At 39.7% G+C, this 53,578-nt stretch overlaps 1 protein-coding gene across 9 annotated transcripts; it reads right to left on the reverse strand.

The window, feature by feature from the left end:
* Positions 1 to 1,392: 1,392 nt before the first annotated feature.
* Positions 1,393 to 50,795, reverse strand: INO80D (INO80 complex subunit D). 9 transcript variants are annotated; one of them, XR_009277726.1, is made up of 13 exons: positions 46,244 to 46,688; positions 38,433 to 38,528; positions 38,079 to 38,325; positions 31,180 to 31,928; positions 27,948 to 28,056; positions 21,769 to 21,993; positions 19,744 to 19,853; positions 17,747 to 17,880; positions 16,037 to 16,254; positions 15,494 to 15,651; positions 13,331 to 14,523; positions 7,537 to 12,900; positions 1,393 to 3,673 (listed from the first exon to the last, which is right to left on the reverse strand). XR_009277726.1 is itself a non-coding variant. In XM_058839629.1 (13 exons), exons 4-12 carry the CDS (start codon positions 38,294 to 38,296, stop codon positions 13,355 to 13,357), a joined length of 3,090 nt encoding a protein of 1,029 aa, XP_058695612.1. In that variant the 5' UTR covers positions 38,297 to 38,325; positions 38,433 to 38,528; positions 46,244 to 46,313; positions 47,623 to 50,795; the 3' UTR covers positions 1,393 to 12,900; positions 13,331 to 13,354. The 9 variants fall into 9 exon arrangements, 7 of the variants coding, with proteins under 7 accessions (XP_058695612.1, XP_058695613.1, XP_058695614.1 ...); XR_009277725.1 differs by having other exon boundaries at positions 1,393 to 2,730; positions 3,474 to 12,900; XM_058839629.1 differs by adding an exon at positions 47,623 to 50,795 and having other exon boundaries at positions 1,393 to 12,900; positions 46,244 to 46,313.
* Positions 50,796 to 53,578: the final 2,783 nt, after the last annotated feature.

Here is a 53,578-nt window from a genome sequence, read left to right on the forward strand (position 1 = left end):
ATTGCCTCAGGCCAGTAGCCTTGATAATTCCCTAAAAAGGACAAGCTTGGGGTGGATTTTCTTGATTCATATTGCACTGAACTTACACTGCTGCACTCTCTTTTGTTGACTCTAGGCATCTGTTCTTTTCTGTCATCACTGTCTTGATAAAGGTCTGGATGCGACACTTCCAGTGTACTGCCATCTCCTGGGATCACGAGGTATTAAAGCACAGTTTCATCTTTGCCACAAAACCTTTGCAACACATGTTGGCATGGAAGCCTACACCAGTCACCGACACTACTTACCCCTCGGCCTGAATTACAACCAAATACTGTGAAATGCTGCCCTAATTATGCTGTCTAGAATATCTGGGCCACTGTTCATTAAAAGAGAAGTCAAGTTACTGAATCTCTTTTTCTCATCAAACTCTGCTGGCTGTTATTCCGATGACCAGGTCATCATTAAGACTGCTAATGAAAAACAGAACCTGGGAGATGGCCTCACCAACAACACAGCTGCTCCCCCACGAGTCACAACCTCAAACACACTGGGGACAGACACAAGCAAAGCAAACACCACTGGAAGCACAAGAAACACTGGAACCACAGTAAGCAGAGGTGAAACACTTCACAAAACAAATGGTGAGAGGGAGATGCAGCAGCCATCTGCTTATTGCAAAGTGTCCAAGGAGTAGTTCTGTCTAAAGAGAGGATATCCTTCAAGCTACTGTGGAAAAGCCACTCTAGGAGTTCAACCGTGGCACTGGAAAGGCAGTGCCAGCCACGGCAGTCCTGTTGGCACCAGCTGCAGCTGTGTCTCAACAAGGTGGTGGCGATTCCCAGTGTCTGACCAATGTAGGTCATACCCATGCCTTGACCTGGCAAGCCTGCCTGAGAGCTGACCAGAGCCCCACAGCACCATCATTTCTCATCCACATGCTAATCATCAAATAATGCCAAACTTCAACTTAACCAGTTTTGCTGATGAAGCAGGTATATATTTTTTAAATCTCAGAAAACATAACAACATACATGAGAAAATTCTATTCTATATCCCTTAAATTAGACTTCCTCAAACCAGAAAACAGGATGAAGACGACCTGGTCTCCAGACCAGTGATCCAGAGCTAGAAAGCACTATAATTAGAATCAGGACTGAGACTGAAGACCCTGGGTTGTTTGCAAAACTAATTAGCTAATGTCATTAGAAAGCAACAGAGAATAAGCAAGAGCTGACTCAGACTCTACAGCAATCTAAGCAAAGGACAGTTTAATAATTGTACTTACGATATGTTCTAAGCGAAAAAAGAAAATCACTGTATGGAGTAGCTTTCATCCTGGGCAATATCCATACATCCTGGACTTGGCAAAATGGCTTGGAGAAGAGGGTTTCATCATAGTAAACACAGCTACTTCACAGCAAGATTTATTAATACATCCAAAAGAAAGAAAGAAAATCATTTTGTCACACTATATACAGATAATACATACAGTGTTTTATACACATATTACATCAGTTTTTACACAAGAAAAATATACATAAAAATGTAAACTTTTGTATACAAAAACCCTTAAACAAATTAAACAAGGACCAGATAACAAAAGGAGACCAATCTATTATCATTTAATTGATTTTTTTTTTTTTAAATGGTAATACAGTACATTCATTGAGAAGTATGAGGAACATGTGAGCCAACCTTTCCTATTTAAAGGGAAAGTACAAACACAAGCTTTCCTCCCCGCCCCTGGAATGCTGTCCGTGAGCCTCCAGCACTAGAAATAGTGGTGCGAGTTGCCATTGCTGCCAGGGACCCTGAAGGAAGGGACCCTTCTTCTTGGGCACCTCCATGCACCACACACACTCTCCCAAAGCGACACATCCACAGAAGCAAGCTGGGCTGGGCTGTTTGTGCGTATTAGCCAGTCTTCCAGCTAATACCATGAGATGGGACGTGGCAGTGCCCGTTTGTATGTTCCCTTTAAGCAGTCATTAAGTGGATTAGCGTTGCGGGAGGAAGTTGCTTATTTTTCCCAATGTATGGTATGCTGAACACAAGTGTCAGGGATGAGAGGGAAGAAAGAAGGGGTGTAAGAGACTGCTAATCCTTGCTACCATGCAGTTACTTCAAAATCAGGTACGTTTGCAAGCTACAATTCACTGGTTCAAAATACACTGCCTCACCTTTGCTTTCCCACTGCAACTTGTTTACATTTTAAACTCTAGTGACCGAACAACTGTATGAGGCTCTTTGTTACAAGGCTGTTTCTGATATCAAAGCATAATCAAGCTACCTTTAAAATGACACCAAACACAAACTTCTCGGAGACAGCCTTAAAAAGAGAGAGCATTCCCTCTAAGCACTTCAGATTGTCCATTTGCCACCTTCTTTTATTATGTCTAGGATAAATATATTTACCCTTAACTGCAAAAAGGATATTGATTGAGCTTCTGACATCTGTTTTGCTCCACTTGTAGATAAACATTTCTGGGAATTGGAGGGAAAAAAACCCCAAAAAACAAACCCAAATTTTAAAACCTCAGGCATAAAAGAAGGAGGGAATTATTTAACGTGTTGGTGAAAAAACAGTTGCAGAAACTTGAACTTGTTGGAAACAAACAGACGATATATTCCAATGAAGGCTTCTCACATTAAATAAGTTAGACGGGTTACAGACATCTTCAATTAAAACATCCATCCTCCACAAAGTATGTTAAAATGAAACACAATAGTGATGCACTGGCATTTCTCCTAAAAAGGACAGAAGGACATGAAATCTCCTTAGTGATATAAGTACTATTGAATGTAGGAGGTGAACAATAATTTATGAAAGTATTGAGGGAAAAAGAAAATCATGAATCATTAATTATAATTGGACAAAAGGGGGATGGGGCAGAATGCAATTACTGTATGCCTCAGAAACACCTGAAGGAAATAAACACTTAGAAACTTGTGTTTCCATTTCTTTCACCTAAACAATGGTGGGAATAAGGGCTTGTCTGCTTGCTTTTGGTTTTTTGTTTCCTTTTTTTTTCTTTTCCTTTTTAAAATAACAACCCTTCTAGTAAAAAATTCAAAAGACAATTACAGATGGCTTTAGATAATTAAAAGTCTCCTTTTTAAAATAAAACTTTGATAACACATTTCTCCATTTCTTCTATATTCAGTGAAAATAAGTAATAAGGGACAGCAATTTGCAAAAAAAGTGTCAAAAAAATTGCCAACCAAGTATCATAACATATACATATGTATATGCAGGACATCTACACTCTATATACATATTTAATATAGGTATGCATGAGTAAATATCAGGAGACAACCAACAGGTACGTTCTCCACATACATAAACCAAAATAGCATAATAGGCGTGTGCGTATCAATCTGTATTATCCACACGCAGTACACAGACATACCCATACACACGTCCCAACATATGTATCAGAGAAGTTGTGTATGACTGCATGAAAGCTCAGATGGAACAGTACACCAGTTACCTTTTTCTAACAGAAATGCAAAGAAGACAAAATTCCATGGCTGAATTGTGGCCAAGAAAAATTGTGCCATAGCCATATTGAAAACATGGAATCCAGTATGGCTCGATGACAGAACTGGAGCAGCATTCTCCTCTGAAACTGAAGCCTAAGTTACACAGCACTTCAATGTGACTGAGCAGGTTGCTGACAGCTGCTTTCTGCTAAAAGGATATAGAAGCTCCATTTAGCCAGAAAACAGAAAACAAAACACTTAAGCCCATAATTTACTTGCATAAGCAAGATCACCCAATACACAATTAGATGCAAAGTGCTAGCATGTTAATGGTCAACTCTGCACTCCATTTGAAAATATGTTTTATGGTGAAGTGCAATAAACTGTGTTTCTTTTGATATGTTTGATGACAACCCCTTTGCTCAGAACAGAGCACAGGGCTGCCTTCTGCTTAGTGCCTGTGCTATGGGAAACACAAATCAAACTTCTTTTTCCTCCTTAAAGAGAAAAAATGCTGAAAATTAGAAGGTAGTATTTGGGAGGTGTAGTTTTCTCATTTTGACCACTTCAATATAATGCTGGGTTAACCTTTCAATATGCTAGGAAGCTTTGCATCAGGTTCCATGAAAAGTTTGTATTCATCTGCAAGTCAATCACAGTCCTACTGAATCACAATTGAAGCTGGGGAAGTTTGCATAAGTTCAAGCAGGCTCTCAGGGCCCAATTCAGCTACCACTTCAGTCACCAAGAGAATTCCTTCATGCATAAGCAGAGCTGGATTGGGCCATTAAAGCTGACTGCTGGTAGCAAGAGAAACTGCAGAGATGCAGGGACAAGGAGGAGCTGGAATAGAGGCAATGGAGCAGAGAAGCAGAAAAAGCTGGCATTTTGCAAAAGGCCTCAACGAAACGAGACTATATATAAAACAAAAGCAGAGACGTAGCAAAGAAACTCCACTGCAAGGGCTGAAGTTACACAAAACAATGGTGGCCAAGCTCCGATCAGTCTCTGAGTCATCCAGACCCCTCAGAAGAATCTAAAACAACTTGTTTGGCACAAGTGCTTACCTGTTACACATATGTTACATGGACAGTCCCTCTCTTTAGCTCACACCCTCACTCATGTTATAGCTAATGTATAGGAGTGTGATACAAGGTATATTCCATCTATCAGTCTGTATGCATGTATACATAGATTTAGATTGATTGCATTCATACATATTTATTGTACACCATGAGGGCAACTCCACATTCAGCAAAATTCTACCATTATCTCACATACAGATGTATCTCTCTGTACAGGTGTGCACAAAAATGGGTCTATTCTCCTCCAAAAAGGCATAAAGATCTATGCTCCTAATTCCCATTACCACCAAATAAGCAGAAGAAAAGGTGGAAAACTTCCACCTCCCTACCCTTTTGTCTGTATGCATATGTGCCAGCAAAAAATTTTGGGGAGAAGAAGAGGGGGAGGGATACCTGGGGGAGTATCAACATCATGATATGGAGGAGACTATTAAAAACAATTGCAAAAAAATTCAAATTTCTGTTCAATACTAGAAGCTCTGTTTTTCTAAAAAGGTTTTTAAAGTCACCAGGATCATCATACTTAAAATGATACTGTATGAGTAAATAACAATTAGATTATTTTCTCCAAACTAAATAGAACAGTATGAAGAGTAAGCCAATCTGCAAGAATATTTCTGACTTCTCAAAATTTCAAGTGATAGCTCCCATAAAGAAATCTTCCTTCTCCAATTATGAAAAAAAGGTAAGTGGTCACAATCAAATTCAGAATTTCACAGCCTAAATGAAACTCCCTTGACTGAATGCATATTTTGTTCTGCAATCCCACAACAGCAATTTTGGGGCAAAATTGATGTACACAAATATCCTTAGAAGAGAAAAAAAATTTACTTTGAAGACAAGATCCTTTTATGGAAAAAAGACCACTGCAGAAACAGTAACCCTTACAATCTGATTGGAAAACACAAGTACACTGATTGACAACATTTTCCAAATCAGACCGTAGGAGATTTGGGTATTAATTTGCAAAGACACAGCAATTCTCACGCCTCTCCATCCCACTGAGTTTGCTTGAGTCCCACAAACCCATTCAGTTTGTCCTGAAAAACTAATTTCTTCCATCACTCCTCCTCCCCCATTTGTTTTATTTAAAGGCTGTCTTTGGGAGCTTGGTATTTTCATGGCATTTTAAACAGGGCTCAAAGGAACTCATTTGAAAAACAGTAAAATTGACATGATATCAGAGTTAGCCTTATAACAGAAGATTATATAGTAGAGAGTTTCAGTTATTTATACAACAGTGAGGACATAACAACCCCCTACTAAATAATCACATTTCTACAATACATTCCATCACCTCTTGACTACTTTTCTCTTTACAGAACTATGACCTACATACAATATACACATTCGTATCGCACATACATCCCCCCCAATGCATATTTTTTGTGTGTATATATAATACATACATGCACACAAGCAGTCTAATTCTATTTATAAGTCACAGTGGGAATTCCTTTGTGAGGAAAGGAGGGGAAAATTCCTGAATAAGACACTGTAGATTCCTAATGTTCCAACTTTTCAAATTCCAACTCACAGAGCTAACTGGAAATAAATACATTAAAAAAAAGAAAAGGTCTTACAAACTTGATTCACAACTCCCAGCTACAGTAGTTGGATTTTTAAATTTGATCTATTTACCCTGTAACTAAATTTCTAATCATAGGTACAAACCACGGATAAATTATTGCAGAATGTAACACTCAAAATTTAAAAAGAGTTATAGGAACAGTAATATAAGGGTTAAAAAGAGTTCTATACTTGTTGATACAGGATACCATTTTATTTTATTTATATATGTATCTATATATAGATATAGATATCTGCAAGGTAGCAAAGAATAGCTGTACACCTTGACACGGCAAAGATCCAGTGTAAAAAGGTGCTTCACTAGTTTGTTTTTCCAAAAAAGCTTGTATATAATTTTATAGCTATTAAAAACACATATGCAACATAATTCATTACACTCAATACAGCTTTAGTATAAAACTTATAATTTATGAGGTGATGTTAATAGCATAAATTAATATACCATTTCTCTTAAAATCTACAATAAGTATTCTGAAAGCTCATTGGGGAAGGGTATCTTTAAATAAAAAGTTTAAAGCTGAGCGTGATGAAAAAGATTCTGTATGTTGAACTTGAGATGAGAGCCCCGAGAAGAGAAAGAGTCCGTAAGTCAGACACTGTTGACTATAAAACTGAACAAAGATTTCTCCTTCTTGCGCTCTCACTTAGGTGACGCTCTACCTTAAATTATTATTTACTTTTAAAACTATTTACTTTTTTCTTTTTTTTGTTTTTTTTCTTTTTTCCTTTCTTTTTTTTTGTTTGTTTTTTTTTTGTTTGTTTTTGTGTTTGTTTTTTTGTTTTTTGTTTTTTTGTTAACTGCCCTTATTTCCACAAGGAATCCCTGAGACATACCCAAAACTGTACAGTGAAGGTCATCACTGTTCAGAGAAACTGGTTCAACCCCTTCTGGTAGGATGTAGCTATTTTGCATGAGAATAAAAATGTCCATCACTTCACAATGAACCTATTTGCACCAGAACCAACTACATTGTTTAAGATGCAGGTTAGAGAGTCATTTCAGGGTAAATCAGTCCACTCCAAGGTAGAAGCCAATGCCATCGCAGTTAGCTACATCAGAGCAATCTGCACCAAAGTTAAAGTTTTCCAGAGGATATCTGGGAACGTTACCTATCCAGAGTTCATCTCCGTGGGCACCAGCTGACAACAACAGAAAGCAGGTTAAACATTAGCATTACTGGACCAAGTTCAACATGCCCATGTGGTTGACACGCAGGTAACTCTGGACATCTCACTGTGTGTGTGTTTGGGGGACTAGCAAGAGGAAGGGTGGGAAGAATGCATTTTTCTACAGCAAGTAAGTACAGTTTTATGGTCAAAAGCCTAAGTTTCACCCTATTCACTTCCACACCAAATTCTATGACCTAGAGTAGACTGAAAACGTGCCAACACTTACTTCAAGGAGACAGATAAAGAAAGCCTTCTCCAACAACTGCTGTCAACTTACAGCCATGCTCACTTTGTCCTTTCATGCTTCCACTACCTCATTCCACAGTAGCTAGAGAAGGAGCAGAGTAAAACAGGGGAAAGCAAAGAAGTCAACAACAATAGGAAGTACCAGATAGCAAAGAGAAAACAGTCACTACTGTTTGGGGCTTTTTTAAAAAAAGAGGCTGAAGACACAAGTAAGAAAATTGTTTAAAGATGCATCTTTTCTAACTCTTTCTCCTCCCCCAAACTTTTCTTTCCCAACAATAGTGTTTTAAAGACAAGACTGAAACTTTTACTGATAAGAACTAAGGTCTCTTATGTCCAGACCTCTCCTGAAGTCCAAGTTTAAGTTTAGTGAACACAAATACAGATTTTTGTTACCAGCCCTCCTTACTTTTATTTGGGCTTGAGAGTGTTCAGAAAGGGTGATTTAAATTTTAATTTATGACTTTCTACTGATACACATCTCAAAAGAAGAGGAACTTCTGAGAAGGTAAATTCTTGCCAAAAATGCCTGTATATTCACTGCTAGCATGTGCACTTCCATGATCAATGTTGTACCCTCAACATCTAGTTCATGACATATTAGCATGCTGTGAAACATCTCCCTACTCACGGATCTGAAAAACACTTTGATCTATTGCACTGTCATTCTAGCATCCAAATATATGTTATGAATTGCAGAAATCTCTCCTCCTTTTCATTTTACAGTCAGATTCGCTCAGAACCACAGAAGACTCACCATCTGGCATAACTTACATTGGAGGAGGGTCTGAGAATGAAAAAAATAGAAGTAAGAATTATGAAGAATGTAGAGCGGAAGGAAATAAAGGAGGTACAAGAAGTAGCCCACAAATCCCCATCATTAAATGTTACCCGAAAGACCTTGTGATCAGAAGGTGAGAAAGACCTAAAGATCCGGCCAGCACACTAGCCCCAAACTATTCCTTCAGTCACTATTTCTGCCACCACAGGACCCTGCAAGAGGTCTGCACAGGAGACTCCTTCACATGTGAAAATACAAAAGAAAAAATACCCCAGTTCCATCAGGGAAGCTGCCTGGACAGCCACACAAATGTCTCACTGCCAAAGATCACTGCAGGTAACTTTTCTATTGTTTGTTGGCTGAAAGCAGTTCCTGCCACCATCCTGTGCCCTGCAAATCTTGAAAGGTTAACTGCATGTAGCTGGTTCTTCTCAAAATTTTTCCCTCCTCTCTGCCCAAAGGCTCATACTGTTGGGAGAATTCATGAGTGGATTAAGCCCACTGCAGCACAATGACAGGGAGAAATACCCTCGGAGGCCTGACAATGCCTACAGGGATGCACAGCAGCAAGGAGGCTGCAGGAGCTCAGGGGGCAGCTGGAGCTCAGAAGCAGCATAGGTAGCCACCAGGGCCAGCTTCTCAGGGAAGAAAACTCCCCACTGTTTATTGTACACCTTTGCAGGACTCTCTTGGCAAGCAGATTCAATCCCACACTGTATTTAGATGTGGTTACAGCAAGACAAAGCATCAAACTGAATTTGGCTACTGGTTTTCAGATTCAGTCCTAGGTCTTTTGCCCTAGCCATGTCCCTAAAGCCAGTGGCATCTCACAACAGAATGTCCTATTTTTTCAATACTTATCTTCCTTTTATAAAAAAATAAAATAAAACAAAAACCCTTGGCTTCTCTTTGCTATTAGGTACAATTCCTCTTTGACAATTTCTTTTCTCTGATTTTTGCCTAGCAGGCAATAAGCTTCTCAGGGCTTTCAGTGCTTTCCAAACGAGAACTGCAAATCCCCATTTTCAGCTGGAAATCTAGATATTGCCATTTTCTCCACAGTGCCTGAGGCAGACCTGCAACTGTGCTACCTCTCAGCACTATCAATTTAAAGCCTTTATGCTCAGCCATAGAGAGAAGCATGCTACTAACGAGAAGGGATCTAAGCAAGAACCTGGAGGAACTAGAAGGCAGGAGGAGACAAAGTTCATGCATCATAATGATGAAGCCAAAGAACAAATCAACTTTGAGGTATCTAAGTACATATGGGTCCCCTCAAAGTTGGTGTAAGGTCTTCCTAGGTGAAAGGAAACATCAAAGCATGTCTTAAAGAATGCCTTATGTACCAGGAGAGCACGAAGCTATTCCTGATAAGCCTCTGTACATTGTCAAAATTCATCTTGTGTTAAGTATTTTTGTACAGAGACTAATTGAGGTGCTATTATTGCCAAAATTACGTAAATTATATCCTATTCTATGTCTAACTTTTTTCATTCTTCAGAAATTCCAATCTTATGTGAAGAAATTAGCTTTTAGGTTCAACTAGCCTTATTCCATTTGTCAACATATAAAGGGCACAACAGGTATTGAGCATCTGAAATTGCTACACTGGCTCTTTGGTGAAGGGGTGACAAGAATGCTAATTGCTATAAGAGCTGATACTCAAAAACATCTGTGAGGGAGCATGGATTCTACTGGGGAACCACATAAATAACAGCTCTGAGGACCACCTTAACCAGGCCAGCAGGATTTCCCAGAGGAAGAGGTGTGAAATATCTCTGACTACACCTACCTCTCAATTAGATCTCTGGCATCCAGCAGTAAGACACTGATGCACTGAAGTCAACAGGTAAACCCACCTGGAATGATCCACCTTGTAAAGCTAAGATCAAGACCCGTAACTGCTTGGTAGCCATGTAACCATGAAATTGGTGGTAGTGAAAAAATGAGAGGTGAACCAGGAAAAGGCAAGAGTGGTGGCCCATTTCAGAACACTGTGGCAGACAGGACAGAGGGATTCCTATTTCAATTGTATACAAACTGAAGTTTATTTTTGAAAGTGCAGCTTTATTGCAAACTTAGTTTGCTCATGGAAAAATGTTACGCAGTCAGTTTTCAGGGAAGAGTTGCCAAGTGATATACAAAAATTGAAATCTAAGTGGGGGAAGAGACTTGATGTCCTAAGCTACTTTAAAGAAACACATGTCCATAAAGGCCATTGATTTCAAACGGTAATCATGGACCTGCATGGCTCTGACAGCTTTTGAAATTCCCTGTCTAAATCAATGCGCAGATTAGGAGCTGTGTTCTGTTCTGAGTTAGACAAACTCACCATGACCTTAGACCAGAAGGCTACTCTGTAATTTATACCAACACAACCAAGCAGAACTTGGCTCTCAGTTCCCATCCTCTCTTCCCCCCCAGCATGTGCTAAGAAAGAGAAATATGATGTGGGGCAAATATACTCTGCACTAGCTGCAGCTTCATTAGAAGTCTGATGGGCACAAGAACCATTTCAAGACCAAGGTCCTGAAACCAATACACAGAAATTAACACCCTTTAAAATTACATGAATACACAAGCAAATTAAAGAATTAACCATTTGGTATACTAGTTCTCCACTCTTTTTCAGTCAGACATCCCAGCACATTGAAGAAGGTATACGAGCACAACAAAAATAATCTGCAAATCAAACAGTTGTCTCCTCAACAAAGTATGGGTAACATAATACAAAAATAAATAAAAGCCTTGTCAGATTTGCCTCATTCACAATATCACTGGGCATTCCTCAATCAGCAGGACAATCACAAGCAGGCTTTCATAGGCTTCAATTAAACTTTTTATGTGATTTAAAAACATTTAAGTGTTACAAACATATTTAGATCACCACTTGAAATATTCGGCTTATATTACTAAGATCTATTTTACCAAGTATGTAATAATGACTTCATAACAACAGAAGCATGAAAATAATTTTTGTTTCTTCCACCCACATACACTTGCAATTTCAGAAAAGGACATATGCATCATCCATACTCTTTTGTATTTAAAGAGGACAGATTATTCAAGAAAAGAGGGATAGTATGATTGCTACAACAGTAAGAAGACACAGGACCTATTCCATTTAAACTCTGTTCCTTAGGAAGATGGAAGGAGAGGTTTGGGTCAGATATTTTGGTGTGTGCCTGACTGCTGCTAATGAAATTAATTTCTATAGCAACTAAACTTCATTCAATGATCCTTTGTTCAGAAAGTTTATTAGGCCTCCCTATTACATGCACTTGGTTCTCTTAATTTCCTGAAATAGACTAGAAGACATACAGGTAGGACTTTTTACTGTAAGGTAAAAGAAAATCCATCATTTAGATTACAAGATTGAAATGTATAATTTTCTATTTTCTCTCATCTGCATCTCTGAAACAACAAAGAGTAGAGACTTGTATTAAACAGGAACTACTTTTACTGTCAGAGTACAGTAGCAAGTTTGAGCCCTATAGAGTAATAAGCAAATTCCTTCTTGATAAGGAGATGCAAGTAAACACCTCAGAATTTCTGCTGCTATTACCTCTTGGTTTAAAAAACAAAATTAAAAAATAGTAATTATTTTTAAAAATCTAAAACCTAGCTGACTCCTTTCTTTAGGAACTGCAATTACTACCAGAGAGTGAATACTGTCGTTAGCAGGTGATCAGTACAAACAAAACCATCCTGCTGACAGAAGGAATTGTTACCTATTTTGCTTTAGTGATTTCTTTTTTGGTTAGCCATGACTACTGACAGGTACCTGCTAGTTCCTTACATCCATTCAGCTTCCCAAACAGAGCATCAAGCCCTACAAGTGTTGGAAAAACTATATGGCTCTCAGGGGATTAAAAACTGTCCAAGAAAGTCTCACTAGTTAGACATATTGTGAGAATTGCATCCATTTGAAACTTACAATGGGTCTGACCTAGACCTGTGTGGATGGGCAGAAAACCAACCTAATTCTTCCTGTTTCAGCTGGGAAATTCCTGTCAGCCTGTCAGGCAAAGAGTTCTGGACAGACACACTTGAAAAGGCAAATCATCAATGCTACAAGGCCACAGTAATTCAGCAAGAAAGGGAATTTCTCACAGGAATCTTCTCTAATCCATGATCTATATTTCAATCCTTCTGTTTATCTTTCTTCTTTTTTTTTTTTTTTCCTGGGCTAACTTCAATATCAGCCTTCAAATTTATGGGCAACCAGTCAACTGATCCCTTTGCTACTCAATGAATTACAAATAATGATACTAAACAAACCCAAAAATCAGCATGCAGTAAGAACAGTGACCAGTTCTGGAAGGGGTCAACTCCTACTTCTTCACTAAAAGAGGAAAAGGAATCGCTGCTCCCTGCACCCCAAACACACACACACACACACACACACACACACACACACACACACACACACACACAGAGGAGGTCAAGAGACTATTTCAAGAAACTGCCAAACTCATCCTTGAATCATGATCTTGATTTAGGACTTCAGTGCACCACTCTCAAATCAATGTGTGAAGCCAAGTTTTCCATGCCAGATGCTACCTTTGGAAAAAGAGTAAATCAAAAATAAAAATAAATAAATCAAGGGACTTCTGCCCACTGGAAAACTTTCTACCAGATGCTAATGGGATGGCAAGCACTGATCTGAACCCTAGGGAACAGTAACACGCATCAGTGATCTGAGGTATCTTCCCATTTCTAGGTCTTACTGCTAAGATCAATTACATCCAGTAACTGTGCTGTATCCTTAAAGAATTTTTGGGGAACAGTGAACCTGCCTGCAATAAATGAGCACCAGTGCCTAACAAGCACATGTGAATGCTACAGCAAGGTTCACATAGGGCTAACCCTGGTCAGTACTGAAGCAGGGGTTTTCTTCTCAACCCCCTCTTAAAAAAAATGGGAAGAGAAAACAGACAAAATAAAGAGAAAGGAAAAAAGGAAAGATAGAAAACACAGGTCCCCCATCTACCTGCAGGGAGCCAGGCAGACAAGCTCAGTTGGAGGTGGTGAAGGGCGCGGATGCGTTATTGGTACTGGTAGCGGTGGCACCGGTCACTGCGAAGCCCGTGGGAGGAGCTATGGAGCTGTGGCTGGGCTGCAGGTCCTTGGGAATGCCACTGTGGGAGCTCAGCTGGTGCCCAAAGGCTGCGCTGAACTGAGGGAGCTGTTGTTTAGGGGAGGTGGAGCCCATGAGTTCAGCGGAGGCAGGACCCATGCCACTGAAACTGGTCTGCGGTAACCCCGGAAGCACACTGGAGCTGTTGGGGGTCACAGTGGCGAAGGCAGGCTGTGTGGTCTCTGAGTGCGAGGTGGTAGGTGGTGTGGACAGGGAGGTGGACAGGAGGTGTCCATCTGCACCAAGAAGGTTGCTAAACTGAGAGGGGTCCCCAAGATTGACAGGAAGATTTCCCCAGTGAGTTCTGGGGTTGACCACCCCGCTAAGTGGCACATCCAGCTGAGTTGGTAGCAAGTGCTGTGCCATCATGGGCATCTCTGCTGAGAAGGTAGCTGCCAAGTTATCACCAGAAAAGGGTGTGGTGTGAGGGGATGTGATATGGTCACTGTAGGGAGACGGCACATGCTCACTATCATAATGGCTTCCATGGGGTGAGGAGTGTGAATGGTCACTGCTGTATTGCTGTCGTGAGGTGATCAGGTCATCTGCCTTGCTCAGCAGCTGGGCAGGGTGGGGCCTCTGGGAGGCATGGCTGCCATCATGAAGTCCATGAAACTGTCCCGGGAAGGCTCTCTCCCCAAGGCCACTCTGGCTTATCAGAGTGGCAGAAGTAAGGCCAACGTTGGCTGGGGCTGAGAACTGCCCCTGGATCTGCCCTGCCAGGGGCGTAGGTGGGTTGGACAAGGTAGCAGAACGGAGCAAGTTCTCATCCAGCTCCAGACCGGAGAAATTATCGTGTACTATACGCCCATTCAACAGCTCCCCCAGATCCGTGTTAACCTCTCGACTCAAGGACTGCATTCCTGGAGCTCCAGCACCTGTAGAGAACACCCCTATCGCTCTATCTGACAGCTCCTGAACTGGCACACCATCTGTCTGTGTAAGTACTCCAATGGTACTCAGGCACTCAAGAGAAGTTACAGCCTGTAGGGCCCGTTCCAGTTCTTCAGCCTCTTCTGTGGTTGGAAGAAGATCTCCATTTTTACCTGCAGAAACAGGAACACCACCAGTTAGTGCACTGCTCTCAGGTGAGCCTGGCCCCGGCACCTAAAGGATGCAGATGTACAGACAGTTCAGTACAGTTCAGCACCATATGATAACCTTCCAGCATGGCTTGCAGTACACAGAAAGTATCATTCATCAGTGTTCACTAGCTAAGTAAAGTAAGAAAACCATGAAATTACACCTTCTTCTTCAATAGAAATCCCCATCTCCCCTTTCTCTTCCACATACTACAATAGGAGATGCCTCTTAGATTTCCTAGACTTAAAAATGCTTAAGTAAGATCTTCTTCAATGCTGCAGTAACACATGGTCCACAATCCCTCTTTCTACTTACCACATGGCAGTCTGGACCTAAAATTTACACAGACAGTATAATTTAGGTTAATTTCAATTCAAACATAGTCTGATGTCATGTTACATCAGAAAATGACCAGGGAAATCACATACCCAACTCCAGGCTGTTCAAATTTCTTTGTTATATATTACAGGTACTGAGTTTTAGAATGTAGAAATTCAAGCACATTTCTGATCAAAAGCTAGTTTCAAAAATGTATTTAAAGATTTTATTCTCACTCTCTTCTCTTTTTATCAAAGGCCAACATTGACTGTGATTCCAGCCCCACTCGATGGCAGAAAGATGCCATTACTGAGAACACTCTTGATTAAACTGTAACCCTGACAGGCAGGAAAAATGTAAAATGAATTATTAAAATACTAAACCAATTATGATTTTCAGAGCAGTAATTATATGAGCAAGCAAACAACTATGCACACAGCCTTCTTAAAGTCTGCTTTACTTCAGAGCTCACAAACAACTGAGCAAATGCACACTTCCTTCTCTAGAATTTATTAGCTCTGTAGGAAAGCAAGCAACTCCTCAAAATGCAGTTTAGAAACATTCACTTCTTCAGTTCACTGACTGTGTTCATGCTAGCATAAAATAAAATGGTACCTTCAAAGAAATCAAAATCTTGCAAGTCATCGGGCAGCCGTGGCAGGACATCAGAGAAGTCCTCCTGATTCAATTCCAAGTCATGTGGAATGTCTGTGATTTCATTGGCGATATCATCAGGCAGCTCATCGGCACTGAGCTCTGGTGTGGATGGGCTCCTGAACAGAAAGGAACATTAGTCCCTGGTGTTCAACTCTGCTTGCTCCAAAGGACAACTATCAGAGCGTATCCCTCTACAACGGATTCTTCCCCACACATTTTTTACTCCATTATGTAGGAAAAAAATGCTTTTAGGTAGTTTCTTTAGGAAGTTTACACTTAGACTACTCATTAATTACGTAAGAGGCAACATGAGCAAGATATTTTACCCACCAAACCCAGTCATTGCTCAATTCCAAAATGACCCACTCTAAGGGCTTTTTTCAACAGTCACATGGAGGTGCAATTTTTAGCCCTGCTCCAGATGCTGTTTGGCAGCTTTGTACAGTGCTCACTGGCAATGCTCAGGCCAGCAGTGTGAAGCTGGGCAGGAAGAGTACTGACCGTATGTGGGGTATCTCTACTGGCAGTGAGACACTGGCAGGCATGGTGAGGTTCCCTTGGGGCACTGCAGGAGGAATGGGTTTCTGGGGCCGGCGTGGGCCTCGCCTTCTCTTCTTCTTGTGTTTTTTGGTAAGTGCAGGTGGCTTTGTTTTTTTCCTGGGTTTCCTCTGCTGCTGGTGCTGAACTTTACGGGAGCTGTCCCCTCTCAAGAAATTATCCTTCAGGAGCAAAACAATACCAATGGGAACATATTAAGAACAAATATTACTTTCCTTGCTTTTTTCACCCTGGTCATTACACAGATATGTGACAGTCCATGTCATGAGGGACTGTAAGCTTACACCCAGACACAGTTTCAAAAATTGAGCTGTTCCCTTCCTCATTGACCCCAACGGCAAAAATAACATTGACCAAATGATGAGGTATTGTAAATACGAGATTGTGCAGTGTCACTTTAAAAACTATCATAGCAAGCCCTAGTTAAATAGTGCAGAACTGTAACCTTTAGCAGCACTCCAGTAAGTATTAAAGACGAAACACTGTTGTGAGATGGTGCTAATGTGGATAATGTGCAGCAGCTGAAGCCAGAATCCTCAAGCGCCCACTGACGTAACAGAGGGACAGCACTGAGGAGACAAAATTAATGCTGCTGGACTAGGATAAGGACATGGGTAAACAATTATGGCCTCATTGCTTCTGAACAGCAATCACTGACACATTAAAAAATAAATCAAACCATTTTCAGTCTTCAGTTGCCATCATATAGGGAATGGCAGAGGATTATATTTGCTACAGCAGTAAACCTTGCAGGACATATTGAAGCTTGCCTAGAAGAGGGGGAAACCCCATGAAGATCTGTGTATCACAAACTCTCACATTTTAATCCAAAAAACTCCATAATTCACAATTATTGGAGAGGCTGAACAAAAACAGCAACAAAAAACTTTCAATAACCCAACAAAACAAAAGAAAAAAGGCAGTTTTACACCTAATTGAAGGTAGGACAAGAAGCCCCGAAGGAGGGGCAAGACAGAAGTGGGTTTGTGAATTAACCTAAAGGTTTTGTTCTGGAAGATTGATGTCATAAAAGGAGAGCAGAGGACACCAACTTCATTTCTCTATTCTCTAAACTTGAGGTAGGCCATTGTTTTTTTTCTAGGACTGATGGATCCCTGAAGGAGGTTAAACATAAACTCTTAGTTACTGAAAGGTAAACAAAGTAGTAAACCCATTACTGGCATCCTTGCAATTGCTATCTACATTTCCTTTAGAAAGTACTTTGGGCCCCATGTACTGAGACTGCTCAAGATGCAGTGTTCTTAATACCACGCTCAAATTATATTCAGATCCAAGGAACAGGAGTGAACCCAAATAAAATGACCACAGGATCTCTCACAATGATCTTCTATTTCTCAATTCAGGAAAAAAATCAAATTTTCTCCAGTGAAGAATATTCCCATGTATACTTCATTATATCCTCAAAACTACATACTTCACTACTACTACTTTACTACTACATACTCCTTACAACATACTTTATACTATTTGGGAATGTTTGGCAAGTTTTACCCTTTTAAGAAAAATAATACCAAACAAGCTCATAAGTTAATAAACTTCCTAACTGTTAAGAAAGACTTCATAGGAAGCCTGGGGTTAAAACTCCTGATCATCCCAATACACAGATAAATATAGTGATGGCTTTGTACTTACCATTTTTTTGGCATGTTCTTCGCACAGAGGTGTCTGATGTGTAATGTCAAAAACTGGCACAGAGCACTGTTGACCATCTGCAAACTTGGCTGTGCAACTCGAGAAGAGCTGCTGAGAACGGTTCAATAAGATATCTGTGCATTTCTGCATCAGGAATAACACAAGACAGTGGTGGAGGAACGCCCTTTGATTTATCAATCTGATAAAGATCAGAGCCTTCAATTCTATCTGTCCATAGATACTATTTTTAATGTGTGCCTTAAGTTTGCTATTCGAGTTCAAAGTTAGGTAAAGCTCAAACCCAACTTTTAAAGTGAAAAAACTGCATTCATGCAGAATCACTAATGATTTTATTATATAGTGAGATAGTTTTATAAAAGCAGCCATTTCACTAATGAGTTCTTAGCAAAAAGAAGCCTTTTCCTGGAGCCTTAATCAATAGATCAATAGTAGCAGTTGGAACAGTATAGTCAACAGGACTATTTCCTTACAGACTAATGACAATCTATACTGAAACATTAAAGAAAGAGTATTTCTTAATTCAATCTTTTAAGGTTCTTGGCATTTATCTTTAGAGTACAGACAAAGAAGCTTCAAGATTCTTCCTGCTCCTCTGAAAAAAAGATGTGCAAGCAGACAGAAAGGTCAAGTAAATCCACATGTAAGCTTGCCGAGATTTCCTTCAGAAAAATCCTTAGCAGGAGTAAAAATGTCTCCAGACTTACAACAAATCAAACAGATATTTCATTGTGTGTTTTTTCAAACAACATTAGGAGCACTCCTTCCATCCTGAACAGTTCTCAGACCTCAACATCACTATATATGTTTATAAAATGTTAAAACAACAAAAAAAAAAAAGACAAAGAAAATGAAAAACCTGCAGAACAATCCAGATAGCAGACTTGGATGGATGGGTCAGAACCAAAAACCTGTTCATTTAAGAGAAGAAAATGCAGAGAGAAAAAATGGGCATACATGCAAGATCACTACTCTTCTCTACACACAGCAAAAAGCGAGACCCCTTAAAATTAGAAAAAATACCCAAACAAAAAAATCCCATCAGAATCATGAGGCAAATCCCAAACACAGCTGCACACCATGGTGCTTTCTCATAGAGGTTTTGAACTGCTCTGCAGACTGCTTTTAAGTGGCCTGCAAAAAATGAAGCAATAGAAACAAGGCATCTGCAAAACAAAAAGACTGGAAAGGTGCTGCAGACTGATAGTAGCTGAACACATCAGCACCCTTTAATACCAAAACCAAAAGTTCCAACAAACGGAGTCACCCCAACAAAAGCACCAACAATTCTTCAGCTAAAAACAAAAAAGGCAAAGTCTGCAGATTTTTTAAGTATTACAGGTCATAACTCTTCCTTTTTATAGTCTTCAGAACCAAAACTCACATCTAATGTGCTCTCTTTCTGCGATCTTCAGCCATTGACTTTTAACATCCTTTCCAGGCTTTGCTTGAAATTCCAAGCACAGGGAACCCTTCCTCATTTGGAATATGAGGTTCTGTGACTCCTTCTATTCTGCTGCTTTAAACAATGCAAAGTATGATTTCCATCTTTCTAGTGTTTCAGTGTAAGCCATCTTCTTATACTTTGTATAAAAACCTTTTTCCATAAAACTGTCACAGGAAGATGGCCTATTGGAACCTACCAAGACCTGTATGAAAGCCAAGAGGCTGCAAGTCACATGGTTTGTACCAAGTCATAGTGAAGGATGATCATTTTGTAAAGGTTTCCTGCACACCGTAAATACAGCCCACAAAGCAAAATGATGTTCCTATTACAGTAGCAGACTACTTATCCATGCTGTCTACAGAGCCAAATCACACAGCTGAATTATAAGCAAAGGAGTTGATGACACACTAACAAATAGGTATTTCTTTGTGAAAACTTAGGTATCATGCAAAAATCTAGCAAACAAACAAAAAAGCTCCTAAAACTGAACAGCTTCCACGCCCGATTGCAACTCCCAGAGTTAAGAGGATACGCTGAAAACAGTGCCTGGTGAATGGAAGGGCCTTGTTAGTGCACTGCTCTCCCTTTGAAGTCCCACTGCAGGTTGTTGGTTCTGCATCTCTCTGCCTTGCTTGGCTTGTGCTGAAAAGAAAGCATAAAAGAGTTTACAGACAAACCCCCAGTCTCAGGTGGTTGCTCAACACAATTATTATATGGAATGTGGCACAGTAGGATGAAAAATTGTAACACACAACTGTGTGTGCGTCATGATCCAGATGGGTGCACACTACTACCAGGCTCTACACAGGGACACAGAAGAGATGTCAATGACAGGTGAAGGTGTGGCTGTAGTAACAGGATTATTTCTTATTTCACAGGGCCTTAATTGTAATGAAAGGTGGTATGTGTTACTACCATGTAAATATTACAACACCTTGCAACAGAAAGGGCAGCAGTAGGTGAGTGTCAACACAGGTGACCCTTAGAATGAGGTTGGTCTCTAGAATTCAATGTACTGGGTATGCCTAGATGGGAGTCAAGTGCACTTCAAAGCCTGTTCATAAATCAATACATGCCGAGCATCCCCAGAGCTTACATGCAAGCCTGTGCTCAGACAAACTTAGACTGAGCTCTGGAGTGGCAGAGCCTGAGCGTGCTCAACATGGATAAAAGCTCTCCTTCATCAACGTGCTACAGCCCAATCCACCAGCAGGTGCCCGGGGCTGGGCGCTTCCCCAGCGCAGCCTCTGTGCTTTGAGCCTGAGCTGCAAGCAGGCGACCAGACAGCAGTGTGGACGAGTACTCAAGCGTTACACAGCCCGCTTGGGGTTAGCCTGCTCTCCAGGCATGTGTCACCTTCATGGAGATAAAGCTGGCGATTCCAGGGCTGACTTGCACCTCTGTACACGTTGTTTTCTAGGTTGACAAAAAGCTGTCTGTAGCCTGACTGTTTTCCTTCAGCCATTTCTGTCATCAATTGCACTTTGACTGAGCAAAGTTTTAGTTAGCAGTATTACTCCTGTGAAAAATTTTGTATCTGGAAAGACTCTGTGGTTACTTAAATTGATCAGAGCTGTGATGACAGGCATACCTGGCTTTGTTGGTCTACCCAAAACCATGTAAACTTTCTTTGCTTAATCAAAGGCAAAAATAATAGGGAAAAAAAACAGCAAGAGCTTGTCAGTTCAGGTGGTCTTTTGCTGTAGTTTAGGTTTGAAGAAATTTATGCACAACTTTGTAAATTAGTAATGGACTTCTACGTTACACCTCAGAGCAACTCTTCAGAATCAGTCCACCTCCACAATAATGAACCCTCCAACTGTCATGAACCACATCCCACTGTCCAGGAACAAAAGCATCCCATTAAACAGAAAATACTCTCTGTATCTAGCTCCAATCTGCATCTCATACTATCCACTACATCCCACAGCCACACATCTTGTAAAGCAAAACCACAACAGCAAAAGGATGCTTCTGATACCCCAAATGTAACACCAGGGTTCAGACTTAGTCTGTTCCTGCACGAATATGGATCAACCAACTCTCCATATGCTGAGAGCTGGAGGGATGTTGACATTATCGAGGAAGAATTCCCACAGAAGATAACCTTCAAAGTTGTTAGAAGTTATGTATTTTGTTGCAAAGTTTTATTTAATGTTAGATTGAGTTAAATCTAACAAAAAGCATGAGCTTAAATATGGTTTGCTGGGAAGATAATTAAGAGGAAGTACAGAGTTTTCAAAAAAAGTTGTCTGAGAAACAAAATCTGAACTGAACTACAGACCAAACTGCACACCTACTGACATAGTAAAGGACCAGATATTTGGGCCCAGAAACCTCTGAACAAACCATCCACATTTTATAACATAAAGCTGGAGAAGGCCTGTCTTCATGGAAAACCCTGCATGCCACATTTCTTTACTCCACTGACAGGCAGTTTTTTTCTGCCTTGTGCATGACTACCAGTTTCAGAGTTCATAATTTCAGCTGCTGGATGCTCAGCCCATCTCCACCCTGGCCCAGGCCCAGGCTCCTGCAGTCACAGGGAAGGTCTAACCTGGTACAAGCACATGTAGCTCTCCGGAGCTCCTGCAAGAGCTGCCCCGCGCGCTCCGGCTCTCTGCTGGCCGCCTGCAGCAAGGCTTTCCGGAGCGTGTGCCGGCATTTCTTCTGGCGAGATTCTGCCCGCTCCAGGCGGCAGAGGTGCTTGTATTTCTGCTGAAAGTAAGTGCAAAGTCTGGTCACCCTGGAACTCCTGTCATCTGCATTGTCATCGTCGGACCTGAAAAAGGGAAAACAAAAACAAATATGCTTTAAGTTACTACTTTTTTTCCCCCCACACTAAGTTAATTTGTCATTCTAATACAATTGTTAAGCTGGCATCCATCTTCTAGACACACAAACACCCAAACACTGAAATCAGGCAGTGCTACTTGAAAAATAGCAAAAGCAGGACCGCACTTAAATTCTAAAGGTATTTGCCCTTCTTAGTATGTCATTATTAGAGATTACATCAGTTTATCATCAAGTCTGACACACTTAAATGTCTAGAGCCTGCTGTTCAAAAAGAAATCTATACTGTTAACCTTTATTTACTGTAAATGTCTCAGCAAATGAGACCAATGCTTAAATCAAAGTGTAAATAATGGAGAGAACAAGGATGGGGAATCGTGTAGTAGAAATTTATTGAGGAATGATCATGCTAGAAAAGGCGGTCAAATTCTAACAAGTACCTAAACTGCTGATTTCCTCCAATTCCTTTTTTTCTGCCAGGCCATGCACTCCTTTTTAAACCAAAATACACACTAACACAGCTAACAGCTGACACTGATTTCCCCTTGCTGCAGAGTTGCAGTTGAGTTACAGTACAATAGTAGAGAAGAAGTTCACGTTTAACCAAAGATACTGAGGGAAAGATTAGACCAGGGCTAAGCAGTGACCAGATGAAGGCCTAATCCAGCTCTTTGTTGGCTTAAGAAAGCCCTTCTCCATTTATTTTGGCTCTCTGAATATCCAGGCACATATCAACAAGACCATCAAACCATGTCAACACGTTCAGTTAAATGAAGTAAAAGTCATGAAACAGAAAATCATCACTGGAACTTGTTAAAACAACAAGGTCCGTGAAGCTACCCAGAAGTTCACCACAAGCGCTAGTTTGCAGAATGAGTTTTTTGTTCATGGAGCAACAAAATATACATGCTGAATCTAAGCAGACTCTGTTCAGTTTTTCCTCTGTTTTTTTTCTTATGGCACAGAAAAACTTTTTGCCAACTTTCCTATCTTCAACACAAAGAAAGGGCAAGGGAGAGAAATCCAAACAAATGAAGTAAATCAAAAGCTGGCAATGTTCAGAGCCCGTGGGACTGAATGAGCTGACACCCAACCCTGCACACAGCACTGGAGGCCACCACTGAGATACAAGAGATGTGAAATACCAGCCATGATATTTACTAAATAAAGTAAGATCCAGAAACACAGACAGCAGATCTGGCCCTGAAATGCAATATGGTGAAGACCAGCTTTCTTTTCTGGAAACCAACTCTATTTACACACAGGCCAAATGGAAGAGACTGCAGCCTCTCCATTAAGGTTTTCCACAAAAACTCTGCAGCAGCAAACGCTGCCTTTTACACAAATGCATGTTTTTGTGAAGTTTTATGTAAAGCCAGCCATACGATGTTATTTTGTCTGTTAAAACAGACTACAGCTTATTTTCTAGAAGCATAAATTATAAGTAATTAACCTCTGCAATTACATGCTTAGCAGCAAATATAACCTGTTAAAAATATCTAACATATCCAATGTTTAGAATATTTTGACATTGAAATTAGAAGAAAATATACTTTTAAGATCTCAAAGGAAAGAATGCTTACTGGGGAAAACTTCCTGTTTAGAAAAAATTGACTGTGGGCTATTTAATATAGATTCTCCTTTTCCAATGTATTACTAAAAGAGGAAAACATGGATAGAATATGTATTTATTGGTAGGTTTAATATCTTAGGTATTTCACTACTGCTCTGGGCCAAGACTTTTAAACAAAATTACTGATTAAATTTTAAATATGGTTAAAAAATAACTGTAAGAATAACAAGAGTATTCCTTATGGGAAAGAAATTTCTTTAATGTGGAAAGAGTGCTTTTTAATGTATATATCTCTATATTTGAGACTTTTTACTTCTCTCACATTGAAAGAGTCAGAAGAAATGTCACTGTGTGGTAAAATATTTTTGATATTCAGTTTATGAGATCTTTTTTAAAAATAGATGAAGATATATATCAAAGTTATAGAAAGAAATCATGCCTGCAGTGGGCAAGGGCTTAATTTGAGCCAAAATTTCTAAAAGCCAGTTTCTAAAAGTCTGTTCAGAACTTTGTTCCCAGGCCAGTATGACTAGCCAAAACATTTATATGTTCAAAGAAACCTAAAAATATCAAAATAAAACCTTTTTTCTTCAGTAGGCATGAAAATGAAAGATATTTCTCTTGTTCTTTCATAAACAAGTTTGCCAAATTCTATTTAGTTTATTCTACTAAGCTGCATATAGAACTTCTGAAGTTCAACTTAACATGTGGCATTTCATTTTTACAAAGATTTCTGAAAGTGCACACGAGCCATTTGATGATCCAAAATGCTTTCTCCCAACCCTTCCCTTTCAGACTGTCATGTGGAAGCATCAGGGGGATTATTGCTGAGTGTTCATGAAGAAAACAAAGCACGAAGAAGCAGAAGGGAAGAGCAAAAAGGTAGCACAAGCAGTCAGGCACCAGGGAATGTGGAGAACATGCTCTCTATTCTGAGACACCCCAGCAACTATACTTTAAATCCCTCCTTACAGAGCATTTCCAAGACCCTTCTCTTTTTTCTTTTGGTTATTCTACTTATTGGGAATTGTTAAATCCAACTTTTGACAAGACAGTGTTGATATTTAATCCTTTGAGTGAGTTGGTATGAGGAGGGACTCACACTCCTTTTTCAAACTTGCTACTTGAAACGTTTGCTTTAGCTATATTTCAGTGTAGGAAGTGAAAAAATACTTTGTAATAAAGTAATTTGCTTTCCAGCACTTTCTAAGATACCAGACTCAGTAATCAAATAATCTAGGGGGAAGCTTCAGTAATCTGCAGCAGGGAACAGCCCCTGCTTTCTCTCCAAATTGATGCTCCCACAAGGGATTCCTCCCACCCCAGCAACCTCTGCCAGCATCCAGCCTGCACTGTGCCAGCTGCACTGTGCGCTATTTGAACTCAAACATTTTTGCCTGTCTCAAAGCACCGTGTCCCAAAATCCTGGGAGCATAGCAACACAATTCTTCAAAATTAAAGCACAGAATAATAAAAGCAAACATTTGGCCTGTGTTTCCGCAGATGATTGCAACAATATGAATTTTACAGATTAAAAGGCCAGAAGGCAAGTGAACCAAAAAATGTATTATTGTTGTTATGGTTTAACCCCATCCAGCAACTAAGTACTACAGTGCTGCATGCTCCCTCTCCCTGCATGCTCACTCTCCCTGATCCCACCAGTGGGATGGGGTGAGGCACCAGAAAAAAACACCTTGTGGGTTGAGCTAAGAATAGCTTATTAATGGAAACAAAGTAAAATATACTACTCCTATTTATTGTAATGAAAAAAAAAAACAAAACCAAAATAAAGCCAAGAAAAATAAGTGATGCTCTAAGCAGTTGCTCAGCACCCTCTGACTAATATTCAGGCCCACTTCAAGCAGTGATCAGCTCCCCCCACTTTATGTCCTGGCCATGATGTTCTAGGCCATGGAGTATCCCCTTGGCCAGCTGGGATCAGCTGTGCCAGCTGTGCTCCCTCATGGCTTCTGCTGCACCCCGTCTCTGGCAGAGCACGGGAAACTGAAGTGTCCTTGACTTTGGCTGTTTAGCAACAGCCAAACCATCAGAGCGTTATCAACGTTGTTATCGTACCGAACCCAAAACACAGCACTGTGCCAGCTGCTAAGAAAAAAAATGAGCACTATCCCAGCCAAAACCAAGACACTGTTAAGACATTAATTTTAGACAGATCTGGTGAAATGTTGAGAGTTTTAGAGCAGCTAGAGTATCATACAAGAAGTTCAACAGAGGTTTCCCCCACAACCACAGAAGCAGAAATGCTGAGAACCAGCTGTCCAGTAAAGCAGAAATTAACTCTTCACTTTCTTTCAACAGTCTATTCTCAAAAGCATTCCTCCCACTGTCTTCCATGTAGTCAAAAGGAAAAAGACAGAATGCAGTTAGCTGGTAGGGACCACAAGCTCACATACAAATGAACAGAGAAAAGACTTTAAATTTTACTATGAAAAACAGCAAGTAAATCCCCTAAGTTTAAGTATGTGATTTCAGAAACTATAAGTTTTGGGAAATAATCTCTATTTGTTTTCTAGTAAAAAAAGTCCCCAGAACCCAGAGTTGTAATAAGTTACTGGCTGACTTTAGGAGTCACCAGTCTGTACCATCAGATTAGCAAGACAGAGTCATTTTGACAAAGCAAATCTCCCCACAAATAGCCTGAACTAATTCATCTTCAGCAGCAGGCAGACTACACTGCAGAAGTGTTAAAGTGAAACATTTCAGGTAATAAAAACCTCTACAGAAGTTTGCAGAACAGGAACTAAAGTTTTAGAAGGCTGACATCAAGTGAATGCTTATCCACAATCAAAATTAGTAAGGTTGTTGAAGAGCTAACACTGAGCAGGCTGATGGAAGTACAAAAACAGCCAGTTGCATCCAAAAATTTATCCATCATGGATAGTTAAGACAGCATTTAACTGAGGTGCACAGAATGCTAAAATGGAACAGAAAATGTCAAGATAAGGTATTATTTTCTCTCAGTATGTAAAAAGAGTAGGAAGAATCCAAAGGAAGTTAAGACAAATAGAAGACAAAACACACAATGATGACCTTTATAAGTTGACAAAAAAATAGGGATCTATGGAAGAATCAAATCAAATGTCAAAGCGAGAAGAGTGTAAGGGAAGTTATTTAATAGATATATCTGCTGTGAAAAATTATGTATGATTTAGAAGTCTGAAATATTTCCCCAAAACATTTTATTTTAAAGTTGCCTTTTAAATTAGAAGTAATGTTTGTGCAAGCTCACTTGGAAACTGTTGATGCCCTAAAAAACAACAGTTATTCATCACTAAAAAAGACTCCTTTATTTTAAAAAAGTGAAGTCTACAATTTGCTTAATAGCTTTGATTCACTGAAAGCCCTTAATATTTAGCATCCTGGTGTGTGTCCTGATGACAGACACAGCTCTGTTGCTCACCTTGAGGCAAATATTCAGAAATGGCAGGAAATTCTAGTAAGTTTCAGAATGTAACAAAATAAGGTTTCATTAACACCATTATTCTAAGTGTGACAGTTAAAAATTAAAAAAAAAGGGGAGAGTTGTAGTATCAAAAAGCCCAGTTGCACAGTGAATGAGAGTCATATTACAGAAACTATAATCAAATTCTATTAAGACCCCAATTTGTTTGTTAATAACATACAACAGTTTTGCTACAATACTACACCTGGGATGCTTTGTTCTAACTGTGCACCTTCAAATCTATATTGATAGACCTATATTGTCATATCCTGCTATAAGTTTAGATTTTTGACATACCAGTATATAGAGAACATCATAAGCCTTTCTGCACCTGCAGCTAATTCCTGCTCTGCTTATCATTTTGATCCTATGATTTCTTTCCAATGCTCACAAGTATTGACAGAAGTTTATTCAACACTTAATTGTGGAAATACCATGGCCTTTAAAAAAGCACATTAAAACAGTAGCCTGAATAATTATTACAAGGATTAATGAATAAAATGTAGCAAGTTTACTGACAAAGTTATTCACAACCAGTAGGAAAGACAAGAAACCAGCAGCAACCCCATTTGATTCTAATTCAGGACCTCAAATCATCAAGGCACACAAATTCATTAATAAATCCCACTAAACTCAGTTAAATTCAGGCAAACAAGCTTAAATCTTTTCCTGATGCATCCTTCTGATAGCAGACTGCACAAAGGTCTCTAAAGTTAGTTGGAAACTGGGACAGAAGGCAACAAGCTGTTCCATAGCTCTTACAAACAAAGGAGTTCAAACAATCCTTTGTCTCAGCAAAACACTTGAACAAGTGCTTAGGTTCCACTGACTCCACTTGAAGTGAAGCTCACATTTACATGATTTATTCCATCAAAGGCCAGCATGAATACTAAAGAATCATACTCACTCAGGTCTCTCATAGCCGAGGCTTTCTCGGATAGACCACGCAACCTGGTAAGGGGAGGTTTGCTCTGAATCCTCCAACTCCTCTCCACTGTCTTCAGACCAATCCAGCCCTAAGGGAATTGAAAACATGGAAATTGGATGAAAAGAGCATCCACCTTACATAAGCCACTGAGCAACCTTTGGCACAAAAGATTAATGTATAGTACAGTTGCAAGCACAATTACATTTGATTAAATCATGCAGTATTCTCAATTATACAGGAAAAGCTACAGTAACAGCTCCATTACAGTGCACAAATAGTATGTGCTGATTTTTGTCATAACTGAGTTTTCCCTTTAAAATTCTTACTGGCTTCTTTATCCATAAACAGTGGAAGAAAAATCACCAACTATCTTACCCACAAAGAAATACTAGTTTTCATAACCAAGTACAAGGTAAAAGAGAAGTCCCTGTCATGAAGAACTGACTACTTGGGAAATTTTAATGCTATATGATCTAAATAGGCCAGTTTCATTTCTGTTTATATTCTGACCCCTTCTCTGTGCCAAAACATAGAAGAATATGAAAATTTTAAGACACAGCAGCATGGACAGAGATAGATAGATAGATAGATAGATAGATAGATAGATAGATAGATAGATAGATAGATAGATAGATAGATAGATAGATAGATAGATAGATAGATAGGCAGGATGTTCCTCTGCTCAGTCCCTGTAATTGCCTGCCAAATGCACATATTAGCATGAAGAAAGAGCAAAAGAGAGAGATACAAACACTCCTGCACTTTCACCAAGCAGCATGTTTTCACTTAATGATAATGGAGTATGATCAACTTATGGTGTGCTCCAGCAGCCTCAGTTAGTCAATTTATGCACAGCTGTTGAACAGGACAGCCAGAAAGAGGCCACTAAGTTCTCAGGTGGAACATTTTACCTGGAACTTCATCTTTTGTAGTTTTTCCTACTCTCTCTCCCACATCCAGTGAAATTCTTGCCACTTCCTTGCAGCAGGTGGGATAAAATACCATTGTTGCACTTACAAGCTAGCATTTTTTGCTTTTTCATTTTCTTGTGTGCTCCTTGAAAATTGATAGAGTTAAGGAGCATTTCATTTTTGCTAAAACTAAACTAAACAACTTTATCTGAGATGATTCTGAAGACAGATGCCTTGAATCTGGGAAATGCATCAGTACCTGGCCAAGCACTTTCAGAGTCAGAGACATACACACATATTCTTGGAATACAAATCATCAGGTAACTCTTCATCATATAGAACCAGCACTTTAACATGAACCACAGATATCAGAAACCCAAATTTTCAGGAACTTCAGCATCCTAAAAATTTATTTTTTGTTTTAATTTTTTAAGACATACATAATGTCAGAATTATATTTTCAACTTGTTTCCTTTTCCTGTTGTCTCTTCCATAAAGGAATGAAAAAACAACTTAATCATTCAATAAAGATGTCCACAATTGACAACCACATAATAAATTGTTCACACAAAGTTTAAAAACAAAATCAGAAATTGAGTTATTTTGCTTCTCCTGGGCACTGCAGAAAAGAAGGAATAAAATCTAATCCAGATTCAGCTATCCTGGCACTGAAGACTGCAGTTACATTAATATCCCATTACATGGCTCTGATGTTGGTACACATAAAACTGGCTTAATCTTTTGAAAGATTCTGTACAATCATCTCTAGTGCTGCTCAAATATAGGAAAGAAATCCTGAAATTCTCTGAACTGGCATACCTAGTCTTTAATACTAAGGCTTAGAATGAATAAATAACAAATAATTTCCACTCTCACATAAATAATATGTAAATTCCTTTACTTTGCCAAATATAAACTGTTCTAAATGCATCCACATAGTTATACACCTGCCTAACTGTACATGTAGAAGTCAGAATTTTTATTTTTACTATGCCTCTTTTTGAGGAAAACATATTCTCTTCACCACTTGAGAATGTAGAACATTAAGCACAGAAAGGGATTTTTCTACAGTCTTTCAAAACACAGGTCACTTTCTAAGCTGTTGAGGTCTTCAACACTCAGAAATACCTCTGGAGTTGTCATTCCTCTAAAGACCTGCACTATATATAGGACCATCAAAGCTGTTTTCTGAAGAATAATTTCCTTTGGAGACATGCTATGGGATGCTAATTATCTTCCGAACAAATAGTCAAACCATCCCATGAGTGCCAAAGGGCAGATCTTAACAGCAAATTAAGAAAAAAGTTAATTTAAATAGCAAAAAATACAGATGTTTGCAATTAAATAAGACATTATATAGGGTATGTCCAGATTTATCTGAAATCTTTCTTTATTTTAAACATCATAAACAGTGTTCCTACTTATATCACAGACTCATATTTCCTCTTCCCTGTGAGTATTTTCCTTGTTAGAAATGTACAATCTAAAATTAAGCAGAAAAGTAATTTGAGAGGGTGAGGAAGATAAAAAAGACAGGTGTGCCTAGGTCTATATTCACAATCAGACAAATCAGACACAAGGTCAGTAGCCTTTTCAAAGCTTACAGAGCACTACCATCATAGCACCAATTTGGTTATATTTGCTTGTATTTTCACAAGCAGCTACTGATTATTATATGTAAGGGGAAGACTATTTCTGCATGGTATGCAGACAAGACTTCATCCTTCCAACTACCTTCTGTAACGATGCTGCTCTCCTGAAGTGGTCTTTTCCTTTTGTTCATCCATATTCTATACATAAATAGGGCCAGTCAAGAAAAATTCTCATGTGTTCCAATTTTCCAATTAAGTCAACTGGAATTTCAAATCTGCAGAGATTGATGGTCCAAACCGCCAAAGTTTTACTTATATTCATTATGTCACATGCACTTATCACACAACTAATGTTTCAGTCTAACTTTGTCCACTCATGTAGGTACTGCTAGTGTCATCTTTACTACTTGAGTTGCAAACCTTCTACATGAGGTCTCTAATCCAAACAATGCTTTCTACACCTCAGTTTGATTTCTCAAATGGTTAATGGAACATTAAGAAGAATAAACAACCAAAATGCCATAAACCATTTGTGATGGGTCCAGGCATTCCCTTCATGGAATTCCCTTCCAGGCCTAGAGAAAACACCAAGTGATCAGCTAGCTCAGGGTTATTTTTTAAGGACCACAGAGGAATTCAGGTCAGGGCTAGGAAGACACTCTCCCTTAGTTAAAAAATACAGCTGCAGTGCATCTATCACCTACTCACCTAAGTGAGGAAACAGGTCAGTGTCCAGCTGCTGTTTTCGAGTGCACAGTTTCATCAGTCTCTGGAGCCGGCTCATGCAGGACGAGTGCGGAGAGAAGGCTGTGGCTTTCATGAGGACCCGGTCAGTCCTTGGAGGGTCCGTGACAGGAGCCCTGGCGGGTGGCAGGAGAGGCAGAGGTCTCTTGTTAGACAACTGCCGCGCTTGTGCTATAGTGTGTGTGGTGGGTGCCACTCCCTGCATTGGTAGGCTGGTGTTCAGAGGTTGAGGTGACTTGCAGACTATGCCCTGCGGTAGCCCTGTCGGCTTTAACGAAGCTGATGAAGGTGGCAGATGGGAGTGCTGCTGCTGCAGAGGCTGCTGCTGCAAAGGTGCAGGAATGGGGCTAAAGTGCTCTTGGCGAACTTTTAAAATCTCTGTCTCTCTCTGGCGCTGCCGGTTTTGAGCCAACTTGCTCTGCAACTTTTTCTTCACTGTTGCCCCTTTCTTTAGGTCATCATCCTCCTCATTGAAAGCAAAGGGGTCTTCTAATTCTGCCTCCAGGTAGTGGAGAGGAAGCCTTGCCCCTGGAGGGGAGAGGGACATCCCATCCAGCCCATTGGGCATCTTCAAGGCCAGGGTGGGCACTGTCAGACTGAAGGCCATAGCATCCATCTGATGCCTGACCTTTACCTCCTCTATGGGATCATTCTTTTTCTTCCTCTCCTTTTTCGGTATAAAGCCAAGTACCTGCAGGTGGCTGTTGCAGTACCTTTGAAAAGTAGAAGCAGTCAGTTATTAACTAAATTTCCATAAGTAAAATCTGAAGGCATCACTTAGAAGAAACCCACACACACATCTCGAGCAAATATAAACTGAAACACAAGAGGTTTTATATGAATTGTACACAACTGCTTCTAATACAACAGGTAACTGTGGTGCTTCCAAACCGGCAGGAAAAAAACCTGAAGTAACTATTTCTAATCTTACGATATAGGACTCTTCATTCATTATTCATAGGAGAATCACATACAATCATTCAAAATCTTAACTCTCTAATAGGGTAAAGAGTCAAAATCCAAAGTGAACAAAATAAATGGACAGTGATACATAAAGCAGCAAGAACGCAGGCCATTAACTGATCAGTTCAAAAGCTCCTAAGAAAAAGTACATTGAAGACTACTTCCTTTCATTTTTCTGTTCTTTCAGTGGAAGCAGTTAATATTTTCATCCATGCACACATTATTATTATTATTATTATTATTATTATTATGAATTCCACAGTAGTAGGGAGCAGTTTCTCATAAGGACAATCTACATAGATATCTATCTGCTGTGAAAGATCACTGTTTCCACTTACTGAACAAGTAGCATAAATTCTGCTTTAGTAGTTAAACATGATGAATTTTGAAGCCAGATGATTAGCTGAATATTCTTTAATAAAAATCTAGTTTAAAACAAATTCTCTGCTCCTAGAAAGCATTTACACAATGCCAGAAATATGTACACATACAATCCACAAGCATGGATTTTAAGTTCTTCTAATATGAAAACCTTTCAAAGTCATGCTATTAAAACAAAAAGAAAGCATAAAAGTCTTTGAAAATCTTTTACAGAAGTAAAAATAATTACAATTTATGCCACAGATAACATACTAAAAAGTAAGCAATTAACTTTTGTTTGATTGGAACCAGCATGTGACAGAAATTTAGGAACCATGATGTGATCCTTTTCCTGTATGCCACAGGCAGGCACTCCTCCCTCTGTACAACCCACCAAAAATCAAAATTTGCTCTTGCAGAATCCCATCTCTAACTTACAGGTTATGGATGACCAAAGATACAAGGAAAGAGTGATGTCTGCATCAAGGTAATTATGGACAAGATAATGAAATACCCATGAAGGTATTCTTTGAAATCTGATTGCTATGCATCTGAGAATGGTAATTTTTCTTGAAAAAATAGGCTAAAATTACATTTTATCTGGTCTTCATGGAGTAAAAAATGGCAGAAAAGCCCAAAACATGCCCCAAAAAGGTTTAGCACTTCAGTTTAGTCACTTTCAACTTGTCGAACAATTTCTTAAGAAACAGTGTGTGAACAGCATAAAGGATCCTTAAAAGGGAAAAAAGAGAAAGCAAATTCATATATGCTCTTTAATGGTCTCCATATATGTAGCTTCTTGAGAGACCCACACTCCTAAGGTTTCACAAATCACAAAAGGCTGAAAAGCACTGCTACTTTTTATTACCTAAATAATTTTTTCATTATGTTATGCTGTAAGTAATAAATAAACCTATTTAGATATATTTATTTTATTTTTATTTTATTTAGGAGGAAAGCTAAAAGCCAAGAACTTGTGCGGTCCTTATTAGATGGGAATACTGTAAATTCATACTGAGAGATGCACTTCTAAAAATAAAATTATATCATGAGGGCTCAATAAAGCTTCCCTTAAAGTCAACAAGCAGTGTTTCCATATTTAAAATTAAGACCTTTTAAAATAGTTTGTTTGAACAGTTACAACAGCATTTTTAGTATGACACAAGAAAAAAAACAATAAACACACTAAACAAACACAAGGGAATTATTTTCCCTTTTAAACCAATAAAAAGAGTGTTTTGCTTAACACAAATGCTTCCCTTATATTGTTCCAAACTTAAATTATTGTCATCCTGGGCTTGTGCTGATGTGAGGAGGTAGAACTGTATAGCCCGTTTTCATTGTAAAAACAGTAAGAAAAGACAGAAAAGGTAAGGCTGTGGAAAGGTAATAAGCTTGCTAAAAGAGTTTGTCTTGTTCATTTAACAGAATCCTTTTTATATGGCAGAGAATAAAGCTTTGGCTCTTACAGCTGACCATACTGCATCATTGAGAGCCAACTGGCTCCTCTGGATACAAACGCACAGACGCCAGGCTACAATATTGAGATTCCAGTACACACTGACTTGGCTCTGTGCTTTAGGCTCTGTCAACTCCCAACTTCCAGTATAACCAAGGCTGTTACACCTTGGACAAACAGGAGCAAGAAGAAACCAGGAAGAGCAGTTCAGTCTTCTCTGGGTAAAGAAGACTGCACACAGGCAGTTTTGGTTAGGCACTACTTCAGCGCTGACCCTGTCAGGCTCTGGCTAGCCCTGCACACGGCCAGGGGAGCATGCACCCACACTTCCCCATTCTGCACATTCCAGGATGGCTTTTTAGTTGGCCTTGGCCTAAACTGGCTCTGACTTCACACAGTGCTGCAGAATCTGGACTAGCAGTTCAAGCTCCATGGAAGTCAGATAACTGGGAAGACAGGAATTGAACCTGCAAGTAGCACAGTGCTTTTCACATAGCTCTGAGCATGAAACCCATTAGGGTCAAGCTGGCCCTACAAGAGCCAGTTCTGAAAGCCTGTCTTAGAGGCTCAGTTTGTCACTTCTATAACCTGTCTATGAGTTACGCTCAGTTGACAGTATCACAGTAAGTACGTAATATAGGTTTTTTCTCCTTCCTTATTCAGTGCCAAAGGCACTTATTCTGTGCAGGTAAGGTTAAAATGAAGTCCACAAATATGGTAGGTTGATAGCCATTAAAATTATAACATGAAGTACACAAAATGGGATGGGCGCTGAAGACTTCAGCTGGACAGTTTCCTGCATCCACTGGGAAGGTAGAAATTCAGACAGTGAGGTTTTCCACCTACAAATGCATTCTGCTTCTTAGTACACTCCAGTATGGTATCAATTTCCATCACTTAAAGAAGATCCAAATGAACTAGGGAGCAGCTTGTATATTAACAAATTATTTAAAGATTCTCTTAAGTGAACAGAATTAAGAGACAAAATAGTGTTTAACCCAACTAAATTGTAGTAATCCTATTGTCTTGGTTTGGAAAGACAGATGTCTGCTAAGGAAGGCAGGAACATCTCTTAAAATGGAAAAATGAAACCCTTCCCACCTCCGAATTATTATAATCTTGAAATCAAGGGGCTCTAAGACAAAGATATGGGAATAGGAATAACAGTTCTTTACTAGGAAATTAAAATAAAAATGCAGTAGTACAAAAAAAAACCCATTGACAGTCACAATACAACCTGACACCCTGTTGGTCAGGATGTTGGTTGCAGTCTGATTAAATGGTGGCTGGCTGCAGTCCTCCTGGAGTGACTGCTGTGGTTCTGTTGAAGCAATGATCTTGTAGAAGGGTGTAGTTTTCCTCTGAAGGTTCAGTGGTGGTGTAGTTGGGTCTGGTCCTTTGGGAATCCAGTGGAGAAAGGCTGCCTGTGATGTTCCAAAGCTCAGATTATATCCAGGTAGGAATGCTTGGCTCCTCCCCCTGGGTGGAGCATTTCCCAATGGGATGATGGAATTTTATCAGTCCTGCAGTGGAACTCAATGGTCCATTAACAGAAGATATGCCCCTGGAGGGAGGATGGGTTGTGGAAGAGATAAAGAACACTGCCCGACCTGGTTTGAACAGATGGTAATAGAATACATACTTCTGGTTATCTCTTCCATTGCCACCCAAGACACCTATATTTAGAAATCAAGTTGCACTTCATTATCTTTGTGTGTATCTGGTTAAGAAAGAAGTAGGAGATGTATTCAGAGAAAACAGAGATATGAAACCCATGTGTGTATCATTCCACATACATATATTCTTTAAAAAAACAAGATAGTGAATAGAAAAATCAGACTTCAAATAAGGCAATGAAGTCACACACTTAATAGATTTAATTTGTAGAATGTTAATGGTTAATAAGGAATCTAATAATCTGGCATCATATTAGCCATCTTTGTTGCTGGTAGCATCTCATTTGTCTGGGGTCAAGTGATAATTCTTAATTATCTGTGGACAGACTATGAAGCTTTTGGCATATAATGCATGCGTCTTCTTGAAATACTTTTTTTTAACGCTCTCTAAAAGTATAAAAGAAGATAGCTGTCAGAGCATCATACAGCCTGCTTCTGATCATGTACAGTTACGTCTAAAATTGTGACAAAATGACCATCTGATAGTAATTCTTTACACAGAAAATGAGAAGCTATGAGTGGAGAACTCAGACACTGCAAACATTGTTATATTCAACAGTGTGAAAAAAGCCTTCTAAGAAAGAGATACAGGTTTGCCTGCCAAAAAAAAAGAAGCTTAGAACAGCCACAGTCTTATCACTAGCATTCATCAAATGTTATTGTTAAAATTAAACTCCGCCCCAAGAAACAGTCTTTTAAAATATTCTTTCAAATTATCACATGTTCTCATTTGAAATTAAAAGTTTATTTTCTCTTTCAGACACCTGCTGTCCTGTTCAAGTACTGTAATGTGACACTCGACATGCAATTGAATTATTTTAATATAACATACACCAGATGTCATGACCACACTTCACTTTAACTTGAGAAAAATCAAAAAGAACAAAGTGTGAACTCAATTCAAGGTGTAAAGAAAAATCACAAATTCCATGGGAACATATGAGACGTAAAAAAGTGTCATTAAGTACTATTACTTCTATTGTTTTTCAGTATGACCCCTGGTAAACAGGAACTCTCTCAGTCAGCTCTTGCATCTGAAATTACAGCATACCATTTGTGCTAACAATTTCTATGATCATTTCTGTGAGCTTATTTCCAAAGAGCCTCAATTGTACAGTAGCAAGGAAACACTCACTGACTGTCAAATTACAGCTTAAAGTTATTCATCTTGTGCCATTTGAGCACTTGCCCTACAGCTTTTGACAAACATTCATGTTTTTTCTCACTTCATCAGTCTCCTCAGCTGAAATGGCAGGTGAAGTGCAAGTTAATTTAGAGCACAGTCCAACTGTTGTTTCAGACAAGAGAGGGAGCTGTGAGCTGAGAAGGAAGTTATATGTAGGGCACAGTGGGAACACTGCTAATAATGCAAAAGGTTAGTGAATGGCAGCTAATAATGTGAAAGGTCAGTGAACAGTGGCTTGATTTTTTTGGCATATTTTGTTCATATTTTAGGTTTAAAAAAGCATTTCAAATAGAACAAACCTCAGATAGTTAACACATACATTAGTTAAACACTGTGTTACAGGCAAAACCTGCAATGACAGCTCTGAAAAATAAAGTCATATATAGATGGCAGACAAGATTAGACAAACTCTGCTATTTCAGCCCAAGCAGCACCAGTGAGACTGGTGTTCAGGAAGTCTTGAAGTGCAAGGAAGAATGCCCTTGTGGTTACAGTATGGGCTGCAATTCAGGAAATCTGCTTTTAATTCCCAGCTCTCAACAACTTCAAGGACTATATTTTGCAAGGGATTTAATACCTGGGCACTCTGGGCATCTTCATTTGGACAGGGATGGGGAGAGAAATAAGGGGAGCAAAGAAGAAAGGGAGTATGTGGCACTTTCTCAGCTGGCTCATCTGTTCTCAAGTAATATTTATTTTATTCCAGTAAAACACTACTATAGATCAGTACCAAATCAACAACACCAAATTGTAATTCTGGATTTGTCCCTATGTGTCACTGCTCCCCGCGAATAAAGATGTCCCCAGAAGATAAGCATTTTCAACTGTTTGTCCTGAAAAAGCAGATGGAAGTGTGCTGTTGGCACTGCTGCCTAAACAAGCAGGCCTTTCTAAAAGCATGTACTGTGAGTGACAAAGCAAATGAGTTAGAACTACTGATATTGTGTAGCAGGTTTGATCCACAGTTTTTAGTGAATTTGAGAAAAGCAGTGAACTCTCCCATAAACTTCCTTGGGATTAAGTTACTGCCTTCTCGCTGAGTACTTGACTCCCACAGAAAATAAAATAAAGTTTACTGATCTTAAAACAAAATCCTCAAAGGAACATCCTGGAATACAATTCACTCAGATCAGCTCCTCCCTCATACTGAAACCAGGCAGCAGCTTAAATAAAATGTCCCAGCCACTTCCTACTTTTCAGAGTGGAAACCACAACTCACCTACGGTCCTCAGACTTGGGGATGGGGTTGGTGCAGCGTTGGCTGTTGTACTTGGCCACATATTCACATTGCTTGAAGGGGGCAGTCTTGTCCTCCAGAACGTGTCTGATACAGAAGGCGTAGCCGTTAAGTCGCCTCTGCTTGCACAGTTTGGGGCTATATGAGCACAAGGGCTTATTGTCAACCTCAGAGAAGTGTATGTGTTTGCCTTCATACATCACGTGACTCTATTCCTTGTGAACATCAGCTGAAAGAACCAAAATATTGAGACAAATCACATAAGGAAAGAAAAACTGCATTCAGTTCTAGGTTGTGTGTTTCATTTTGGCCAGAAAGAAGGACCCAAAACAATACCTGATTTTAAATTTTCTGTACCATGTCAATGTCAAGAGAGAGCCCCAAGGACACCACTATCCTGGAATGATGATGAACCAAGATGAAGCAGATTGTCTAAGGAAAATATCAAAAGGGTCAATGTCAGTCAGAATAAAACAGATATTACTACAGTAAGTAAACAGGCACATGTAGTCACCAAGCCTGTGATTCAGCTAGCATCCAATAAAACAACAGCACAATAGTTTTCAATCAGTAGTCATAGATCTTTGGAAAACATGAAAGAAATTACTGGGAGAAAGAAAATTCTACTGTCACCACACTTAAATCACTTTAACAGAACTTCACTCATCTACCAGAAAGTGATTAGAAGCTACAAGTTGAAAAAGGTTAAGTGTCAGATTAGATCACTTGCTTTCATAAATCAAGCTGAAAGATGATTAACCCATTTGATTGCAGAGGGTTTACTTCAAGGTATCTTTGCTTACAAAACCACCACAGACACTTTGCTCTGCAAAATTATTTTGCCAGTCAGTGCAACAAAGCTTTTTTTTAAGAAAAGCTTTCTTTACCACACCCGATTACCAGCCCTTCAGATCTTGTAGCTGCTTACAATTTCTGCAAGCAATATGCAGTCCTTCCTGAGGTCATCAAGGTTCTTCAAAGTCTATCCTACCTCAGTGTACTTATTTTAGGGAAATGCAGGCATTAGTATCAGTAAGTACTCCCATCAATGCCAAAAGGGCTGAAATGTCAATTCAGCCAGAGGATGGGTGGTTTTCCCCCTAAAGTAGATTCCTACAGCGCAAATCCATGCAGACATAAGGTACTTTTTCAGTTCCCAACATTATGGAAGTCTTTGGCAATCATCCTTTAAAAAAAACAAACAACCCCCCCAAACCATCCCAAAGTAGTTTCAAATAAATTAACAGTACATACATTCTGCAGCTAATGTGATACACTAAGCTTAACCTGCAAAAGGTAGCTTTTATTCAGAAAGGTCACCCTGAAGCATTGGAATGAACTATTTTGAACACTGTATTCATTCAGTACTCAGTTCACTTTCATATGTTTTATACACCAAGGAAAGGAATGTTCATAGAGGTGATATTCAGGAAATATGTAATAAATTAGAGGCATGTGACAAATGTACAGATTACCACCTCAATGAAATTACTTGTTCCTGAGGCCCAAAATGGCAAGAGCAGAATTTCAAGGAAGAAGCCTATACAGACTTTGCAGGAAAGATGTACTTTCCTCTTGTAAAGGTACAAGCCTCCACTTTCTGCTGTAAAAAAGTACCATGAGAAAATGACAAAGCACTATGGCACTGGGGGATCTAGAAAAACAATTTTAAGTCATAGGGGAAAACAAAACACCCTATCCCATAGAGTAAACAGCATAAATCTGGCCTTCATTAGCATATATTTAGCTGTAGAAGCAGAAAGACAGAAGAGTACTAAAAGATTTTAAAATTCTTGGAACAGCCATACATGCACATGTACAGAGTACAGAGCATAGCAATGGAGACAGGTGCTACAGAATGTAACTACTGTAATGACCGAACAATCATTCGACAATAATTGTAACTTTGTATTTCCTCTTGATACACACTTTCCCCTTCGATGCCACCCCCAGAGGCAGGGGCCTCACGCTTTCCTTACACTACAGAGCCACGACATAAGCACAGACACCTAGTCTGGTTCCAATCACCTTTCCCAGCTTTTCTCAAGGCATAGAAGCACATACACTACATATATATATATACACATATATATATATACTTGGAACCAACCAGTCACTGGAGTATGACTTGCTACAGCACATCAGTCATAAGAACAAGAAAGTTCATTGTTGACTGTGCCCTTCAAAAAGACAGAATGGGAAGAAGGAACAATCTCTTCTTTAGCATGTTGAGGACCAAATATTCCTTTCAGTCACCTTGGCTCAGGCAGATACTGACATACCCTTCAGTATTATTCCGCAATAACATGAAGGAAAAACATAAATCCCATGGGAACATGACCCATACAGGAGTTGTGGTCTGTGTTTGTATCCCATATGTTTGAGAGATGGACTCTTCTATTACTATGGCAGCAAAAGTAATCAAATGAGTCTTAACTACTTGCATCTCACACACAATGCTGACAGAAAGCCTTTTGCTAGAGAGTCTGCTTCTCCCGGTTTATCAAAGTTTGTATTAGGTGGCATACTGGACTGGACATAAAACTTGAAAGACCAAGTGTATCTTGCAGGTGGGGTGACCCACATGTTGCCCTCTATTTTCTTCTGGTTTATTTATCACCTTCTTTTAAACTACTACTATCATGCTTTGAAGAGTTTCTGATGGATCACTAACTTTCTCCTCTTTTGTACAACCCAGCTGTATTTCTTTTCTGAAGGTTAGCAAGCAACAGACCAAAGAAAGAGTTCCTCAGGATGGCTCCAAAGTAAACAGTGAGAAATGCATACCTTGTGTACCTCCATTAAGCTTCTGTAAAGAAACTGCTCCACAGTTCCCAGCCACTATAATCCTAGATTTATTCTTGTGGCCATGGTCTTATTTTGGGATTCAACTCATAATTAAGTCTTATTTTGCATTTAACTTGACTGTGTCAAGGCAGGCATAGTATTTCATTTATCACTTGTCCAAGAGATACAGGGCACAAAGACAATGCCATATGAAACATGCACACAAAAATACTGACAATAATCTCCAGGGAAACCAACAAACATGAAGGTGAGGTTTTGGGTCTATATATACACTAAACATGAGGTTTTTGGTCTATATATACACTAAGAGAAGCTCACGCAAATATAACCATGTTAAAAATCCTGACAGTAATCAATTAGCACAACTATAGTACAAATAACAAGAAAGCAAATAAACATAGTAGCCAACCAATGTTACATTAAAAAAAAACAAAAAACAATACAGCAATTTTCTCCAAATTGCAATTATAACTTTATTGGTAAATTCTTGAACAGACTGCCCAAAAGACATGTCACTATGTGGATACACTGCCAGGATCAGAGACTGAAGTTGAACTTAATCTAAAAAGAGCTTTTTCTTCTTTTTTTAACTTCCATGGCTTACCATACAAGAGTGTGTGTATAAATATATATATAAAAATAACAAAGACACCTAAAACTCTTCATTCTGATTTCATCTGATGCAGTGTTTTATTTTTAACAATTTACAGGAGTTCTTAACAGAGCTTTATGCTGCTACATAAAAAGTAGCACAAGCATGGAATAGGCACATGTCACTTAACTGAAGAGAACTGAAACTACACTTAGCTAAATAGTGGGTGGGGAAGAAATTATTTTTGTCCCACAGGATTCAGTAAGCGATGACGGAAACATGGACTTCCCCTGGAAAAAGCAAATGCTTAAGCAGCTGTACTTCACTATAAAAATATCAGAATACAAAACTTTCTGGAAGCTGTTTTTAGTTTTGCATTTATACTCTACATTGAAGATGTAGGAAGGTTCAACAGAAGAAAAAAAATTATGCCTGCATGTGCTCAAACTAACTTTAGCCACAACCTGTAAATGAGAAACCAGAAGCTGCTTCCTGAGGAACCTAGATTTTCCTTAAACAACTGATTCTAAATAAAAGATTTTGAGCTAGTCAGAAACAACAGGGCAAAGAACAGAAAGGAATCCAAAAATGTGTGCCCTAGACAAATGATTCAATACATGACTGAGGTTTAAAAAATCACGGTATGGAAAAAGGCAAATACAGAGCAGTCATACCAGATCACACAATATTGCAGCTAGGGGTATCCGATAAAGTTAGTAAGAGATTGAATCAAAACATATCAAAGAAGTATTTCTTCATTTTTACTACTCAAAGGTAGTGAGCTGCTGGAGCTTGCTGTTACATGAGACTATGGAAGCAAACAGTACCATCAGGTTCAAAAACACAACAGAGAAGTTCATAGATAACGGGAACATAAATGATGTACCCGCTAGCATGACCAATTTAACAAATATGGGTGATGGAGGAGAAAGAGAAGAAAGCACAAAAAAAGTGACTGAGCTTTCATCCTCTTCCTAAGTAGCATCAGTTATTCCTACTGCTTGAGACAGAACATTAGGCTAGATCCAAGCTAATCTGACCCAGCAGGGTATTTTTTTTATGAGGTTATCACTAATATTTGTAACTTCATAACACATTCACTTCTCCCCTTGTCCCATTTTTTATTCTTGAGCAGCTGATGGGGAGGGAATAAAATCTCCTCCCCCTGGCTAAAGTCCTATCTGGACATGTGAAGAAGAGTAACAAACTTAGCACCCCAGCAAGGCATTATAACAAGGACAGGCAGGACACAGGGCAAAGTCACACTCTAAGACATCAGTACTTAAGAGCAGAGCTATTTGTCCTGCTGAGTGCAGCCACTGGTAGTCTATAAGTCAACTGAAGGTGGTTTGCACAATGACTGCAAAAAGAGAAATTAAAGATTTCAATACACACAGGTACACACCTGTCCAACTGCCAATACCTACTATCACCTTCTGGAAGAAGCCAGCTCTCCAACTGCTTTTAGTACTGGCTTTTCATTACAGGCATAATCAGCTCCCTTCCAGAGCACATCAGCTCCAAAGACAACACAGCTGTAGCTCTACACTCCACATACCCTCCTCCAAAACAGTTAAACAGTCCTTCAGAGAGGCTGGAAAACAGTGTAGCAGCAAACTTCAGAGGACCATCTTTACTATAACCATAGCCAAGTACCAGCATTGTGCCATACAGAAATCTGGTAGCTGACATTGTGAGCAGTCTACAGGGAAGTTAATGGCTTACTCACTAACAGAAAGCCCAAAGCACTAGAGCCTCAAAACTCAGACTGGTACTTTTGTGCAAATGATGTGCTGAACATATTAGACTATTTTAAATCATGTGGGTTGATACATTCTTAAACATATGCTCAGAATTTGACATTCAATGTACGTAAGACCCTTTTAGGCAATGGAATCCCCAAATGCATTGTAAATTGCAAGGCAATTATATGCTGGTGGTTAAAAGATGTATAATTAAGAGGACTGAGCTCAGAGCTTCACACACTGCATCCAAACAAAATCCACAACTACAGAGGTCTTTACTGAGTTGTTTGTATTTGCTAATACTAGCCTAAATTTCATGTTAAATTGTTTGGTGTGTTCATGACATCTCACAGACAAGGTACAATCATCTCTGTACGTTCCCAAAACCATCAGCTTGCGGCCAGAAGTGGAACACGGATCTACAGGAATCTCAGCTTCTCCACAAGCACAAACAACTGAATAGTAGTTTTGTCATTTCCTCTTGACCAAGAAACAAGTACCTGCCACTGTCTGATGCACTTCTTGAAACTGAGCAAACACAGGGAGTGCAAGATGTTTGGAAACATGGAATTTCATCCATTCCAAGATGAACAGAAGCCGTAACATTCATGACAAAAAGACATGCACTTAGAGCTATTTTATAGCAAAACTTTTCAGTCAGTATTAGTAAAAAGTATACTTCTAAGTATGAATCTAAAACATTAATTTTTTTCTATTTCATAGCAACTAACACCTCTCTTTGAAATGTTTTGTTCTATCAAGAGAAGCTGTACCACATCTAATTGTGACCAACATCAACACCACAGAGTTGTAACTGCTGTCCCTATGCTATGATCTAACTATAAGTTTGGCTTAGTTCTAGTCTTTTAACAGCTCAATTCTCTACTACACTCAGCTACCAAACCAAGAATACTGTATTTGTGGAAAGTAGAGTCTTTTTGTCAGTAAAAGCATTCAGATTCAGACAGAGAACACTGGGAAGCAACCAAAGTCAACTACAAGAGTTCCTGTACAGAACACTTTTATTAACTAGAGTACAGTCCTTACTCAGGAAGGCCTCTGAAGTACAGGTACTGCAACACACATGCAAGTATCCTGACAGATCAAGGCATTCAACATATTAAGATCTTACAAGGTATTTTTAGTTACCACCTAGAATCGTATTTTGGACTACTTTTTTTCATATGTTAAGATCTACCTAGGAAGAAAGAAGCAATATTGCCCTCATTCTGCCTTTTTAGAAAGCTTATTACTTCAGCTCTGGCAAAAGGCAGTTTACATTGTATAAGGATGTCCAATATATTAACAGAAAAGCAGCAGAATGTTTTAGGCAACAATGATGACGTTTTAGAATATAACATAATAAATATAGAATTAAACTTAAGCATTATTCATAATAATAGCAACAGCTAGAGAACTTACAGACTCGTAACTATTTACAATCAAGAGCAGGAAACATAACTATGAGGAGGAAAAAAAGAAGTCTTTGCTCACAAACTGAACAGGTTCTTTCTGTTTTCCTACACCAAATGAACTTAAGCAGGAATTTTCATTTCAGCTGATTCATTCATAGTACCTTAGAGGAAACCTGACAAAGATAGCCCAAACCCTAAAAAACAACAAACATTTAAGACTCTGCAAATTTTAGAAACTTCAGAGGATTTCTAAAGAAAAAAAAAAAGAACTTACACAGGAAAATTTGTAACTACTGCCAAGAGTACATTAGTATAGGTTTCAAAAAAGTAATTTCCTAAACATGGCTATTCTTGACCTAAGGTTCAAGATGAGCTCTGTACCTAGAAAGTCTTTTGAACAAGGATTTCTCTATTTGAGCAGAAGGGCTCAGGCCTCAGTCCTGCTATCACATCCTCACAGGGAGGCTGTCATGCACACTTATTTCAATGTAGTTATAAACAGGCTTGGGTTTCGCCAGGATGAGCAGGGCTGCAAAGAGGTGGCCTTCAGGTACAACAACAAATGGACCCTTTAGGACATTGCAACATGGCAGAAATGTACTTTAAAAACATTATCTTAAAATACCAAAAGCAAGATCCTGAGATAAAGTAGAGATTAAACATACAACAACATACCTTGCATCTGTACTTGGGGGAAAAAAAAATAAGTCTTTTACTTATTCAAAGAACAGAAAACCTGCCCTTCCATATGAGGTTAAACAAAATACCTTTGTCTTATTTTAGTCCCAATACTACAAAGACAAATAAGCTTATTTCTCACAATACAATATCATTCTCGCTTCAGCAGGACTACTCAACAAACAAACCAATAGAACTCCTCACAGAGAAGCCTTTCAGCAGGAATAAGCTATTGGAGTTTCAGTGTGGTCTTACAACAAATTTATACCTCCCGATTATTTAGCATACCATGAGAACATGGTATACACAGTCCTGTAGGACCAGGCCCTACACACAAATTCATTCACTCATCACAAAAATACTGAACATCAAAATAATCCCCAATACATAAATTCCGTGTTGCTTTCTGTAAATAATTTAGCTTTACAATTATTAAAACTTGTGATCTTTATATATATTACAAACAATTCATGCAAAAGGCTGAATGTCACCAAGTTGTGACAGCTTCATACAAAGCACGAGTGCTCCAGCTGAGCCATGAGCAGTGGTACCTGGTGGGTATGGCCTGAGCATGAAGTACTGCCAGTACAGGCAAGCCCATAGGGGAGAGCACCTGTCTACTGGGGAACGGTGCATTGCCCTAATTTTGTCAATTTTATTTTTAAGTCTCCCAATCCTCAAAAACTGAAAGGTCTTAAAATAAACCAGCATTGCATGTCGATGAGTAACAAAGTTAGAACTGCATGTACTTCAGACAGTATAAGGCTTTAAGGTGAGCGTCACTATCACTTCCAAACTTCATTTGAGGTTATTTGTACAAACCCATTATAATTTTGTCCTAAGAGACACATTAAGGAATATTTGACCAAAACGTGCAACCTCCCGCATTAGAAACCAGAGCTATTTCACCTGTGCGGGGTGAAGCGCGTTGGTGGGTCTTCCAGTGCACTCACTTCACAACTACCAGACGTTCTTTTCCCTGAAAAAAATGATCCTTTCATTTTCAGTCCTGGGGGGTAGCAGCACCTCACACAGACCCCCTCAGCGAGCGGGACCCCAGGCCACAGGGCCAGTTTGGCCACTGGGATATGAGAGGGGGCCAGATACAGCCCTTGCCGTGTAGGGGCTGCTGAGGCGATCCCCTCCCCTGGCTGAGGTACCAGTGGGCTGTGGCTCCTGTCCCACTAACAGGTCCTGGGACAGCGGGGTGGCCGAGAGACCCCAGCCCGGCCCCGGCAGGGCTCAGGCAGCCGCGGGCCCTGACATGTGCCGGGGAGCGGAGGTGTAGCCGGGGCAGCCCCTCGCCCCTGCCCCGCGTTCCCTGCTCCGGGGGCCGGCCCGGGCCCCCACGTGCCCGCAGCTTATGGGCCGGGGGGGGGGGGGGGGGGGACGACACTCCGAGGGCTTCCCCGCACCCCCAAAACCACCCCCCACTCCCTCCCAAAAAGTTGTGAGGCGAATGCACCCGCCGCCGGCCCGGCCTAGGAGGGTCACCGACGGGGGGGGGAGGGAGTATGGGACGGGCGGGGGGGAACCTGCGGCGGCATTCCGAGGTGCCCCCGCCCTGCCGGCACCGTCCCCAGGGCCGCGGGCGGGGGGTGGGCGGCGGCGGCGGTGGGGGGGTAAAGCACCCCAAAAACGCCGCGAAACTTTCCAGGCCGCGGCCGGCGCAGCCCCGCGGGACCGGCACCGCCTCCGCCGCGGCGGCCCCGCACCGGGCGGGGGGAGGGGGTGCCCCCCCACCCCGCCACCGCTCATTAAAAGTCATTTCGGCAAATTAATGCCGCCCGCGTCCCCCCGTCCCGCGGCCCCCTCGCCCCGCGCGGGGGGCGGGGGGGCTCGGGGGGAAAGAGCGGCCCCAGCCGCGGCGCCCCCACCGCCTCCCCCCAGCCGCCCGGCCCTGGTGGCGGCGGGGCGAGCCCCGCTCTGGGCCCGGGGCCCGGCGCGGGGGGCCCGGCGGGGCGGGGAGCGGAGCGGCCGGGCCGCGCCGCGCCGAGGCCTAGCGCCCCCCCGCCCCCGTTCTCCCCCACCGCCCTTCACCTCCCGGGCAAAGGCGCCGCGCCCCGACCCTCCCGCTGGGCCCCGGCAGCCGTCTCACCCCCCTCCGGCGCTCCTCCCGGCGCCCAAAAGCTTCAAAAACCCCCCTGGCTCCCCGCACCCCCTACTGCGGCCTACGCCGCTCCGGCCGATCCCCGGCCTCGCGTAGCCCGCCTCCCCGCCCACCCTGCACCCTCCGCACCGCCTGCCGCGCTACGCGAGCCCGGGGATGCAGGCCGGGCCTGGCTTACCTTTCCAGCTGCTTTTTTTTCCCTCCTCTCTCTCCTCTCCCCCCTTTCCCTCTGTTGGGCTGACAGATCAGAGTTTCCTCCCCAGCAGAGGGACTGGGAATGTGCTCGGGCTCTGTGCTGAGGAGCTGCTGCCCCCCTGTCTCTGAGAAGATCCTGCTTTTTGTGGGGAGGAAGCTTTGGGGGCTCTTTATTATTTTAAAACTACAAAGTGCTCAGAGGGTAGGTGATTATTAAGGGGAATCCCTGAATATATTCTCCAGCAAAGAAGGCAGGGCTGCTGGGGCTGCTCAAGAAGAGAGCCAGCAGCCTCCTATAGCACCACTACAGGCACCGAGAGGACATAACATCAGAGATCGGCTCCTCTGCCCTCCAAAACAACAACTTTCCTACCATCTTGGAGGTAGTAGAGAGGGAGAGAGGGAGGGGGAAAAAAAGTACAGAAGGTTTTTATAAAGTGTCAATTTGGAGGAGGGAGCCAAATGGCCAAAACAAAATATTTTATAATTTATGTGAATTTTTATTTTAAATAAAAATAAAATACAAAGGCTCGTGGCTGAAGAATTTAATTTTTTTTTTAATAACCTGTAAAGATCAACTCTCTGGGAAAAAAAAAAATTAAAGGAGGTACGGTAAAAAATATATTTTTAGTAATTTCGTTGTTCTTAAAACCATATAATTTTTTTCTGTATTTATAAAGTTGATAACTTTTTTCTCATTGTGTGATGGTTCTAAAAATTAGTGTGTAATTGTGAAAGTTTGTATAACTTTTTCTTAGTACGCGTAGTCTTAGTCAACAGCTGAGATTGATGTCGGATAGTTTGGTGTAAATGTACCATAACGTCTTTCTCTCTCTCAAGGCGTTGTAAATAAAACTGGATATACAGGTAGGGAAAAAAACACATATTTTTTAATTTTTACTTTTTCATGTCTTTCTAGAATAGGCAATGTAGAGAAACAATGGGGGATTTAATACGAGTGAGAGGAACCTATGATAAATATCTGAGAAATTGTGCTGTCATAAATTTAGCATTGTCTGCCCTTCAGGATAAGATGTGAAAAAACAGAACTCATAGCAAGAAATTTTGGGGCAACAGTTGAGTTTTGTTTTTAATATTTTCAAAGCACTTTGCAGCCTTCTAAAAATCTGTTTTGGTTCTTTTTAGGTTACTGTTCTGATTTGGGGGCTTTGTTTTTGATATTTATATATTGTACCAACTTACCTACAGAGTTGAGAAATGCTATAAATTTATACTACAGTGTCTTGTAATATAAATTAATGGTATTTTTCTTTGTTGCAGATTCTTTTATTGGAGTGTAAAAAATAGATTAAATGTCAAAACAACGTCAGATGCTGTAGTGTATCTATAGGTGAAGACACTGATCACTGTATTCAGCAGATCTGTGGTAATGCTTTTTGAAGTAGTATTATGCACAGCCATATTCAGAGATGAACTGCAAAGATGCCTTTTTATTTGTCCCGAAGGAAGAGGAAATAATTAGGAAAGTAATGAGCTATACATTAGTTTTTTTCCACTGTAAAATTATTCAGGTGGTATAGACTAATTTAACTGCAGGCAGACTAAGGTCATATGGATGAAGGTACTGAATTACTTAGTATGTTATCAACCTCCTCCTCTCCCTTGCCAAATCTGAAATATATTGGTTTAGTTCAGTTCTTGTAATCTTAAAAAAAAACAAACTTGTATTTTAGGTACATCCGCATTTCAAAACATACTTGGAGTTTGCCCAGCCTCCATGGTGAGCGTAGTTCATGTGTTCATAGTGGGTTTTTCATTTAGATAAATGGGTTTTAATTAAAATATAATTAAAAGTCAGCTGGTCTTTATGTCAAATTGGTTTTGTTTAGCAGGAGTTTTTTTTAAATTATGGTTAGTCTACCTAGCTCATTTTAATAATCCAGAGTGTTGTGTTCAATGGAATTATTGCATGGGAGGTTTTTTTATGTTATTTGATTTTTTTTCTGTTTTTCAGTTATTAATCTGTTAGATTCATAGTTCTGCTGATGCTGGAAAACAACAACAAAAAAAAAACCAAACCCAAATATGTTGCTCCTATATTGTATTTCAAAAGAGTTTGCATTTTGTATAAAAGTAATGCAATAATTAGGGTCCTTGATAATTTTACCAGTCATTATTGTATGCTTCAGAGCGTGAAGTATGATGATTCTTTCTGTAAGCTGTTTCAACAAAAACTACTTTTATATCCTATACCTAAAATTTATTGCAGGAATGAAAGGCATTATAAATGTTGGTCAGGTATGGGATGATTGAAAAACCGCAAACCCGCAGAAATACTGCAAATAAATTATCTAAATTGATTTAGGAATTCAACAAATGCAGCATAAACTAGTATTTCCTTTTCTTTTACTGTAAATAGATAGATAAAGGGCTAAATTCTCAGACCCCAGTTTTGCAAATGCTTGCAGGCCTTACTAACACTTACTAATTCAGAAGTGCTTGAAGTGCTTGCATAAAACTCTTACTAAGTTGGTAGGATTTTGCTAGAGTACTGAATTCAAGTTTCTGTACAAAGTGATTTCTTGTATCAACCATTGTGCTAAACAAGAGGATTGCTACTTTTAACTTAATTCAGTAGTTCAGTATAATTCAACTACAGTTCAAGTTCTCTTCATTGGGCTATTAAGATGTTTTTGGTGTTTTAGGAAGAGAGGCACACCATGAACAATTAATCTGTGCTGCATCTGTCTGTGGTACTCTTAATATTTGTACAGCACACTTAGTATCTTGGAATTGTATTTTTTAACTGGGATGCAGATGATTCAACATTTTAGAGAAATGGCTATGAATGCACTTGAGCAAAGAAACAATATTAAACCTTTTCTTTGGCTTAGGTGTTTGACTTTGCAGAAATTGACTTTAATCAGATTACATGGCTGCCTAAATTTAAACATGCATCATAGTAGCATTACACATTTTGGTGACACCCTGAGATCTATTTGATGTGTTTTAATTGTGAAGCCAGAAGCTTAATGTCAAGCAAAAGGAGAAACATTTTGAATGTGGAAGTTTGGAATAGGAAAACTTGAAATTTGATACGTTTAGTATCTTGTGCAAAAAAAAGAATTCAATCTTTTTAAGGAGGAGAAAGAGGAAAAATTTTCCACATCTTGGTTATCTGGATTATTGTGTAATCATTCAACAGATAAATTGAAATTTGTACTTTATGGATAGATAAATTTATTTAAGAAAATTTTACTTACCTGAGAGTAATTTGCTTTTCACTAACTTACTAAGAATGCAAATATTATTTTGATTGTTTTAAATAAAAATATGAAATGAAAATAAAATGTGACATGGTAACAACCTAAAGGAGCAGTCTGCTAGCTTTAGTAATGTAGAATAAAATTTTTTTAAAAAAAATTTCTTGCTTATCTTTATGGACAAGACTCTTAAGTTGGGACCTACACTATTTGGATGGGTAGAGCAGTGCTCTGAAATTACACTGAAGAACAAATAGGACTCTGAAATTTCTGTACAAGGACAGTGTGTAAACCCAAAGCATGAAAGCTCCCCTGTACAACATTGAGAATTGTGTTCTGGAACTTCCATTTCTTCAGAATGGGTCTGTCTGCCTTAATTTAAATTGTCCACATCCCTGGACCAACTGCTCCATCCGGTAAACTAAATGTACACTCGAGCACAGAGTGGTCAGAGAACATTAATGTTCTGTAAATCACAGGTTCTGGCTAATGAGGCATTCTGTGCTGATGTGTCTCACTTGTGTTAGTGGTGAGACAGAGGGCAGTGATGCAGAGAATAAGCTTTGTGAGTCTAACAAAGCAATGAAATAGGTGCTTTAGGTTGTACACTAGTTACTGGAGGAGGCTGCATCAAGAAATGAACCTTGACTCTCTCCCAAGGTTGTATGCACCCCAACTGCAGCCTCAAGAATCTCTGGAGCATGACTTAAGACTCTATGCATGTGCTGAAACTCTTGGATTCTCCACAGATAGTGTTATAATGTCAGCATCTTGGTATTATTTCTTGAAAGACACATTATGAGGAAATAGTTCCAGTGTCTTCAAATGCTTGCAGAAGGGATTAGCAATTTATTTAAAATGCAGGTAAATGTTGTGAAGGGGAAGAACAGCTCTAAGCGTATAGACATTAATTCAAGACTTTCATATCTGAAGAGCCACATTTGTATAGAAGATGTTGTCTTTAGGCATTTACAGACTGAAAAGGATGAGAAACTAAATAAAACCCAAAGTTATGATACATTCTTCTAAGCAATGTCTTGAGTAGCTGTGATGTGGTGTTAGTTTGTGTAATAGTGGCAAGTTCTGGGGTAAAGCTAACCATTAAATCCCAGCATATTAGTATTATGGAAAAATGCTTATTCTTATTTTTCCACAATTTTAACACAGAAATTTTATAGCAATGGTTGTCTCTTGCGTATCTGGGTTTCAGTTACTCTGCTGCAGTTGTATGTATTTGATAAGCAGCATGCTTTTTGCCACTTTTCCAAACCACAGAGTCCTTACGTTAAAAACACTGTCTAGGATCTGAGGATTTTTCTCTAGAAAATATACCCGTTATGGCATAAATTGAGCTTCTTAATTCAGCTGCTAAACTCCTTCAATCCCGTGCTTTAGTGCACTCCTGTGTGGCAGATAGCACAGTGGAAAGTACAGGACAAGTAATGTACAACAGAGTAACTTTGCTTGACTTTGTTTAAAGCCCCCAATGCTAGCAAAGCAACACAAAATACACACGACTAGCCTTGTTTTCCTTAGTCTTAGAGGCTTCATTAAAGCTTTTTTCAGCAATGGGAATTTTGCTGTGAGTTTCAGTAGGAGTATAGCTGCAGAAGTATTTAACCAATTGGGAGCAGATGTATGCTAGCTATTACATGATAATATAATTAATTGATAGTGAACTGTACTGAAAATAGTAATTAACTAAGACTTCACTAATCTATTCTTCATTATCAATGTGTATTTGAATCTGCATTAAATAAATGGTATTGTCTTCCTAAAGCTCAGCAAAGACAAAACAGTAAGACTGTTAATTGTGGGAAGGTTGTCCAGAGTACGTTGGGCATCTGTGGAGACCTCTTTAAATAGAGGACAAACGAATGGAATAAGCTGTCCCAACAGAATGCTCTAATACCATCCTATTTTCCTGGGAAGTCCTCTGTTAATTCAAAGTATACTATTGTATTTTTACTATCTGCTTCTGTCTATTGATATTTCATTAACTGTAAGTGTAGTGATTAAGAAGCTCCATGCTTTATCACCAGTCCTCTCTGCTGTTAGTCCAGTTATTCATTTACATTCAGGTTGCAGAGGATATTGCTCACCACTGCAAGTTGTAAAGATGAGAATTTCCACTCTGGACCAAATCAACCATCTCTTAAGTCTTCTGAGAATAGCTTCCAACAAAGGTGTGGAATATCCTGTGATGGATAACTGAGAAATAAAGAGTATGCAGGACAGGATTTTTATAAAATAGTTGGAGCTGAACTAACATCAAAGCATAAGGATTAATTAGTGTCTCGGGTCATGGGATTCCAGTGGATTTTGAAAGTTATTTGTTACACATGAAATTTTTTGCTCTTAGTATATTTTTTTTTGATATGTGGTTCTCATTTCTGATCCATTTCAAACATAAACACAGGTGTACAGATGATTACAAGAAGAAATTAAACTATTTCTTAGAAATACTTACATTCAAATTTCAGCATTGGCTGAGTGAGATGTCTCTAACTACCTCTTATGCCTCTAAATCTCAGTAGGCTTCTCAGTGTTAGGCACTGTGATTAGACGTGTATATGTAGCTGGAGAAAAACATAATTATTAACAGTGTTTAGCATAGCAGGCTTTGCTGATTATGGACTCACTTATTTTGTTTGAATTACAAGGTTATTTTTGTCTCTGTGCCATTTTTCTATGGTGCTGAGCTATGGAAAGTTG

Source organism: Poecile atricapillus, chromosome 5, assembly GCF_030490865.1.
Source record: "Poecile atricapillus isolate bPoeAtr1 chromosome 5, bPoeAtr1.hap1, whole genome shotgun sequence".
Classification (NCBI taxonomy): domain Eukaryota; kingdom Metazoa; phylum Chordata; class Aves; order Passeriformes; family Paridae; genus Poecile; species Poecile atricapillus.

Coding starts and splice junctions, on each gene's coding strand:
- INO80D (XM_058839629.1), bottom strand. CDS start 38,296: ATGTATGAAGGCAAACACATACACTTCTCTGAGGTTGACAATAAGCCC. Junction 19,854..21,768: donor GCTACATGTGCTTGTACCAG/GTTAGACCTTCC, acceptor CTTTCTTTTCAG/CACAAGCCAAGCAAGGCAGA. Junction 15,652..16,036: donor GTAGAGATACCCCACATACG/GTCAGTACTCTT, acceptor CTTTCTGTTCAG/GAGCCCATCCACACCAGAGC.